Source organism: Zingiber officinale, chromosome 3B (assembly GCF_018446385.1).
Source record: "Zingiber officinale cultivar Zhangliang chromosome 3B, Zo_v1.1, whole genome shotgun sequence".
Lineage (NCBI taxonomy): Eukaryota > Viridiplantae > Streptophyta > Magnoliopsida > Zingiberales > Zingiberaceae > Zingiber > Zingiber officinale.
In genome coordinates, this window is record NC_055991.1 from 99,016,661 (window position 1) to 99,088,749 (window position 72,089).

General features: G+C 37.9%; 1 protein-coding gene and 1 pseudogene across 1 annotated transcript; one reads left to right on the forward strand and one right to left on the reverse strand.

The window, feature by feature from the left end:
• Positions 1-7,511: 7,511 nt before the first annotated feature.
• LOC121968922 lies at positions 7,512-7,583 on the reverse strand (annotated as a pseudogene).
• A 19,548-nt stretch (positions 7,584-27,131) lies between these two features.
• On the forward strand, positions 27,132-28,648 carry LOC121968466 (peroxidase 5-like). Its single transcript, XM_042518825.1, has 4 exons — positions 27,132-27,385; positions 27,486-27,674; positions 27,765-27,927; positions 28,069-28,648. Exons 1-4 carry the CDS (start codon positions 27,167-27,169, stop codon positions 28,461-28,463), a joined length of 966 nt encoding a protein of 321 aa, XP_042374759.1. The 5' UTR covers positions 27,132-27,166; the 3' UTR covers positions 28,464-28,648.
• The last annotated feature ends 43,441 nt before the right edge of the window (positions 28,649-72,089 follow it).

Consider the following 72,089-nt stretch of genomic DNA (forward strand, 5'->3'; position numbering starts at 1 on the left):
GCAGACTGGAGGCGCCTTGAATGGAGTTCAAGGCGCCTTGGACCGGAGGTTGAAGGCGCCTTGGATAGGCTGAAGGCGCCTTGAACCAGATAGAGTTCGACCAGGTCCGTGCTGATCCACGCGGGTGACTCGGCTCGTTCAAGGCGCCTTGGTGAACAGTATAAGGCGCCTTGAACCCCCTTTATAAGGGGTCTCGACCAGCAGCTTCAAACAACAACTTTCAAGCGATCTTTCTGCTACAAGATGCTCACGAGACGATCCCGAAGTGCTGCTACGAGACACCGACGACCCGGAGCTCCGAAATCTTCAGATTACGATATTGTCGTCGGTATAACTGTACTTTTTCATTATACTTAACTGTAATACTTGTACTCTTGTCAAGCTTATAGTTGTTGCCCACGGAAAGCGATCAAGGATCGCGGGCCTTCGAGTAGGAGTCGTCACAGGCTCCGAACGAAGTAAATTCTCTTGTCTTTCTGTGTGTTTGTTTACTTTCCGCTGCGTTACTTCTCCGATAGTTTTTACGATTCCGATAATAGAACGATTTTAGCCATGAGCGCTATTCACCCCCCCCTCTAGCGCGTCTCGATCCAACACTCTCCTCTAGCTACAAATCGACCCTAACAAAAATGAGTTTGAGAATTGGATTATCAAATCGAGAGAGAAATAAAGTTTAGTTGGACCAAATGGAAAACACAAATATAGAAAGATATTTATCAGAACGGAAGGACAGATGAACTATCACTATTGTAGGAGATATGGATTCATTATGATTTGATAATAAATCAAAAGAGTTTGTTTAGTTATAAAACGACTTGGTTTAATAATAAACCAAAAGAGTTTGGTTTAGTTATCAACTTAGATGGTGTGGTTTAAACCAAACTTAATCTTAATGGTAATGGATTAGGTTGAGTTTGCTTATTGGGTTTAAGAGATGACTTGTTTTCCAAATCATGTAGAGGTGCATAAATATCCTTCTATAAGGATAAGAGAGAAGTGATTTTATTCTGAGAGAGAAAACTCTAATTTGATTAGGGCTTCTTCTCATCCTTTTCTTCCTCTCCCTCTCTCTAGCTGCCACCCAAGCTCTTGTCACCCAAGAGTTACTGTTGGTCATCTCCAGCCATTGAATTCAGTGCCAACGAATTTAGTGCCAACGAATTCGATGCCAATGAATTCAGTGCTTATAAATTCAGTGTCGATAAATTTGGTGCTGACGAATTCGGTGTCGATGATTTTGGTGCCACACCACCCACCAAATTATGTGGTGGGAGTTCTCTCGGATTGCTTTATTTTCATGCTTGGCTAGTACTGATTGGAGATGAACGATTCATGCCTTCGTGAAGCCGTCTCAACGACAACTCAACGTTGATGAATTCAATGCCGATGAATTTGGTGCCGACAAATTCTGTGTTGACGATTTTAGTGCTACGTCGCCCACCAAATTGTCTGGTGGTTGTTCTCTCAGATTGCTTCATCTCTATAGTCGGCTAGTTCCGATTGGAGACGAATGACTCGTGGCTTCATGAAGTCGTCTCAACGACAACTCGACATGGATATGAGTAGAGGCAAACTCTATTGGGTTTGATAGTTGATGTCTTTCCACTTTACATCATCCATCATGTATACATAGAGAAAAAATTATTTTAGGAAATTTTATTTTATGATTATGTCTTGCCATGTTATATTCTTATGTTGTGCTCAAAAGGATATTCATATATCTCCACAATGACATGATATTGCTCACTTTAGGCTTATGCCGTCATGGGTTTACTGGGCTCTCCCCAAAATGCCTCATGCCAATGGAGATATCCTACATCCTTTTAAACCCATGATATTTTCTAAATCTTTCCAATGTGGGACTTTGATTGAACCCCAACAATCCTCCCCTCAAACGAAGGACCATAATTACTCTTATGGTTCGGACCTCCTCGCAAGCATCCAGTAACTCATGATTAGCTTTGGGCCTTTTCACAACTTCGTTCAAGGTCACCCCACATTGCATCTGGTCTAGACCATGACTCTGATACCATTGGTTATGCCCAAAGGATGTCCACATATCTCCATAATAGCATGATATTGCCCACTTTAAGCCTAGACCCTCATGACTTTGCTTTTGGGCCTCCCCAATGGAGATATCATATATTCTTTTAAACCCATATTTTTTTCCAAATTTTTTCAATATGAGACTTTGATATCGGGTCACCCTGACCTACTCACCTCCCGTGATATGTGTAACGTAATAATTAAGAATTATTATATTTTTATTTCTACTACACTTATTTTCTAAAACATATTTTAATACGCATCACATCGGGCTCTCTAGCATCATGTCCCTTATCATTTTAACAAAAACACTTAATATCATGTCAATTAATAAAAATAATAAAAAATATATACAAATATGTCAAATATATAATCAAAGTTATCACACATTTTATATATGTTGAACAATAATTCTAGAGCTATCATAATAATTAAACAAAAGTTTTATCTAATTATTTTATTTTATGTAGAAATTATCTTAAAATAATGCAACCAATAATTAATAAATATGATGTAATAAACTCATTGGAGTCTCCCATGCTAATTTGTGTGTTTTATAGATTAGGTAAATTCGATCGCATAAATTTATAATTTTCCATCTAATATTCTTTTCATAAAACTACTGTAGCTTTGTGAATCCTTTTGGATCCTTCAATTACTGGATCATCAAGAAAATATAATCTAAGCAACTCAAGTTAATATTTTGTTGGATTTTATTAATTTATTTTAGAAGGTAAGTGTTTTTCAAAAAAAAAAAGTGTTTTTGTTTTTTCCTTAAACAATGGCTATTTTTTGTTATCTGCATTAAAATAATATTATTTTATATTATTATTATTATTATTATTATTAACTAAATTTTTTTTTGTCATCTTGACATTAGTTTTGTCTTAATTCATATTTATTTTCACTAATTTTCTTTCAGACAAATTTCTACAACTTTTTCTTATTGTTTCATTTTTATAAGTTGCAGATTGGATTATTTTATCAAGCTCGTTCTAGTTTGTTTCATGCATGTAATTTTGTCATATTTTGAAAGATTAACTATAATATATAACAAAATTTTTGTATAATTTTTAATTGTTGGCAGAGGAAGTGTTAGTGCGGGGAGCATCAAACGATCGAATCTATATTTCAATAATAGTAAAGGGGTTCAAAATTAAGCTGTCTTATTGTCTAACAAGTTAAAGTAAGTATACAGGAAAGTCCTAAGTTATCTTAGACAAAGGAAAATTCTAACTGCGGTTAGGTAGGTGGAAAGTCCTAGTTGTGGTTGGGCAACGAAGTTCTAGTTTGGGGGACTGAGTAAAGTCTTGGCGGGTCGAGGACTTTGGGCAAAATCCTAGAGTCGAGGACTCTAGGTGAAAATTCTCAGAGTCGTGGATACTAGGTGGATGTTTAGATGGGGCCATGGATCAGACGTTCAGCATGAACTCCTGAAGCCTCGGACACTGAGTAAAGTTCGAACTGTCTGAAGGACTGGTATGACAAAAGATAATTTCTCCTGAGAGAAGTAGATGAGGACGTGTTCCTCGAAGAGGGAACAGTAGGTGTCAGTCTGACCTAGAGTTTCAGCGAAATTCAAAATCAGGACCGGATAGTTCGAAGACTATCAAACGTTAATTTTTATATATTGTTTACCAATTATTTTATCTCTATTTTGTAGGAAGACTAACATTTTACAGGTTAGAATTTTACCTTGATCGGTCGACCGAATGTTGGGATCAGTCGACTGAACTCCAGTAATTAGATCAAGCTCACGGGCCAAGGGATCAGTCGACCAAACGTCGGGTTCGATCGATCGAACGGTGGATAAGCAATGACTTGATCGGGCTGGGTGATCAGACCAGATAAGTCAGGGATCATCAGCAGATTAGTCAACCGAGCAACGGGATTGGTCGATCAAATGAAGACTCATCCGAAGAAACATCATCTGGACGAAAAGTCTAGTTGATTTAGGCAGGATCAATCAACCGATCAGAGGGATCAGTCGATCGATCAGTGTCGAGTCAAACACTGATCCTGAGAAATACTCTTAACATGTGATGCTTTGGCCATAGATTTTAAGTAACAATTCTGACAAGTGCATAGGGCATAGAGTGGTGAATATTTTGTTGGCTATTCCGGGTCTACACCTAATCATCCCAGGTCAACACCTCCACGATAATATTTGTTTAAGATGTCAAAATATAAGTCTCCATGACCAAGGTGACTTGAACACTTCAAGTGGAAGGAAACTTGCACTTGAACCATAATAAGAGCTTCATTGACATATCCACATATGTAGAGAACCATATGTGTTGGTGCAATATCCCTAGGTCAAGGTTGACTTGGTTGACTAAGCTTGAGTTCGCTCAAGCTTGAGTCTTGATGTTTAGGTTTTGATGTTTGATAATACATAGAGATTGGGGATGCAACCGTCCGATTGGGGAGATTGTTGATACAATTCCCCTCTGGTCAAGGGATGACCAGTTTGATGTGAAGAAGAGTCAAGTAGGTCAAGGTTGACCAGATACTTGACCGGGAAATTCCTAACTGGAGGTTAGGTAATGGAAAATCCTGGTGAGTGAAGCCAGGTGGAAGTCTTGGTGAGTGAAGACAGATAGTTGGAAAATCCTGGTGAGTGAAGCCAGATAGAAGTCTTGGTGAGTGAAGACAGACAGTTGAAAAATCCTAGTAAGTGAAATCAGGTGAAAGACCTAGTGAGTGAAGCTAGGCAGGTGAAAGTCCCGGTGCGTGAAGTCGGGCAGTGGAAAAATCCTAGTGAGTGAAGCAAGGTGAAAGTCCTAGTGAGTGAAGCCAGGCAGATGGAAAGTCTTGGTGAGTAAAGACAGGCAGATGGAAAGTCGTGGTGAGTGAAGCCAGGCAGATGGAAAGTCCTAGTGAGTGAAGCTAGGCAGATGGAAAGACTTGGTGAGTGAAGCCAGACACGTGAAAATCCAGATGGGTCAAGGGTGACCGGACATCTGGTGGAATTCCAAGTGGGTCATGGAGGACCAGACACTTGGAACGAGATGGTAAATCCAAGTGGGTCAAGGTTTACAGGACACTTGGCACGAGGAGAAAAGTCCAAGTGGGTCAAAGGACTGACTGGACACTTGGTGAAGAAGTCCCAGCTGGTCAAGGCTGACTAGATGCTAGGCAGAAGGAGTTCCAACAGGTTACGGTTGACCGGATGTTGGGTTTGGGAACCTTGGACTTGAGTTTAGGCAAGTCAAGGTCTGGGCAATCGATCAGTTGATCGATTGATGATGTGTGTAGATATTATGATTGTTTATGCATGTTTTAACGCATATTCACTTGCTTTATTTGTATATATTTTTTGCATGATCATCTCTCTTATCGTTTATTCAGTATTTATTACTCTTTTGTCAGAGATATGCTCTTTGTTTGATTTTGTGTTGACAGGGATAACTTTTGGAGCGAAAATGGCGATTGTCGAAGCACCCGAGCAAAGCAGAGCACGGCCGTGCACCCCTGTACGGCCGTGTGGTGATTCCAAACAGAGAGCAGAGCACGATCGTGTGGCCATTCACCGAGAGAGAGCAGAGTACGTCCGTGCAACCTTGCACGACTGTGCCTCACTACTAGCAGCCAAGAACCACACGACCGTGTGAACCTCACACGGCCGTGCAGTGCAGCCTGAGCCAAAGTAAGGCACGGCCGTGTAGACGTGGCATGGCCATGCCACTTTACCTAAAGACATGAAGAGCTTGGCCGTGTGGATTTCGCATGGCCGTGGCACGGGCCATGCGGCGCCCGTGCCCTAGCTTATATAAAGGCTTTTAGCTCTTCTTCTCGGGGGGAGGAGGCGAGCTGTCAGAAAGGATTTACCTTGGTGTCATTCCATGCTATCCTGGACTTCCCAGATCACCGTCATCATTGCACCAACTCCAGAAGCAAAGGATTGGACCCGAAAATCACTAAACGTTATTGGATAAACATCTTTTCTCTTTCTCTCTTCTCGTTTAAGGATTGTATGCTTACTTTTATTATGTATTTGGATTTTTCTCTAACGTCAATGGAGTAGATCCCTTGTTCTAGGATCAGGAAGCAGTTGTGGATAGGGTTTGATGTAAGACTCTTATTTATACCTTTACTTATTGGATGATTTTGCTTGCTTTATTTCTATTTGATATGCATGAGACTCGCTGAGATTATCTCGTCATATTGGTCGATTGTGTAGGAATTTCTAATTTCGTAAAGAGAGGATCTTAGATCTTATACTCGAGGGGCCCTAGTGACAGGAATAACCCGTTCACGGACATCTAGGATACTCTCTTGAAAAGAAAGACAACTTCTCCATACGGAAGTAAGAGACCGAACTAAACCCTTATCTCTATCCTTAATGATACCGATTGGATTTGCATTCTTGTGATCTACCGAGGTGCCCTAGTGACAGGGGTTAACCGTAACAGGATTTCACAGGGATCTTCTCCGTTTTGTGCTTAAGGATAGCAGCTTTAACTTCCGGCGAATGAATGTTGATTGACAATGAGGAAAAGATAGAATATGATACATCAGGTTCCACCACAACGAAACCGAACTCCTAGAACTCTTCCCAAGCTAAGTTAACCTTTCTTTCTTTTGCTAGTTCTCACGTCTACTTCCCCATTCCCTTTCCTCTTAGGAAATAGTTAACTTACAACCATCGGTAGTTTAACTAATTCTATGTGAATAATCGCTGGTGCTTATAACCAGTTCTCGTGGGATCGATAATCTTTTATTACTGATGATGTATCCGTGTACTTGCGGAAGCGTAACAAGTTTTTGGCGTCGTTGCCGGAGACTGTGTCTATAACATTAGTGAAAATCATATTGGATTAGATTAGACTTTATTTTTCTTTATTTTACTTTACTTCCTGCATTTTTATTAACATAAAAAATATTTAAAATATATTTTAACTCTTTATTTTGCACTTGAATTATTCAATATCTTGTTCTTGCATGCGAAGAGCTAATCTTTCTGGAGAACTTCTGTCGTTCGATCCAGAAATTGATAGAACTTTCCTGAGGAGAAGAAACTTGCAGAAACTCCAAGCAGAACAAGAAACTTCTGAAATGACTGACAAACTTTTGAAGGATTACGCAGCACCTTATGCACGAGGACTTCAATCTAGCATCACTCGACCACCGATTGAAGCCAACAATTTTGAAATCAAGCTTGCAGTAATCCACATGGTCCAGCAAAATCAATTTGGAGGAGGACCGTACGATGATCCAAATCATCACTTGGAGTTTTTCTATGAGATCTGCAGTACTATGAAAGTAAATGGGGTCCCTCTAGAAACAGTAAGGTTACTCCTTTTTGGATTTTCCCTAAAAGACAGAGCCAAGTAGTGGCTTAATTTTCTACCGGCAAACAGCATAACATCTTGGGATCAGTGTGAGCAGAAATTTTTGGATAAATTTTACTCGCCGAGTAAAACTACACACATGAGGAATTTAATTGCAAGCTTCAAATAGATAGACTCAGAATCACTATTCGAAGAATGGGACAGATTCAAGAATATACTGAGATAGTGCCCCCATCATGGCCTCGAGAAGTGGTTGGTGCTACACACGTTCTATAATGGAATCAACTATCACACGAAGGTGTCCCTCGATTCTGCAATAGGAGGGACGTTAATGAACAAGAGCCTTGATGAAGCTGAAGAGATCATAGAAAATGTGGCACAAAACCACCATCAGTGGACAACTGAACAATCTGGAGGTTCTTTCTCTGGGAATCCAATAAAGGCATCAGGAAAATTCGACGTAGATGCAGTCACGCTCATGTCTGCAAAGCTGGATGCTCTGACCAAGAAGCTTGAGACCATGGGGAACAACACATCCAATGCAATAGTGTGTGTTTACGAAATTTGTGGAAGTTCGGATCATGCTCAAGATATTTGCCCCTAGGGCCAATACAAGCACAAATAAACCAACTTGAGCAATGCGATGCGATAACTGGATATAACCAAAAGCAAAACAATCCCTACTCCAACACATACAACCCTGGGTGGAGGAACCATCCAAAATTTTCTTACCGTAGCAATCAAGATCAAGGACCAACAAAGCCAAGCTACCAACCTGGGCAACAAAGCTACCCACCTAGACCACAGATTTATCAACAACAGCAACCTTCACAACTGTCCAGAATCAAAAAAGATGCTTGAAGAAGCTCTCTTGGAGCAAAAAGAGATGAAGAATGAATATAGCAGTTGAATCAAAGATTGGAGAATTCTGAAAAGCATCAAAAGATGCAGGACAGCCAAATCGCTCAGATAGCCCAATCCTTTTCAAGAGCACCGGGAGCATTTCCGGGAAAGCTCGACATAAACCCGGTGGAACATTGCAACCGCATTGAGCTGAGGAGCGGATGGACTTTGGGAGACTCCCAAATGACTGCTCAGAAAGGAATTGACTCAGAAGAAGAGCCCTCTCCTCTTATGCCTAATTTGGTCCAAAACAAGGATAGGGAGGAGATCACCAAGAAGGTTGAAGGGACTCTTCCACTTCCCCCACAAAGTCAGATAATTCCTTTCCTCCAGAAACTAATTACATCCCAAAAGGATGAAGAGTTCCACCGATTCCTTAAGAAGATTAAAGAAATCTGCATTGAAGTACCTTTGATAGACGCACTGCACCAAATGCCGAAGTTCGCTAAATTTTTAAAAGGTATTCTATCTAACAAAAGATAGAATGGAGACTTCGAGACTGTGACATTGACAGAGAAGTGCAGCGCTCTATTCATGGCAGATATTCCCCCAAAGCTCCATGATCTAGGAAGTTTTTCTATATCGTGTAAAATTAGCCCTGAGCTCATACAAAAAGCTTTCTACGACTTAGGAGCGAGTGTTAGCCTACTTCTATACTCATTATGTAAGAAGCTAGGACTCCAGAACATCAAATTTACTACTATGGCACTACAATTGGTTGACTATTCATGTAGATACTCAATGGGTATAGTGGAAGACGTGCTAGTGGAGGTAGGCGGATGCATCATTCCCACATATTTTATTGTCCTAGATAGGGCTGTAAATGAACCAAGCGTTCGTGAACAAGCTTGGTGTTCGGTTTGGTAAGAGCTTGTTTATGTTCGTTCAATATACATAAGATTAACTAAACAAACAAGCTTGAACAACTCGTTAAGCTAAACAAACAAGCTTGAACATATATGTGTTCAGCTCGTTAACGTTCGTGAACAACGTTCGTGAACAATGTTCATGAACAATATTCATGAACCATATTCATTAATAAAACTCTTTTCAATATGCTAAATAAATAATAAAATAAACTAAATAAATAAATTTAAATTATCAAGCTCAATAACCAATCAAACAACTAAAAGTTTCAAACAATCAAACAAGCTTGAATTGAGAGCTTGATAATATCTAAATGAACCAAGCTCAAGACAAACTTGAACCAAGCTCAAGCCAAGCTTGAATTGAGAGCTTGATAACATCTAAACAAACCAAGCTCAAGCCAAGCTTCAAACAAGCTCAAGCTCATAAAAAATAAATCAAGCCAAGCTTGAACACTTATTTCAAAAGCTTGGTTCATTTTAAGCTCGGCTCGGCTCGGTTTGGTTACCTTATCAAACAAGCTTGAACACCCCAAAGCTCGACTCGGCTCGGCTTGGCTTATTTACAGCCCTAGTCCTGGACATGGAGGAGGATCCCAAGATCCCAATCATCCTTGGAAGACCATTCCTTGCCACCGCTGGAGCCCTCATCGATGTGAAAAATCACAAGTTATCCTTGGAGATTGGCAAAGAAAGGTTGGAATTCGATTTATCTGATTCTCCTAACTATGTCTATTCTTCTCAGGGAAATTCTAGCAAGATGAATATACACAAAGCTGAGAAATGCAATTTTCCAAGAGAGGTCGCCTCCAACAAGAAAAGAAGTACATCTGTCCTGCATGCGTGAAACTGAAGGAGCAGACTGAAGCATTAACCCTAGGAGGAGAGCTATGCTTACATGGGTTTAGTCCACACTAACTAATATGGAGTCGAGCTAAAGACCTAAAACAAACCCTTCTTAAGAAGCAACCCAAGGGTTTTTCGTTTTAATTTGTTATCAATTTATCGTTTTATTTTTTTTAATTAGTTCAATGAAGTTTTTATTATTATTATTGTCGGATCTTTGTTTTCAGGATGTGCATAACCTCCACGAGCTGGTCGTGATCATTTCATGGGTGTGGAGGCATCAGAGGAGTCAAAAAGGTGAAGGGCGAGACACTACGCATGTAAGAGAGTCGACCGTGTGACCCCACATGACCGTGTGGAGCTAACAGAGGAAGAAATGGCACTGGCCGTGCGACCCCGCACAGCCGTGTGGCTTGTGCAGAGAAAGAACAATACACAGCCGTGCCAAATGACACTGCTATGTGAAGTCACCAGAGGGGAAGAGGGCACGGGTCGTGCGATCGCGGCCGAGAGGAGGAAAGATCAGGCCGTGTCAACTGACGCGGTCGTGCCAAGCTATCAAGAGGAGGGTGTGCGGATTCTTACACGGCCCAGCCCAATTCCACTCCTATTAGGGCATGGGTGAGTAGAGGCTTACACGGCCGTGTCGCCACCATCATCTCCTTCCTCATACCCCCCCCCCCTTCTCTTTCCTTCCTCCCACAGGTTTCCAAAAGTGCTACCACCCATCTCCCACATTCATCTCATTCAAATCTACCTCTCCTGTCATCCGTGATGTCGAATATCATCGAAGGGAGCTCTCATCAAAGGAAAGGAAAAGAGTTGTTGATTGTCTCAAACAAGGGGAATGCACACTTCAAAGGTATATCTAACAACTTCGGCATTACTTTCTCTAGTGATGAACAATTGCATCATTATCACTCTTTATCCAAACGTTCTATTTTTAGCACTAGGTTTATGGACCAAGAAACCTTGGAAGTGCTGGGGTTTAGGAATGATATTGATTGGTTGCTTGATAAAATAGGTTGGACTAACGTAATGACCATGAAGTACCCAACTTATCCTCATATCGTCTTGGAAATTTTAAGCTCCATCACTGTTAATAATGTTCAAGGAGGAGGAAAGTTAAAATTTCATTTATTTAATGATGACTATGAATAGAGTCTTGAGGATTTTAATGTATGCTATGATTTGCCTAGGGATGGAGTTTACATAATCCTACCTACTTTTAAAAATTCAAATTTATGGGAGCAAATTGATGGACGGTCTTGCTTTAATCCCCATGTTTCTAATGGTTCTAGTATCATTAACCCAATTTTTCGATATGTCCATATGATGATGAGGAACACGATATTTGGAAGGGGTGGTAAAGAAGGAATTGTAAGACTTTCAGACTTGTATTGTTTATGGGCAATGATAGAAAATATGTCTATTAATTCTGGATATTTCTTTTTGAGGCACTTGATAACATTAGGAAAGACTTCTTCCTCTGCCCCCATTGTTTTAGGAGGATTGCTTACTCTTATTGCGATAATATTAGGTTATGATCTGAGTGGTCTTGAAATGATTGAAGATGTTTATCGAATGAATTTAAATTTTTGTTTAACCACTCGTTTGATCCGCCGAGAGGAATATGGGTATAGTCTTGTGATTAAGGATAGTTTTCCCCTTAGATTGCCCAACCCGGCTTTGACCATGATCCATGTTAAGGAAAATTGGCGTTTGACTTTAGCAAAACAACATATTAACCCACCTCCAACCTCCCTTTCTAGAAATATACCTTCGGTTAGTCGAGATATTTTGTGATTCGATTTCCAAGAATTTCGTCCTATTATTAACTCTCTTCATCATGACTTGGAACAAACTAATAGATTGTTTACTAGAAGTTTTTGCATGAAGGATGAGCAATTTAAGCACTTGCAGGACTATTTTAGGAGTGAAAGAGATTTAGGCACACGAATGTTTGAATTCATGGAAGCTCATAGGAAGAGAATGGCTTGGAATGAGGATTTTAGGTGGTATATGAGGAATTTTCAGAGTAGTATTGACGAGTTGTTCTCATATCATAAACAAGTAAGGGACTTGAGATGGGTAGTTGAGTCTTATCCTGAGCTTTCCGACCTCCCTGACCTTCAGACTCATTGGCTATTTTGATTTCATCGGGACGATGAAAAATCTAAGTCTAGGGGGGGGGTGTTGTGTTTGCACAACCTGAGTCATGTCGAGCTCTTTTCTTTTCTTTCTGTAAATTTATTTAGTTTTATCTACTTGCATTTCATTTTTATTTCTTTTAGTTTTATATTTCTACTTGCATCTCATTTGCACTTTCTTTTCCCACTTATAGTTTTGAGGCATATTTGAGAACATTAAACCCTCTACTTTCTCTGCTAACTTGTCCAATAGTAAAATGACTAGCATGTGTATTTTCTTAGTTCATGTGTTGTAGAAATAGTGTTAGTATGTTTGGTGTACCTCCTTTCTCTATCTTTAGTAGCATGAAATAAGCTAAGCATTGTACGAAGTTTAGTATAAGTCTTGGCCGAACCTTAAGGATCATACTTTCACTTCACTTAAGTACTTAACCTTGAATAGTAGAAATATTTTGAAATAATTATGATTCATCCAATTTGCTTAGTACTTTTGTTCCCATGGGGATTCCTTAGTTACATTTTGGTTACTAGATGACCTCGGATCATGGAAGCTCATTTGGAAAAATCTAAATCCCAACATATGCATCTGACATTTGTGATTAGTGCTACACCTCTATAGCACCAAAAATATATATATAAAAAAGAGCTGAATAAGGGATAAAAATAGTTGTCGTGAGTGGAAACTAACAATTTACCCCTTTGAGACCGAGTTAGGTTACTGGGAAAATAAATGTTATGTTTCTCTTGATTCCGAGTAGTATCCTTTGAGATCTTGTGTGATTTAAGGAAAACGAACCAAGTGTGTGGTAGGTAAGTGCCTATCACCGGGAACATTAGGAATTCAATTGTATGACGACTTAACTAGGATAGAAAATTGAAACTTGGAGAGTTTGAGTTACTTATTGCACCGAGCACAAGGAACTTATGCTTAGACCATACTTAGGTTACTCCACAATCATGCTTATCAATGGAATTAGTTGATAGAGTTAGGTGAGTATACTAGGGATTATGATACACTATAGGAACTCATGAACATAGATTGCAGCGTTTTGCTTGAGGACAAGCAAAGGTTCAAGTCTGGGGGTGTGATGTGCGTAGATATTATAATCGTTTATGCATGTTTTAACGCACATTCACTTTCTTTATTTGTATATATATTCTTTGCATGATCATCTCTCTTATCGTTTATTCAGTATTTAATACTCTTTTGTCGGAGATCTGCTCTTTGTTTGATTTTGTGTTGACAGGGACAACTTTTGGAGCGAAAATGGCGATTGTCGAAGCACCCGAGCAAAGCAGAGCACGGTCGTGCACCCCTACACGACTGTGTGGCGATTCCAGACAGAGAGCAGAGCACGGCCGTGCAAACATGCACGACCGTGTAGCCATTCACCGAGAGAGAGCAGAGCACGGCCGTGCAACCTTGCACAGCCGTGCCTCACTACCTGTTGGAATGTATACTAAAAGTCTAGCTTTTGTATAAATATTTACTTAGAAATAAGAATCATATTGGTCAAATATCTACATTTATAAGCTAAGTGTAGTTGTTCAATTAATTTATATTGTAGATAACATGATGTGTGGTGTCACACATAGAAGATCATGTTATTAGTTCTTTATAAATTATAAACAGTTGCTCATGACTAAGATGGATAGGAACAAACCATTGAAATAGTTATAGTGTAATTTGATATTAGTTTATCTTGACTATAAAATTACACTAGTACATTCAGAGTGTATTGAGCTGGACCATTTAAGGTAAATTCTTTTTATATTGACTGAATAAAAGAACAAAACCTTTGTTATTATGGAAGTGTGTGCTCTTAATCATGATATAATAACAAGCACATATACTTAATATTCATTTCTTTGATTTATCAAAGGGTACGATTTAGTTCGATAAATCAATAGGCCCGATAAGTTGAGAAATGGTATTATTTATATGGTGTGTTGTTGATTATAAAATGAAACTGTGTCCTAGTAATCTAGGTTGATAATGTCCCCAAGAGGAGCTCATAAGGATTGTCATGTTAAACCCTATAGGTTGACTTAGTCCGACATGACAATAAGGTTGAGTGGTACTACTCTTGGAATTGGATATTAATTAAATGAGTTGTCAGTAACTCACTTAATTAGTGGGCATTCGATATCTTAAACACATGGAGACTTACACACTCATGATAAGAAGGAGCCCATATAGTAATATAGGATTGGTGCGGTAGTTCAATAATAACTCTTTAGTGGTATGAGTTATTATTGATGAACCCGAGTTGGGTGTTCGGGGCGAACACGGGAAGCTCAAGTTCATCGGGAGATCAAAACTAATTCCTCCTCTCGGTCCCTGTCGTAGCCTCTTGTTTATAAAGTCTTATACCCACCCATACCTACCTTCTTACCCACCTTAAGGTGGCCTGCCAAGCCTAGCTTGGAGCCCAAGCTAGGGCCGGCCAAACCAAGGTTAGATGGGTCAAGTAGGTGGCCGACCCTAGCTTGAACCTAAGCTTAGGTGGCCGGCCACAATAAAATAAAAGGGATTTTATTTTTTAAAATCTTTTCATATGTGGAAGTCATGATTTAAAAGAGAGTTTTAAAAATTAAATCTTTCCTTTTATAAGTGTCTACAACAGATTAAGAGAAAGATTTGATATCTTTCCTTATTTATAGTTAAAAGGAAGATTTTAATTTTTGATAAAACTTTCCTTTTTGTAACCATTCTCATGGTTTTAAAAGAGAGTTTTAAAAATTATAAATCTTTCCTTTTATAGCTTTCTACAAAAGATTAAAAGAAAGATTTGATATTTTTCTTTATTTGTAGATTGAAAAGGAAGATTTTAATTTTTAGAAAACATTCCTTTTTGTAATCATCCACATGTTTTAATAGAGAGATTTTAATTTATAAAAGTTTCCCTTTATAACCAACCATGAAGGAAATTTTTTAAAGATAAATTTTATTTTAAAAATTTCTGAAAACAAATTAGAAAGTTTTAATTTTGTGTTTAAAACTTTCCTTGTTTGGAAGAGTTGTAGGGGTCGACCATATTAAAAAATAAAATGAATTTTTAATTAAATTTTCCTTTTCATTGGCAAGGAAATTAAGGAAGTTTTAATTAAAACTTTCCTTATTTGCAAGACCAAGGAATATAAAAGAGAGGGTAGAGGTGCCTCACCTCATAACAATCTATCTTCTATTATTCCTCTCTTCCTTGTGGTGGTCGGCCCTCTCTTCTTCCTCTTCCCCTATTCTTCTTCTTAAGTGGCCGTCGGCATCATCATCTTCTTGGAGAGATCTTGGTGGCCGGATTTTACTTGGAAAAGAAGGAGAGATAGGAGGCATTGTTTCTTAGCATCCCTTGGAGCTTGGTTGGTGGCCGAAGTTCTTCAACTCAAGGAGTTTGTTGTTGGCCGAAACTTGCAAGGAGAAGAAAGAAGCTTGGGTGGATTCTCGTCTTGGTAGATCGTCACCCACAAGATGTTCGAGATAAGAAAAGGAATACGGCAGAAGATCGTGAGGTCTATAAGCTATAAAAGGTATAACTAGTTATTAGTTTCTGCATCATAACTAGTTTTTCTTTTTCTTTAGATCTTGAAATACCAAACACAAGAGGCTAGTGATTCTAGGTTTCGGATTTGTGATTCGAATTTGTGTTTCTTTTGGTTTTTCGATCTTGTGATTCGATTGTTCTTAATGGTTAAACCTAGGGTTACTAGAAGGAGATTAAATATTGAATTTCTTTGAAAGGCTTTATCGAGGCAGTGGTGGATGATCCCATACCCAAGAAGGCCTAGTGCCTCACCATGTTTGACCTGAGAGCCAATCTCTGAAATAAATATTTAATCGAATTTGTAACATGGGTGGATTTGGATCAATAATGTTAAGCATCGTTTGCGATCCAAGTCTAAACCTCTAAGAATAGATAAGTTAAATTTGGAATCAATAATGTTAAGTTCTATTTGCGATTCCAAATTTAATTTCTAAAGAACACAATAGGTTGATAGGAATGGTTCAGAACTTGTACAAAAATTTTTGTACAGGGGAACCGGTACGATATTCCGAGTAGCAACCAACACTACCAGCAGCCAAGAACCACACGGCCATGTGAGCCTCACACGGCCGTGCAGTGCAGCCCGAGCCAAAGCAAGACATGACCATGCAGACATGGCACGATTGTGCCACTTTACCCGAAGACAAGAAGAGCTTGGCCGTGCGAATTTCGCACGGCCGTGGCACGGGTCGTGCGGCGCCCGTGCCCTAGCCTATATAAAGGCTTTTAGCTCTTCTTCTTGAGTGGAGGAGGTGAGCCGTTAGAAAGGATTTACCTTGCTGTCGTTCCACGCTATCCTGGACTTCCGAGATCACCGTCATCATCACACCAACTCCAGAAGCAAAGGATTGGACCCGAATATCACTAGACGTTATTGGATAAGCATCTTTTCTCTTTCTCTCTTCTCGTTTGAGGATTGTATGCTTACTTTTATTATGTCTTTGGATTTTTCTCTGCCTTCTATGAAGTAGATCCCTTGTTCTAGGATCAGGGAGTAGTTGTGGATAGAGTTTGATGTAAGACTCATGTTTATGCCTTTACTTATTGGATGATTTTGCTTGCTTTGTTTCTATTTGATATGCATGAGACTCGCTGAGATTATCTTGTCATATTGGTCGATTGTGTAGGAATTGCTAATTTCATAAAGAGATGATCTTAGATTGTATACCCGAGGGACCCTAGTAATAGGGTAACCCGTTCACGGACATCTAGGATACTCCCTTGAAAGAAAAGACAACTTCTCCATAAGGAAGTAAGAGACCGAACTAAACCCTTATCTCTATCCTTAATGATACCGATTGGATTTGCATTCTTGTGATCTACCGAGGTGCCTTAGTGACAGGGGTTAACCGTAACAGGATTTCATAGGAATCTTCTCCGTTTAGTGCTTAAGGATAGCAGCTTTAACTTCTGGCGAATGCATGTTGATTGACAATGAGGAAAAGATAGAACATGATACATCAGGTTCCACCACAACGAAATCGAACTCCTAGAACTCTTCCCAAGCTAAGTTAACCTTTCTCTCTTTTGCTAGTTCTCACGTCTACTTCCCCATTCCCTTTCCTCTTAGGAAATAGTTAACTTACAACCATCGGTAGTTTAGCTAATTCTATGTGAATAATCACTAGTGCTTATAACCAGTCCTTGTGGGATCGATAATCTTTTATTACTGACGATGTATCCGTGCACTTGCGGAAGCGTAACAATTGACCTAAGCCCAATCGATCAGCCGATCGATTGGAAGAGTGATGTGATAAGCAGCGGCCCAATCGATCGACTGATTGATTGGGAGCAATTGTCGCGAGCACAGAGAGCTGTCCAATCGATTAGCTGATCGATTGGGCTCCCCAATCGATTGGTCAATTGATTAGGGCTAGGTTTCTCACTCAAACACGAGAGCAGAGAAGAAGGCTGATTCGATCAGTCGATTGATTCAACCTCCCCAATCGATCAGCCAATCAATTGGGATATGACCGTTGTGCAGGATGCAAGTTATTCTTGGGGCATTATTTCTATAGTACAAGTCCCTACACTCCCATCCATAACATTATCATAAGCAGGATAAACTACACCAAGATTAACATTAAGAACAGGAGTAACAACAACATCGGTAGACACAACTAAATTTGTTTCTTCAAGTGCTTTTACATGGCTTCATTTTCTTTATTTTAAGTTACAATAAAATTTTCACACTTGATTTGTAAGTTGCAAAATCTATTGCAATTATCGGTTGTATGCCCTATTGCTTCACACATCTCACAATATAGCTGTTGTGGCCTTTGAAAGTAATCAGGAAGGTTTCTCCATTTTTGCCCATACACTCCATATGTAGGATCAAATATCATCAGGCAATCCTTTGTATCATTCCAATCTACACCACAAAGATGATAATAGAGATTAGAAAATTTTACAGCATTAAATTGATTGAACCATTGATTTTGAGCATCCATTTGGCTTTATCAGAGAAAAAAAGAAAATGTAAAAAAAGATAAAAAGAAAAGAAATCTATATTAACCAAATTTCTATCCAACTAATATTGATTGACACAATCCTAGCAACGATGCTAAAAGCTTGATGTGGCCAAATCTATAAGTGCACAAAAGTGTCATCAAATAATAAAAGATCGAATTCATAGAAACTGAGAATTAAGTACTAGTTAGAATGATAAAATAGGTTATCTAGAGAATCAACACTACAACAAAAACGTTAAAAGACAACACCCCAAAGACAATGGTTTTAAGAGAAATTGTTGTGAATTTGATTAAAGACAACGATTTTTGACAAAACCGTTGTCTTTGAACTCCCATTAAATATAAAAGACAACGGTTTTGTGAAAATTGTTGTCATTGAGTGATTTTTTTTTAAAACAACAACACTTTTTACAACGGTTTTCTAAACCGTTGTCTTTAAGCGCGTTTTTAGGGGCTACGACAACAGTTTTGATAAAACCGTTGTATTTGATTTTGGTCTTTTCCCCCCTCGCGCACAGTTTTACTTTCCCTCTCTCCAAATATCTTTTCGGCGCTGTGTTTTCTCCTTCACATTCCCGAACCCTAGCTATTTTTCCTTTTCCTCTCCATCGAGCCAGCAAGAAAAGGGTTGTTCTGGACTCTCTCACTTGCGGCTCTTTTTAAAGCACACCTCCGCAGCAAGAGGATTTGGCCGGGAACTTTTGGCAGCATTGTAAGTGAAAGATTTTTTTTCCCCTGAGATCTGAAAAGTTGATCTTCTCAGATCTCATTCATGAACACTTGTTCCAGTGATCATCATCCTTTCTCTGACAATTGCTATGCCTGCTTATGTTTACCTTTCTATGTTGTTTGTTTTCTCTAATAATCCTTCTTGATCAGTGAAAACTGGCCCTAGCATTATCGATGCAGCCATGGGGAGGATTGCTCAGACAACTAAAGTCAAAAGTGAAGGAGGCTATGAAAAGGTATTTCATCAGACTTTTGAGAAACTTCCAGGAGAGAAACTCAAGAAGTCATATGCATGCTATTTATCGACATCATCTGGCCCCGTAATGGGGGTTTTGTACCTCTCTACTGCTAACCTTCCATTCTGCAGTGATAATCCTCTTTCTTACAAAGTTGGAGATCAGACTCAGTGGTCATATTACAAGGTACTTCACAACTCACTCTTCTATTTTTCACTGGTCATATCCTGTAATGATAATTCTTTTACATGTTCTGCACTAATATTCGTTAAAAATTTCCCTTGTTAACTTTGAAATTACAATCATCTTGAGGAATTAAGCACCACATTAGTCCATTTATGCCCGTTTGTGGTTTTGTTTCTTGTGACCTAGTTCTTCGTGTTTTGAAGATTAGCTGTCATTCTGTAGGTATTTGGGAAATAACTTGCTTTTAGGTGGAATTCCAATGGAAATAGGGATGCTGAAGAACCTTACTTTGTTAGATTTGAGTGTAAATAGACTCATTGGTCCTACCTCCTATGCTTGGAGAGTTAACTGTCGTCACAAAATTGTACGAAGTAATCACTGCTTGGATTTTGAACGCTAGTGAATTTGGTGGCTAATTTGCGTTAATTGGCTTCCCTTTTTCATCTCTTTTTAGAGATCTTCATTCCAATGGTTTGACTGGTAAGATACCTCCAGAACTTGGTAAGTTGAAGAATCTTGTAGAGTTACGATTAGACAGGAACAGGCTTGAGGGACAAATTCCAGGAGTTACCATGTCAAATTTCTCAGCAACTTTACATACCATGTAAGTTATATTTGTATTATTTTTTATTTATTTTCTTCAAATGCTATGGCTACTAAACTTCTGTTTCCTAGTTAAGATATTATTAAAACTTCTCCACATCATCGACAATGTCTTTTTCCAAGGAAAATATTCTTATACATCATTTCTCACTTCATGGACATATACAACTACCCCACCTAGTAGGACAAGTTTGGTTGTTATTGTTATTTGTATGGACATATGCAACTCGAGAATAAACAATGAAAAATGACCTTATGTTTGTTTTTTAACTTAGTCGATCCAATCAATATGAACATTTCTCTTGGTAATTGTTGAATTTTTTTTACAATTAATTTTCAGTTGTCATTGGATTTTGACTGTCATCGACCCTTATGTGGAGATGGTTTATTTGTTCGATTCACTTAACAATCATAATCGTTATGAGGACTAGAAATATGTAGTGGATATAAGTACATATTTTTTTAATTAAGCATGTAATTTATTACTCATATGTCAACTCTTGTTGTACGAAGAAGTTTGAAATTGTTCAATTCGAACAAGGAAAGGAAAGGGAAAACGAAGCCTATGTGTGAAGTTGTAAAGGTTTGTATATTATATACACACACATATGTTTACTTGTGATTAATTAAAAAATATTTAAATGTGTATTATTCATTGACAATTTTTTGTTAACATAGGGTCCTCGACAACCTCATGCGAAACAATGTGGATTTTATGTGATGAAATTTATAAGAGAAATTATTGAAGGAAATGCTACCCGTGCGAAAGATTCAATTATCTCAATGGTAATATTTGGCATATTCTCAATTTTCTTAAATAATTTCTTTTATTTGATTTTGCTTCTTCATTATTGATTTTTTTACTAATATAATCGGGGTTTCTTAGCAGTTCATGAAAATAATTTACTCTAACAAAGAAATTGACGAAGTGCGCTCCGAATGGGCAAATCATTCAGGATTTTCTAATATTGGTCCGAGAGTACTAGTCAGGAGCATAAAGCCAATACAAAAGGATGAGGAGGTTTACATCACTTATATCGACTTGCTGGAACCTAAGGTATTAAGTGCTGGTACTTGTTGGCTAGAAATGATAGAAGGTTCTAACTTGACTGTACTTAAGTTTCCATGTTTGATTTTACTTTTTGGGTACCATAGTAACTTTCTACACCCTTTCAAATTTTAGTTCATTATAGAATACAACTAGATACAAGTGATCTGATTCAGCTTTCCTCCAATGTCCTTTGCACGATTGGAGAGATGATACTTTGCATAGACAATTCTGACTATTAAAGTTTTTTTGAAAAAAGATTGAAAAGAGAGTTCAAAAATCGAGAATCGACTCAAAATTCCACTTGGGATTGTTGGTTTTCTCATTCACACTGCTTGTTGTCTTATTTCAATCATCGGTGATGTTAGAGGGCAGGGGTTGATGTTGGGAGTAGAACTTGTGACCGATAGAAAGGAGAAGATGCCTACCAAGGCAGAGACAGTAGTCTTGTTTGAAAAACTCAAGGGTATGTTTCTCCACTTTTTCTTAACAAACTTCTTGTTACTATGCCAAACTTGCTTGTAAATAGATCTGGGAGTTTTGCTCGGGAAAGGAGGCCTTCAGGGTAATGTTTTTGGTATAAAGCCACAGATGTGCTTCACCAAAGAAGATGCAGTTATTCTTCGAGACTACGGAATATAAAAGGAGAATTGTTTAAGATGCAGGTGTTTTTGATGCAAGGAATGAACTTTGTTAGGTTGTGAATTGCCTTGCTAATGTCTACTTATGATTAATTAGTAAAACTCTGATATGTCCATTCTTATTGATGTATAAAGGAGCATAAGATTGTTTAATTCAACCAAGGAAAACAAAGGGAAAAAACAAGTTACATGGGAAATAATAAAGGTATGCATGTCTACTTATGATTAAATTATAAACAATTAAACATGTATATTAGACATTTACAATTTGTTTTTAACATGATATTAGACATTTACATATCATCTTTTGATTATTTTTTACTAATCTAATCTATGTCTTTGTTCATAGTTCATCAAAACGCAGTACTCTAGAAAAGAAATTGATGAAGTGCGTTCCGAGTGGGCAGAATGCATACAAGACTATATTTATGACTAGGTATGTAAAGTTATATAATGACTAATACACATTTCAGTATTTATGACTAGGTATGTAAAGTTATAATGCTTACAAGGCAAACTCATTCTCATTTCAGTATTTCTTCTCTCTCTCTCTTTATATAGTTCTTCTTTTCAAACCGAAAAAAAATCACAATGTTTTTAGAGTCCATGAAATCCCAAACAATCTTCAAATCACAATATAAATCACAGTTTGTTCAATTTATGTCAAGCTTCTGTTCTCTGAATAGTGTGTCTAAGCTTACTTGATCCAACCCGAACTGTTTGATTCTCCTTATTGGTGTTCATTGTTAATATTATCAAAGATATAGATTTGCATCGAGTTTGATGGAGGAATAAGATCCATTCTGTCTGGAATTAACATGATGATGAGATCTAACTCAAGATATGCCACTTATTGCATTGGTGAAGCTATGTACCATTACCAATCTTCAAATCTGATTTCATCTCTTCCCTTCTCCAACTGCAGATATAGTCAAGTTGATTTCTTAAGGAAGAAATTCTACTTGTATAATTGCACCCTCATTTCAAGTCTTGTCTCAGTGAAGAGTTTCAGTTTAGGTGGTAGTGATTATCAGTTTAGAAAATCATATTCTGGATTGCATAAAGTGATTAACAGTTTAGATGGTTTAATGGATTAGTTTGTTCGCTTTTTATAGAAATAATGTTGAAACTAGTTTCGTATACTGCTTTGAGATTTTTTGTGGTTTTTATGCAAACTGTACATCCTCAAGCTTTGAGATCTTACTAGAGTATTGCTGCTGTAATGTTGAGACATAAGGTACATGACTTCGATCCTCTATGATTTCATCTTTCTGTTGCTGCTGTTAGCTATTCTAGCTGCTTTCACATAATACATGGTTCAAGATATAATGTCAAGTTTATATAATATTCATCAACTTTTTTCATGCTCACTTGCTTAACTACTCATGAAAATGTGAAGCGGCAACGTTTCTCGTGCTTATTTGACCATTCTTTTACTTCAACATTTCAGAAGGTCAAGATTTATGTACTTCACAATTTGGTTTCCACTGTGCAAAAGATGCAAAGCTGCAAGAAGTTTATAATTGTTTATACCTGTTGATAAGTTTTCTACTTTTGGGGTTTGTTTGTTTCAATTATCACTTTAGTTTGTAGTGGTTTATTAGATTATCCGTTTTAATTATCAGTTAACGTTTGCAATGATTATCAGTTTATACATGCATGTTTCTACTCTTTTTCTATGGCTTTAACTATATTTTATTTTCATAACAGGGAGAAATTGCTGGGTTTGCAAGCTGGGTATGCAGAAAAAGAACCAGTACATGAATATTGTTGCACATCCGATCCTGACTTGATTTATTCAGAAAAAGGACAATTTAATTTACATGGTTGTGGTCTTATAAACTTAATTTTGTGGTTTCAGCTTTTGTGGTTGTCATGATTGGATACTACTTGTGGTCATGTTTGGATAGCTTGTAGTAATTGTATAGAATTGTTTATAAACTTAAGTGAATGTACACATGTACCGGTTTTTGGTTGAGACAAGATGTATATATAAATTAAAGACAACTGATCGAATGTATATATGTTGAAAATTATTTTTGTGAATGTATAAATGTTTTACCAGTTTGTGTGCAATAGCCATGGTTTTAACCGTTGTGAAAAGTACATATATATAGACATGCAACTGAATGTACAAAGACAACGATTTTTAACCGTTGTGAAAAGTATTCTAAGACAATGGTTTTAAACTAAATTTTGAAGAAAGACAACAGTGTATATGTTGTTAAAAGTATATCTGCGATTAAATTTTTGCAAAACTGGCAATTACAATGGTTATATACTGTTGCAGAACTATTGTCTTTGGTATTAAAAGACAACACTTTAAATCCGTTGCATGACTGTTGTCTAATGTGGTCAAAGACAACGGTTTTAAACCGTTGTCTTTTACCGCACATTTAACAACAGTGTCAGTTACAGCGGGTTTGAAGGGCCTATGACAACGATTTTTAACCGTTGTCTTTTAATGTTTTTGTTGTAGTGCAATGGCAGTTGAAGTCATGAACAAGCTTAAAAGAATTGAGAGAGATAGAGAGATACAGTGAGAGAAGCGATGTGATCAAGTAGGTGAGAAGAAATAAGAGAGAAGGTAGAATGATCACAGCAAGAATGTAGAGTGTGATCAAAGCAGGAAGACAGAGTGTGATCATAGAAGGAAGGCAAAGTGTGACCAAGGTAAGAAGATAGAGTGTAATCACAGAAAGAAGGCAAAGTGTGATCAAAGCTAGAAGGCAGAATGTGATCAAAGTAGAAAGATAGAGAGATTACAAAAAGGTTCAATGGTGAAGGCAATTATAGGACTTTAGTTTCACTTAAATGATTGTAAACACCTAATCTAGTTTAGTTTCCTATTCTCAATGGTATTTATGTAGGTAGACCATCCTATGGTATCTGATGTGAACTTTTTCTTTTACAACAACATTTAAACCCTAATCATCATCTATCTTCAGAAGGATCATAACTAGTGATCAAAAGCTAAGGGGATCCTGTCACTAGATTCCTCGACCTTTAATTAACCACATTTTTTACTGCGTGATAATGAATTAGGTTTGATCCATTAAGTTCTATGACGGCCTAGGGTTCCTTGCAACATACCAAGTTGCACTTTCGTATCTAACTCTTCGTGTCTCAGTTTTCTATGGGATCAGATTCTCCTTTCAGTTCATCTCCAAATCCTCATGGGATGCGAATCTCGTGCTGTTGGCATCAAGATTGTGTTAATACGATAGATTCAGACCATAAACACATATTTCATCAAACAAGAAACATGTAAGCATATAGATTAAATGAAAAGATGTTCACATATCAAAAGGGCTAATCCCTAAATCCTAGAATCAGGAGAATTACTCCATAATAAAGGAATTACAAACCAAAGACACTAGTAAAAGCATTTATACATATCAAAACAGATAATAGAGATAGAGAAATGCTTAGAGAGAAGATTTTCGATGTCTTCGGAGTGGTTCCCTTGCACTGCAATCGAACGGATCACTGAAGTGAATGAAGATGATTGCTCTAAGATTTCTCTTAAAGAGGGAACCCCTCTTTGAAGGAGGAGGACGAAGTCTTCTAGTCCAAGATTTCTTTTCCAAATGAGGAGAGCTCCTTTTATAGTGTAGAAAGTCGAACATCAAACATGGCTCATGCCGCTAGGAACAGGTGGTCGTGGTTAGGAAGCTGAGCCAAGCACGGGAACCCATGTCCGGATATGGCCATATGGGGTCTTCACTTCTTGATCTTCTTCCAATTTTGCTCCGATTTGCGTCTTTGTCAATAAAAACAAGCAAAGAATAGTTCTCCGATTTAAAAGAAGCACACAAAAATGAAAACATGAATATATGCATATAAAATGGGATAGGATGTCTCCAACTACGATAAAATCTATATAAAATGCACATATATATCAAGAATTTAACATTTAAATATCACTAGGATATATGTCCTTTGTTGCAAGTCTAATTATGTCCTAGGACGCACACCAACACCAAAGATATATTAAACTTAGACAATGGCTTCTTTTATAACATTTGGTACACAGGTAGAAATGAATGTCATACAAGAGACTATAATTGCACAAGAGGCAAAGATATCTGAATTAAAGCAGAAATTGAGGATGATGCGAGAGGTATAGGATCAACGGGATTAGGAGACATGAGGGCATGCCAACAAGATATATATAAGAGATGCTATAACAACCTCATGCAACATCATCCTAGTGGATTACTCTCATATATAGTTTGAGTCGACTCTCACCCACAAAAGTGAAGATGGATCTTCAACTATAGCACATTTTATCAGTTAGTTGGCACTATCATTTGTATGACATGATACTATCTTGTTTTAATCAATTTTTATAATTTACTACTCTTTATTTATTAATATGTATTATATGCTATTGAATTTCTAGAGATACGTTTTCAATATCCATTGATATTTATACATTTATTTATGGATAAATTAATATTAATGTGTGGGTAAATTAAAATCAATATAAATTAATAATTATATATTTTAAAAAAATATATTACACAAAAAAATAATTGATCAGTAATTTTTTTAATCATTTTCCCTAAAATTATAGGCTATATATATATATATTTTTATAAAAATAGTTGATAAATTAATAAAAAAACGTCTATTAATTAATTAAAATTATCAACCAAAAATATATTTGTATTTACTGACAAAAGAACTAATATTTTTTTAAAATTTACTTGTCAAGTATATATATATATATAGATATATATATAATCAATGATTTTAAAAAAAATATTGATCATTTGTTTGACAGATAATTTTTTTAAAAAAAATATTAAGTTTTTTTTTACTATAATATAATATTTATTATTCATGGATTATCAACCCATTAAATTTTCTGACTAGTAATCTATATTTATAGGTCAAAATAAAAAAATATTGGTCATTTTTTTATTATTTTTTAGCTTGTAATTCGTGATCTTAAAAAAGTCTCCCATTAAAGAACATATCTTATTACGAGAGCCATATCTTACAAAAGATTATGCCAATTAATGAATTAAATAATAAAAAAAATAAAACAATCAAATTATTTTTTAATTTCAGATTTGCTAAATGAAAAAACATAAATACTTTTAAGGTGGAGCTAGTCTATCCCGTTGGAGTATTATCCTGGCTCTGCCTCCGTGATTATCGCTTCAGATTAAAATATAAAATTGACTCATTTATAATCAGCTGTTTTAAGCAATCCACATGATAAATGTTGTTCTGGGAACCAGACAAGTGAAATTCTTAACCCATGCATCTTCTTGTCCATATTCCTATTTCGGCGTTCAGTACTCATTTTATAATCTTATTTGTGGTTTATTCTTCTATACCTAATCACAGACTGGGAAGAAGGAATCATTAATTGTCACTCACAAAGAATGGTGCTTGTAACGGTTCTGGCAGCAGCTGCTCCTTGGTCCTTCAATTCCAGCCTTGCGTACAGTGACTTTGGTACATGGTTCCAAATAATTGACGTGCAATGCGAACAACCAATGACGGTGGTAACTGGTAAATTAAATCAGTAGATCGCTATATAATGGATCGGTCTACGTGATAAAGAACACTGGTAGGAGAGAAATTAGAAATGGGTTTCCAAATTGAGAAGATATGGATGGCCATAATGGTGGTGGCCATTTGCCTGAGCAACGGGAGAGTAGAAGCCCATCTCGAAGTCGGATTCTACTCCGGCAGCTGCCCCACGGCTGAGCTCATTGTCAGGGAGGAGGTTGAGAAGGCTCTCACCGAAGACCAAGGCCTCGGCGCAGACCTTCTTAGAATGTTCTTTCATGACTGCTTCACAAATGTGAGTGGCGCACAACGTACCTCTAACACCGTACCTACTGTTCCATTAAGTTTGCATGAACATCAATGTGTGTGTTTTTGTGGCAACTTGATCGATCTAGGGTTGTGATGCTTCGATTCTTCTTGATTCGACGGAGAACAACACCGCGGAGAAGGATGCGAAGGTCAACCTCACCCTCGAGGGATTTGAGATCATCGACCACATGAAGGAGAGGCTGGAGGCGGTGTGCAAAGGAGTCGTCTCCTGTGCTGACATTCTTGCTTTTGCTGCAAGAGATAGCGTGGTTCATGTAATCACCCTTATCGATACGATGCGTACCTTCTTGAATTTTATATATTCTCATTAAATATGTATTAAGCTTTATTAAATAATGGAACAGTACGGAGGAGTTCACTTCAAAGTCGCAGGAGGAAGAAGGGACGGAAGAGTGTCCAGCTCAGCTGATGCAAGCATTCTCCCTTCATCGGATCACAACCTTAGCCATCTCACTAAATTATTTATCTCGAGAGGATTGAGCCAAAGTGACATGATTATTCTCTCAGGTTCCAACGTATACTAAACTATATAACAAATTGTTTGATCATTGTAAAATTACTTCAATATGAAGCAAACTGTAATGTGTAGATCGTACAGCTATGCATTAACACTAATTAAAACACGGCCTAAATTATGATTTGATGCAGGGGCGCACACAGTAGGCATCGCCCACTGCGACGCCTTCGCCGAGCGGCTCTACGATGTACACGCCGATGGATACGAGGCGATGGACGAGAAGTACGCAGCTCATCTGCGGCAGCAATGCCCACCGGGAAGCAACAACACGGTGGTGTTGAACCCGCACAGCCCATACGTTTTCGACAACCGCTACTACAAGAACCTGCTCAGCCGCCATGGCCTCTTGGTCTCCGACAGAACCCTCCTCTCTACACACGGCACCATGACGCAAGTCAAGCGCTACGCCTCCAACTACAAGCGCTTCCAGCGCAAGTTCGCCGACGCCATGTTCAAGCTCGGCGAAATGGACGTCCTAACTGGCGCCGATGGCGAGATCCGAGCCAATTGCAGAGCCATCAACTAATCGTGACAGTGAATTAAAAAATTCCATGATTTAAGCTGCTCAGACAGTTATCCTTCCTTTTCAGTATATGGTGTTGTTTTATGTGTTCTATATAAAATTGTGCCGTGCATGCCCGAATCCATGAATACATGTCAGAGAATGTTTCCGAATTCCAACATTTAATGTTTGTGTGTTAAACATTGTTACGGTGTTTTGCAAAATTTGTCGTGTTTGACTGTTTGTGTGTTAAACATTTTTATGGTGTTTTGCAAAATTTGTCGTGTTTGACTGTTTGTGTGTTAAACATTTTTATGGTGTTTTGCAAAATTTGTCGTGTAATATTAATTATTTTGGACTAATTGTCGTACACGCGTCAGGATAAGGTACGAGTGATGTAGAACAAGTGCCAATGGGAGGCTGTTGGCCTTCCCATGTGATTATATTCCCTGTATCAAACTGATTTGTTTTTTTATAAAATTATGGAAAATTAAATCGTAAATGATGATTTGCTTACTAGAATTTTATGAGGTCGAAATTCTGTGGACCTCACTTTCAAAATAATAAGTTAGTTACAATATTTATGTTGGTATGGTCAAGTAGTAGTTTAAAGTGCTATCGCGACAAAATTGATTCACCGTAGAATATATGCCAATTAATCCAATTAAATTGTTAGCTAACATATCACAATCAATCTGTGTTAAATCAGTTGCACGTGTAAGAAACTGACAGTACTTATGTTGGTATGCCTGTTGTCATTGTCATCTCCTACTGTTGCTATGAATTTCGACGTCGATATATATTTTCTGTCGATTTCGGCATCGACATTATTTTCTACCGACTTCGACGCCGACACTAGTTTCTGCCGATTTTGGCACCGATGTCCTATGCTGTTAATTTCGACGTCGACGCTCTTTTCTACCGATTTCGGTGTTGAAGCCCTAAGTTGTCGATTCTGACACTGACGCCCTTTTCTATTGATTTTGACACCGACACCCTGTGCTACTGATTTTTATATTTGACATCTTTTTCTGCCTCAGATTCTTTGTGTGATCACGGGTCATCCTGACATCAGTTTTTTGCGGATCATACAAATGTGTATCCTTACAGTTTGGTTATTTTGAGAATTATTTGTTCTGTCATCATGCCTGGTCGTGCAAATGCTTCATGGAAATCGAATTCATATATGTTTGAGCAGTTTCAACAGTTCCTTGCTTCACATCCCTCTGCCATGTCAGCTTCCTCTCATATATGTTTGTCGTCGTCTGGTATTTCAGGTATATCTTCATCCTTGTGGATTTTGGACTCTGGTGCCTCCCATCATATGTCATCCAATTTGTTATCGTTTATTTTTTTTCTCCCAGTTTATCTATATCTATTGTGACTGCTGATGGTACTCCTATGTCATTAGTAGGTGTTGGTTCAATTGTTACATCTTATTTATCTCTTACTAATGTTTATTATATTTCGAATCTTACTTTAAATTTTATTTCAGTTAGTTAATTATGTGAGTCTGGATACCTAGTTTCTTTTACTTCATTCAATTGTTATGTTCAGGATCTGTAATCTCAGAGGATGATTGGGGCATGCCATAAGCAAGGAGGACTCTATGTTTTAGATCAACTCAAATTACCAGAAGTTGTAGCTTCGAGTATGGATTTATCGTCTTTTCATCTGAATCGTTCATCTTCTGATTTTTATTTGTGGCACTCTCGCTTAGGTCATGTTTCAACGCCTCGTTTGTAGTTTTTAGCTTTTATAGGAGCATTAGGACCTTTAAAAAATTCTGATATTTCTGATTATAGTGGTTGTAAACTGGCCAAATTTTCTGCCTTACCATTTTTTAAAAGTCTTTCTTTTTCTTCTGCTCCATTTGATCTTATCCATTCTGATGTGTGGGGACCCTCTCCTATTCCTACAAAAGGGGGGTCAAGGTATTATGTTTCGTTTATTAATGATTACACTCGTTACTCTTGGGTCTATCTTATGAAACACAGGTCTGATTATCTTACAATTTTCAATAACTTTAGAGCTCTTGTGAAAACTCAACATTCTAGTGTCATAAAGTGTTTTCATTGTGATTTGGGGGGTGAATACACTTCAAATCAATTTTTACATTTACTTGCTTCTGATGGTACTATTCATCAAACCTCGTATACAGATACTCCTGAACAAAATGGCGTGGTTGAACGAAAACATAGATATCTTGTTGAAACAACCCGTTCATTTTTATTATCTGCTAGGGCTTTTAGTAACTTTTGGGGAGAAGCAATCCTTTGTAACGCCCCGCCCTTCCCCGCCACTCAGGAAGGGGGGAGAAAGGACGGGGGTTACTTGCAAACATACATACATGGCAGCGGAGGTAAATAATGTTATTTTTTTAAAACAAATTAAACTAACTTAAGCATACAATCATGTTGTCATAGAAACATGCTCATTATCATAGGATCATATATCCAATATATCATGTTAACATTCATAACTTGATCTAACATTTACTACTTACTACATAATGCATAGCATTTTACTTGAACTAAGCATACTATTAGAGATCATCAAAACATAAGTTCATAGTGAGTAGACATCAATAAATATCATCAATCATACGTAAAGTTTTAGAACATAGAAACATTAAGCAGATTTATTCCACCATGCCATTGCCACACACATTCTTGCCCTTCCTGCTGCTCCCTTTTAATTCAACCATTCATTTCCTTTGTCTGTAGTACAAGGGAAATTAAACTATAAGCACATAGGCTTAGTAAGATTCTTTCCTACTCACAAAACATGAATCATGCATCTAAACATAAAGTGGTAACATGTTCATTTAACCAACATCTAGATATAAATCTGCATACTAGCATAAAGTAGAGTCATACTCATGTAAGTAAATCATAACATAGCATGTGAGAGTTCATACACAAAGTAATAACATGATCATCTAGGCATCATAAATTTATTTTTCAAAAAGGAACATCTTACTAAAACATAAAGGAAACATTTAGCATGAATAAGCATATGCAAGATGTCCTTTGAAAACATGCATCATGAATGAGTATATGCAAGATGTCCTTTGAAAACATATATATCATATAAATACTTAAACATAATCTCATCATGAGGGCTCGGCTTTGTACCACATACATACATAAATGCGCGCATCCTAAGTAGATCCAAGGTAGCAAATCTTGAACCTACTAGGAACTAGGCCCGTTTCATAGACCATCGACCTTGGGACAACTTAGGAGCCCATCCCTTTTACTAGGCCCGTTTCATAGACCATCGACCTAGGGGCAACTTAGGAGTCCATCCCTGATACAAGCCATACAAAGTAAAATAACATATCATGTTTCATATCATACCATATCATAGCATATCATGTTCTTGTCCTATCATGGGATATCATATTTCTTGTCATATCATGAAGAGTGCTCTTAGTCCCAACTTAAGGGAAGCATCTCTTAGGCTTTTCATCATACATAAGCCTTGCATAACATAGTAGCATAAAGTGCACATAACACATAGCATTTCTTAGAGAAAACATACATGATGACATAAGTGCACATAACAAATAGCATGATGGCATAAATCCATATCACATCATAAGAAATCATTAGCATATATGATTGGGGTTTTGATCTTCCTATAACCCTAAATCTTAACCTAGCCGAAACTTAGAGGTAGGATTCTAGGTTTTATTTTTAACCCCACATGAAGCATGGAAAACTTAAACTAACCATATATCAAGAATCATACATCATGAGAAAATATAAACATGCATAGTTAGGTTCAAAACTTTTCCCTAAACCTTCCATTTAATCTTGGCCGAACCCTAAAGGTAAGGATCTTAAACTTTGACTACCACAAAAAGCATGAAAACTTAAACTAACCATAGACAAGGGATCATACATCATGATGGAGCATAAACAAGCATGATTAGATTTCAAAACCTTGCTCTAAGCCTTATGTTCATCCTTGCCCGAAACCTAAGGTAAGGTCCTAAGTTTTGTTTATACAACATGTAGCATGAAAACTTAACTAACAACATATAATAGATCATACATTATGAAGGAGCATAAACAAGCATGATTAGATTTCAAAACCTTGCTCTAAACCTTATGTTCATCCTTGGCCAAAACCTAAGGTAAGCTCCTAAGTTTTGTTTATACAACATGTAGCATGCAAACTTAACTAACAACATATAATAGATCATACATCATGAAGGAGCATAAACAAGCATGATTAGATTTCAAAACCTTGCTCTAAGCTTTATGTTCATCCTTGGCCGAAACCTAAGGTAAGGTTCTAAGTTTTGTTTATACAACATGTAACATGAAAACTTAACTAACAACATATAATAGATCATACATCATGAAGGAGCATAAACAAGCATGATTATATTTCAAAACCTTACTCTAAACCTTATGTTCATCCTTGGCCGAAACCTAAGGTAAGGTTCTAGACTTTTTGTTACAACATGAAGCATAAATTGTAAACTTGACAACCATAAGTGATCACAACTCCTTATCTTGGCCGAAACTTGCAAGGAAATCCCTAAGTTCTTCAAACAACTTTTAAACATAAAGCGTACAAGAACTACTTGTACTGTAGGTGAGGGAATACTTACATCCTCTCGCTTAACTTTTCTAAGAGAATACCCTTTGCTTCTTATAACTTTTTCCTAGAAGAATTTCTTTGGCTTGGTTTCGGCAATGGTGAGGATGAGGCTTTGGTTTTTCGATGGAGAGAAGAAGGAAGGAAGAAAAGAGAAGAAAATGAAGTTCTCTTTCCCTTTTTCTTATTTATGTTGAATGAAGGAAGAAGGCAAATTCATCTTTTTCCATTAGGGAGGAAGAAGACAACTCCAACTTTTCCTTCTAAGTCTCCTTCTAAATGAAAGGCCTTCACCTTAACTACAATTCCCCTTCTTTTCCTAACAGCACACCCCTGCTGGGGCTACTGGTTATCACATACATGCATCTAACACAAAGTCCAAGATTCAAACCTTAGTCATGCCTCTTTTTGGTTCTATTTTTCTTTTATTTTGGAAAAATCCACATAAGGCCTATTTTAATCATGGTAAAATTCATAAAATTACTAGGGATCCTATGGGTGTTACATCCTTACTGCTGCTCATGTCATTAATAGAATTCCAACCTCACACAATTCAGATTTGTCACCTTTTGAAAAATTGTATGGGTATGCTCCTATCTATTCCTCTTTGCGTGTTTTTGGTTGTACATGTTTTGTCCTTCATCCACATGCAGAGCGTAACAAGTTATCCTCTCAGTCTGCTCTTTGTGTCTTTCTGAGTTATGGTGTTAGTCAAAAAGGATATCGTTTCTTTGATTCTGTTAGTCAAAAATTATATGTCTCTCATCATGTTGTGTTTCTTGAGCATATTTCATTCTTTTGTATTCCGGCTAGTTCACATAATATGACAAAGTCATATCTGCTTTGCATTGATCCTTTCAATACTGATATTGAGGAAGATTCACCTACAAATCCTACTGGTAGTTCAACTGAATCTGGTACTTTGGTTCCCGAGATATCCGCTCCACATGTTCCTCCTTCTGCCACTACCCAATTATCTCCTGAGATTGCAGATGATCCTTCTCTCCACCATCGTCAATCCACTCGTGTTCGTAAGTCCACTAAACTACTAGATTTTGCTCACTCTTGTTATTCTCGTTCTTTTGCTTCATTTGTTGCATCTATTCATTGTCTTTCTGAGCCTGAATCCTATAGAAAAGCTATTTGTAACCCACTTTGGCAGAGTGTTATGGCTGAGGAACTAACTACTTTGTATTAGAGTCATACATGGGATTTGGTTCCATTGCCACCAAGAAAATATACTATTAGTTCTCATTGGGTATATAAGATCAAGACTAAATCTGATGGATCTATCAAATGATACAAAGCTTGTCTTGTTGCTAATGGTTATTCTCAAGAGTATAACATGGATTATGAAGAAACATTTGCTCTTGTTGTAAAAATAACAACTGTTCGTACTCTGATTGTTGTTGCTTCTGTTTGTCGATGGAGAATATCTCAAATGGATATCAAGAATGCATTTCTAAATAGTGATCTTCATGAAGAAGTTTATATGACACATTCTCCTGGTATTTCACACAAACCTGGTGAAGTTTGCAGGCTTCGTAAAGCGCTTTATGGTCTCAAACAAGTACCTCATGCTTGGTTTGAGAAGTTCTCTACAGTGATTACTTCGTTTGATTTTCATCCCAGTAATCATCATTCAGCATTGTTTGTCAGATATACGAGTGCAGGTCGTATTCTTTTATCATTATATGTTGATGACATGATTATTACTGGTGATGATTTTGATGGAATTGCTTCCTTGAAGTTTGAGTTGGCTTATTATTTTGCTATGAAAGACTTGGGTATACTACGCTACTTTCTGGGCATTGTGGTTGCTTATTCCCCGAAAGGTTATCTTTTATCTCAGTCAAAGTATATATCTGATCTGTTTGAGCGTGCTCATCTTACTAATAATAGAGTTGTTGATACTCCTATTGAGACTAATGCTCGATATTCTCCATCTGATGGCTCACCTTTGCCGGATCCTAGTTTGTACAAAACTATTATTGGAAGATTGGTTTATCTCACCATGACTCATCCAGATATTGCGTATGCTGTTCATGTGGTTAGTTAATTTGTTGCTGCACAAACTACAGTTCATTGGACTGCTATTCTTCGTATTCTCAGATATCTTCGGGGCACTCAATTTCAAAGCCTTTTATTTTCTTCTACTTCATCTCTTGTGATGCATGCATACTCTGATGCGGATTGGGCTGATGATCCTACGGATCATAAATCTACCACTGGCTTTTGCATTTTTCTTGGTGATTCCCTCATTTCTTGGAAGAGTAAAAAGCAAGATGTTATTTCTAGATCTTCCACAGAAGCTGAGTATCATGCCATGACCTCAACTACTTGTGAGATAGTTTGGTTGCGTTGGTTGCTTGCGGATATGGGTGTCTCTCTTCACCAACCTACTCCGTTATATTGTGATAATTAGAGTGTTATTCAAATTACACGCAATTTAGTTTTTTATGAGCGGACGAAACATATTGAAATTGATTGTCACATTACTCATCATCATCTTTAGATTGACACCATCACATTACCTTTTGTTCCTTCAACGTTACAGATTGTTGATATATTTACGAAAGCACATTCTGCTTCACGTTTTCATTTTTTATTTGACAAACTCTCAGTGCTTCTAGCTGTAGCATCGTGAGTTTGAGGGAGGATGTTAGATTATATATTTATTTGTTTATAGCTTTTAGGGAAATTTGGACTTTTCCTTTTTTTTATAGAGTTTAGGGTTTCTTAACTTAACTATATAAGACCTTATATTTTGTATCAATTTTAAGATCCAATAAGATGGTTAGTTTTTGTTTCCCTTAATTTCTACAACCAGAAATGTATTAGATGGAGGCACAATCTTGTACTGCATACATTTGGTAAGAATGTTGGGAGTTGTTTTACTCACTTGCCATTAAGAACTCCTCTAATTCCAAACCAAGAGCATCGAGAAATAGCTATTGCTCATGTTGGCAATCACTTTGTGTAAGTTTTCTTATATCCTCATTATCCTGTACCCCTCATTCCAATGTGGTGGTGGCAACATTCATCATACGAAGCTAAAGAATGGGCTACTTATTATAGGGCACTTGTTCATTTATGGTACAAAGTAATATATATACCACCAAACGCGTCGGGAGCAGAATTTAAAAGTAATATTGATTAAAATTTCTATTTATATATATTTTTATGTATTTTTTTAATTATTACATATACTTTTCATTTGGAAAAAATGTTTATTTAAAAACTATAAATATGTTTACCATTTCTTGTTAGTATTTTTGTTAGTTTTATATATATAATTTTTATTTTGATCCATATTTTTAAATTTTTTACAAATAATAACTCCTAAAATCTATAAAATAATAAGTAAAAATTACAAACATATAATAAAAAAATTATTCAAAAAGAATACAACTAATATAAAAATTAATAAAAAATGATTAAAAAAAATAAAGCCAATAAAAATAAAAATAAAACAAAACTAAAAAAAAATGTGGGCAGGAGAAGGGTAAAAAAGTAATGTGGAACCGGGAGGAGGGTATCAAGGTGGTGGGAAAAGTAGTTCTCTTTTGCTGCAACTGATATATAATTTGTATCTTGTTGAGTTTTATCAATTTAATATTTAGTTTGAGGCAAGTCTTACATTCAGTTGCTAACCTCTTGATCATGAATAAATAACCATTTCAATGACTTAATTATAGTTTTAATAAGTTTTGATTAAATAGGGAGATAGAAAAATTATTTTAGAAGTAGATCATTGTAAAATAATTTTTTATGTAAATAAGAAATTAATATCCAACCATAAATTTTTATCTTTAGTGTGTTGGATTTCAATGGATGGACGGTGTTGATCTAATAGGGTTAGATAATCGACTTGATAATGAGTCGATAGTTCGATACAGTGGAGATTGGTATGATAACGTGGACATGGTCTCATTTATTGTCTCCACATACTCTTTATGTTATCAAGGCACCCTTTTAGGCAAGTAACCGACGCACCTTTCTGTTAGAACCCCAAGTGGATGAGCTATGATTATTTTGATGTGTTGGCAAATGAGTTTAAATTAGACATTGTTGTTATATTTGATATGTGTATCTAAGAGTGCAGAGACTTAGAAGAATATATAAATACCCGATGGTTCAGGATCCGTTGGAGTATGGAGTGTTGGTGCAATCAACCTTCAGCGTTTTAATATTTGTTTGACAATATATTTAACTAAATCTGATTAAGATTAACCTAGACAAGTGAAGAAGTCTAGTCAAGGTTTATCAGATAACTAGCAAAGTGAGAGGTTTTACTAGTCAGGTCAAGGTTGACTAGATGACAAATAAGAAAACAGTTTAATTAGGTCAAGGTCGACTAGAAGACAAATAAGGAAACAGTTTAATTAGGTCAAGGTTGACCAGATGACTAGTATAGGTAGAAGTCCTGACAGGTCAAGATTGACCATGGCAAAGGAAGAAGTTCTGAAAGATCAAAGTTGACATAGGCTAAGCTAGAAGTTCTAACAAGTCAAGGTAGACCCGACTCCGATTCGAAATTGACGGTTCGACGGTTCAAAACTGACGGTTTGATGGTTTGGAACTGCTTGTTCTACAGTTCCTGGTGTAAGTACTATTGGAGAAGGAAGGTGAGAAAGTGCCCCTTCCCCTTCCTCTTCCAATCCAATCACCTTCCTCCATAAATGAAGGAAGGGGAAGAGACCTTCTACACCTATATATAAGGTCGTCCCAGCAACCTAAAGTCTAGAGGAGCATAAGAGAGAAATGAAGAGGGGGCTTGCTATGTGCGAGTTTTGTGCAAAGTCAAAGAGAATGGGTTCGTCCCATACTAAAGGTCTCTGTGCAAGGTTCGTCCATGTGCACAAGATTGAAAGAGACATGAAGAACATTCAAGATTGGTTTGTCTAATCTTGAAAGAGGAATTTGGTTTGTGAACCATGAAGAGCTTTTCGATTTATTCGTGATTGCTCTTTCGACAACAAGTCCAAAGATTATATTCTGTCATCGATTGCGGATCTACGAGAGATCACTGTAAGTGTTTACAATGATCATGTTTACTATTTCTCATACTTAGAACTATCAACAATGGTATCAGAGCGATGCCTAAGCATGAATCACTTCTCTTCGTCGAAATGAAAACCTCTCTACCGTCGTCGCCAGGCAAGATCACGATTGGGTTGCGATCTGCCGTTGTTGTCGAGTCCCAAGAGGTTGTTGGCTATCGTCTTTAGTGGCCGGAGAGTGCCAATGACCATGTTGGTAAGCTGACTATCGAAGGTAACGACAATTACATTTGTCGTGGCAGAAGAAGAGAGTGTCATGATCGCGACAAAGAAGAGAAGAAGCAGTGTAATTGATTAACTAATCAATTAAAGTAGATCTTAATTGATTTAAAGTCTGTGTAATTGATTAAACTAACAAAGCATAGTGAATCTGTGTAATCAATTAGAGTAATCAATTCAAATAGTTTTTTAATCGATTGAGATAATCGATTAAACAAAGATGAACAATATGAATTACTGTTCATTCGTCAACACTGTTTAAAAATGATTGTTTTAATCAATTAAGATTTCATGCATGAACAATATATTATGCTTATCATGCGTGAACCGATTGCTCACTATTTAATCAATTGAAATTGATTAATCAAAGTTCAATTAATTGAAATTGGACTATATCGGCTTGATCCCAGATCTGGTTCAAATCATTGGTTGGTTTAACCAGACCAGTTTAATTCAATAATACCTAGATCGAGTTTAAATCATTCGTTGGTTTAATTAATTTGGTTTATTATTGAATTAATTGGGATGATTTTGATTACATAAGTTGGTTTAACCAAAATGATTAGATTTGTTTTAATGGGACAGACTTAATCCAATGAGCATTGGATTGATCAAATGGACCTGAGTTTGATCAATAATCTGAGATTGACTTAAATGGACTTAGATTAACAGAACAAAGGTAAGAAATCCCAGTCCAGTTAACTAATGAGGACATTGGACAGAGCTCAGGATCTGGATTCTCAATCAACCGATCAAATGGATCAGTCGATTTAGACTCCTGAAAATAAAAAAGATTTGTTTTTCTTGATTAATAATGTTGGTTTCATGCCTATATAAATTAAATTAAGCTAGTTTTGTACTGATTAGTTGGTTTTGTACTAATTTATTTAATTTTAATTTAAAGTTGGCACGGATGATTACCAATCTTGGAAACTCAAATAAGAAGAGTTTCTAATCATGGATAATTACAGGATCTAGGCGTTGATTCGTTCACTGCCGGAGAATCTTAAGGTGGTATCACACTAGATATGAAGGCTCTCCGAAGGGAGAACCTTATATATGCATAGTTATGTGTGGAACTACTTCACCATAAGTTCCTAGAGGAGGATCCTGAAGAATCTAAAGAGGATTCTGAATAAGTTTCGATGATAGGTCAAATTGAAAATCTTGAAGTTGGTCTATCAGAGATTGCCTCAAATGAGTCCAGGTTGAAGAGGATTATGTTAGCCACTGCACTAGTATCTATCCTAGTGGGAATAGTGTAAGTCTATCTAGTTTGTAAGAGTTCTGTTATTGTTACTGTCATTGTGTATGAACAGTATTAGTCCATTTAGTTCATGTATGTTTGTTATATGTTAACAATATGCGACATGTTTATATGAATGATATGTTCATTCATATGCTGATTACTTCATGATACATGAAAAATGATTAATTCATTTTATTAAATGATTAGTTCATTTAATTAAATAAATCATAATAGAACGATGATTAGTTCATTTGTTGGTGTAACGCCCGAAAATTCTCAAACTTGCATTAGAATTTTTCTAAGATTTTTCTGGAATTTTTAGATATTTTTTCGGAATTTTCCGAGTAGAGGAAGTAGCAAAAATAATTAGAAGAATAAAAAGGCTTAAGCGGGAATCGAACCCGGGACCTCTCGGGTCCGCTAAACCTTTAGTTAGCCTTAGTAACCGATGAACCCAGTAGGGCCGTGCTGAGAGAAAGGAGAATCAAATATATTTATAATTGAGTTGGGCCAAGATACCCACTTAATATAAATAGGAAACTTAAAGAGGGTTTGGTTTATTTTATTTTGGTTCGGCACATCCTTCTCCACCGAAACCCTCTCACGCCACCTCTCCCGTTTCCTCCTCCTTCTTTCGGCGCCACACCAAGGAAGACCTAGGGTTCTTTCTCTAGGGCCCCAAGGACACTTTCCGGACACGATTTCGACACGAGGGCGCACTCCTTCGCGAGAGGAACGCATAGACGCGAGAAGTCTCTCGAAAGGGGCACCTCCATCGGAATTTCTAGCAATTAGACTTGTAAGGAATTTAGCGCACAAAGTAAGAAACCCCTCACCTACAGTATAATAGCTACCGTTTGATTTTCTGTGCATTAGTTTAGTTATATGCGTATGTTTTCGACACATAGGGTGTATTTAACCCTCCTCGCAGGTTTAGGGATTTAGTGAGTACCTTTAGATGGGTCGGACACGTCTTTTCTCCTTCAGTTGGAGATTTAGATGCTGTTGGGTGCCTAATGGTAGTCTCCCTAATAGAGAAGGGAGTTAAAGCACACTAAGTGTTCGATTAAATAACCAGCTTAGAGAAAGAATGCAACTTAGGCATTTTTATTAGCACAGTTGAATGCATTGAAGCATCTAAATTGGTAAATCAGTTTATTCTAGCTTATATGGGACTACGGTCCAATGGGTGAGCTCCCACAGTCGCCTCTAGGTTCAGACAACCTAGCTTTAGGTTCAGATAACCTAGAAACAGCAATTTAGAACAGTTTAGCTATACTCAGTATTTTACTTTTCAGTTGGCACTGTACTGGATTAGATATCCATTGGGCTGGGCTCCCATAGTCGGTCCCTAGGTTTAGATAACCTAGTAGCTCTACTAAATTCGGGACTTGCAACCCCGGGTCTAGTTAGAGATGCGCGCATAGCACGTACAGTTGTCGGGCCCATCAGCAGCAAGTTTAGTATTTTCACTTATTATATGTATATGGTTTTCAACCTTTCATAAAGTAGTTCGTGAATTCAGTACAGTTCTAGCAGTAGCTCAGTATTAGCGTAACTCAGTTCTTAGTATCAGCTTAGTTTTTTTCCTGTGAATATGCATGATGACTTTATGCTCAGCTTTAGATATGCCATGATTGTATGCTTCTATGCCATGCCATGCTTAGTTTATTCAGTATATCCAGCATATGTTTTAAACAGCATGATTTGAAATCATATTTGCATCGTTGCATATTTTTGTGAGGTAGATGGTTTCTTACTAAGCTTTTTAGCTTATAGATACTACTTTTCTTATACTGCAGATAAAGGTAAAGGAAAAGTGGAGGCTGGAGGTCAATGCAGATCAAGATGTGTGTGGTAGGAACTGGAATAAAAGATTCTAAGGGATTTTAGCAAGTTTTACTTAAGCATCAGAACTTTACAGTATTTTGTTATTTGCACTCTAGTTGTTAATCACTATGAATTAGTTAGCTATACACTCTATTATGCTTAGAACCCTTCTCTTATGATGTGAGAATGTTAGTTTCCATTGTTAGAGTGTTTCCTAGCCTTGTTAGAATTGTTGTGTGAGGTTTTGGCACGCCAAAGTGCTGAAATCAGAGTCCCCGGACGAAATCAGAACTCTGATCGGTCTCCAGACCAATCAGAGCCTGGGCAGTACCACTGGATCGGTCAGCCGACCGATCTAGACAGATACAGTATGCTACTGTATCCTCCTGGATCGGTCAGTCGACCGATCCAGCACGATACAGTAGCGTTCCAGGAGAGCTTCAGGTGCCTGGATCATTCAGTCGACCGATCCAGACATACCTGGATCGGTCTGCTGACCGATCCAGCCACACCTGGATTGGTCAGCCGACCGATCCAGTTGGGAACAGAACGACCGCAGCACCGATCGATCTATGGATCGATCGGCAGGTCCGTGGGTAGTTGGGAAGTTTAGTTCTAGTCCCTAGTTCAGTTGGGATGTCCAGTTTCCCCTCCTTAGCATGTGTACACCAGCAAGGAAGGTCCTTAGACCTTTCTTACCAGTTGTATCCGTCCTTAGTAGAGTAAATTTTTAATTAGCCCAGTTTTCCGCACAGTATGGTTTAGCATAATTGTAGCGACCGGCCTTACAGCCAGTACCCAGAAGGTGGGTCGTTACAGAGTGGTATCAGAGCAGTGTTCCATACTTCCTACACACACATCTGCATTGAACCTACAGCTTCCAAGTAAGAATACCTCTACTTTATTTATGCTCCTTGTTTTGGTTATTACAGTTCATGTTTATATGCTTACTGTTTGTTAGTATGTGATATTTTTAAACATGATATCAGTAGTTATATAACTGTGATTACCTTAGTTATGTTATGTTCTCTATGTCTTTAGAAATGGCACGAGGACGCCCAGCTAGAAGGGCACTAGCTACTGAGCCCCAGCAAGAGGCATACAGCATTAGTGGCTCAGTTACAGCAACAGCTAGCTGAACAGCAACAGGAAATAGCCACCTTAAAGGCTAATCAGCAGAATACCCCCACAGTCACCCCAGAACCGAATTTGACGACTCCGGTAGTCTTAGAGGTTCCACCAGCTCAGCCTACAGCACCAGCACCAGTGCCAGCACCAGTAGTCCCAGCAGCTGAGCCAAGAAAGGAAGCCTATCTGATCCAGTGGCAGCGGGTCAAGCCAGAGAACTTCTCAGGTACTAGTGAACCATGGGATGCACAAGCCTGGTTCAAAACACTGGAGAGCACGATGGAGCTTCTGGACTGGCCAGAACATGAGAAGGTGAAGTGTGCCTCCTTCTGCCTGACAGGAGATGCAGTGAGAATCAGAACGAAGCGCCCAGTGAACCAGATGTCATGGGCTGACTTCGAGAAGGAGTTCTTCGAGGAGTTCTTTCACGTACGGGTTACAAACCGTCACTACGACGAGTTCACCGAGTTTCGTCAGGGCAACCTTTCAGTTGAGGAAGCCGTGAAGAAATTCAATAGGTTGGCTCGTCTATGCCCAGAGCTAGTCAGCACAGAGAAGGAACGAATCCGGTTGATGCTCAAGATGCTGAGGCCAGAGATAGCAGTGAACGTGGCTGGTGGCATACATAGGCCACAAACCACAGAGGAGTTAGTGAGCAGTGCCTTGACCACAGAGCATTACCAGAACAGCATAAAGCAGCAGAAGCAGGTCTCCTCAGAGTCCAAAAGCCAAGGAAACTCTCACACTCAGAAACAGCAAGGCCACAGCTCTAACTGGAAAGGGAACTCCAACAGCAAGCGCAAATCAGGAAGTGACCCAAAAGGAGGACCATTTAGCAAGCGACCCAGTTATCCAAAGTGTGCTACTTGTGGGAAATTCCACCCAGGGGTTTGTCGCAAGGGCACACGAGGATGCTTTGAATGTGGACAAGAAGCAGTGCCCGAACAAGACCGGTCTTCCTCAGCCACAGCAGATTCAGTATGCAGGCCAGCCAGCTCAGTTATATCAGATGCAGGCCGCTCTAGAAGGTCCACTTATCAGCCAGGGCAGATTAGAAGCCCCTCCAGCTATGGCAAATGCGAGGATCTACTCACTCACCAGAGAGGACGTAGCCAATGCCTCGACAGTTGTCACAGGTCAGATTAGCATTTTTCAGTATAGTGCTACTGTTCTATTTGATACTGGGGCAACCCATTCATATATAGCCAGGGTGTTCTCCGAAAAATTAGAAATACCCTCAGAGGTACTCAACGGTCCGTTTCTGACGACACTACCTTCAGGAGAGATCATGGCATCCACGCACTGGCTCAGAGCAGTGCCGGTCATTATAGCAGACAGAGAATTCTTTTGTGATCTGATAGTACTAGAAATGACCGACTATGACGTTATCTTCGGAATGGACTTTCTGATTAGATACGGTGCTACCATAGAGTGCCGTAAACAGAAGGTCATCTTCCAACCTGAGGCGGCAGTGCAATTTGAATACAGCGGGGAACCAAAGAGAAAGGCTAAGAAGTTTCTCTCAGCTATGAAAGCACAGAAGCTACTGGATTCAGGATGTACAGGATTCCTAGCACACGTAGTCAACGCCAGCCAGGACAAGAACCAACAGCTAGCAGAGGTTCGAGTCGTATGTGACTACCCAGCAGTCTTCCCTGAAGAGTTACCAGGCTTAGCACCAGACAGGGAGATTGACTTTGAGATAGAGCTCATTCCTGGTACAAATCCTATCTCCAAAGCGCCTTATCACATGGCTCCAGCAGAACTGAAGGAACTCCAGGAGCAACTACAGGAGCTGCTTGACAAGGGTTTCATACGCCCGAGTCACTCACCATGGGGAGCGCCTGTATTGTTCGTGAAGAAGAAGGATGGAAGCATGCGACTGTGCATAGACTACAGATCACTGAACCAAGTCACAATCAAGAACAGGTATCCCCTTCCCAGAATCGATGACCTGTTTGACCAGCTGAAGGGAGCAGCAGTGTTCTCTAAGATAGATCTTAGATCAGGTTATCATCAGGTGAAGGTTAAAGAAGGGGATATACCCAAGACAGCGTTCAGAACCAGATACGGACACTACGAGTTCGTAGTCGTATGTGACTAATGCTCCAGCATTCATGGATCTCATGAAGAGTATTCAGGGAGTATTTAGATAAGTTTGTTATTGTGTTTATCGATGACATTCTTATCTACTCGGAAACTCAGGAAGAACACTCGAGCACCGAAACTAGTATTGCAGAACCAGCTATACGCCAAGTTCACGAAATGTGAATTTTGGCTAGATCAGGTGTCCTTCCTGGGTCACATCATCTCAAAGGATGGTGTCATGGTAGACCCCAGCAAAATAGAAGCAGTAAGTAACTGGAAGAGACCGAAGAACGCCAGTGAAATCAGAAGCTTTCTGGGATTAGCAGGTTATTACAGAAAGTTTGTAGAGGACTTCTCTGGATAGCCTCCCCACCGGCGGCTCTTACCAGAAAGAACAATGGATAGAGGACTATGAGAACAGCTTCAGCGAGCTAAAAAGGAGATTGACCAGTGCTCCCATTTTGGCTCTACCAGACAACACCAGCAACTTTGACATCTATAGTGATGCCTCTAAGTTGGGACTAGGAGCAGTGCTGATGCAAAATGGCAAGGTGATCGCCTATGCCTCCAGACAACTCAAGGATTATGAGAAGAATTACCCTACTCATGACCTTGAGCTTGCAGCAGTAGTGTTCGCTCTCAAAATTTGGAGACATTACTTATATGGAGCTCGGTCAGAGTGTATACAGATCATCAGAGTCTGAAGGATCTTAACATGCGACAGCGCAGATGGCTTGAGCTGGTCAAAGACTACGATATAGACATCCTCTACCATCCGGGGAAAGCCAATAAGGTAGCCGACGCACTTAGCAGAAAATCCAGTGCTACCTTATTATCTCTTACGATCATGTCACCGCCCCCGAAGGAGATCGTAGATTTCGGTCTAGAACTCATCGTTGGACACCTCTACTATGACCTTAGAGTCTACCTTGCTTGGTGATATTCACCACCAGAGCAGGACCACGAATTGTAAAATCAAGCAAGGGCAGCGTAATCAGAAAGTAGAGAATTCAGAGTGTCCGATAGCGGGGTGTTGTACTTTGGTGACAGACTCTGTGTTCCAGATCAGGAGGAGCTACGGAGACAGATTTTAGATGAGGCTCACAAGACTCCCTATGCGATGCATCCAGGTTCCACCAAAATGTATCAAGACCTAAAGAAACATTTTTGGTGGCCCGGGATGAATCGAGACATCGCCAGATATGTTAGCACCTGCCTCACCTGTCAGAGGGTCAAGGCAGAACATCAGCGACCAGGGGGAGTTCTGCAGCCTATACAGATTCCAGAATGGAAGTGGGAGGATATCTCTATGGATTTCATAGTGGGACTACCCAGAACCACGAATGGTTTTGACGCCATCTGGGTAATAGTCGACAGGTTGACTAAATCAGCCCACTTCTTAGCTATCAAGATATCCTACTCCATGGAGAAGCTAGCTCAGTTGTATCTCCAGGAGATCGTCAGACTTCATGGAGTCCCACGAACCATTATTTCAGACAGAGACAGCAGATTTACATCACACTTCTGGGAGTGTGTACAGTCAGCATTGGGCACGAAGTTAAAGTTCAGCACCGCCTTCCATCCTCAGACAGATGGTCAGACAGAGCGGGTAAATTATGTACTCGAAGATATGCTCCGAGCATGTGCCCTAGATTTCAAAGGAAGTTGGTGCAAATATCTGAGTCTAGCAGAATTTGCATACAACAACAGCTATCAGGCCACTATCGGCATGGCACCTTACGAGGCTCTCTATGGGCGGAGGTGTAGATCTCCAATCTGCTGGTATGAGAGTGGTGAACAGAAGGAACTAGAGCTTCAGACAGATCTAGTCACAGATACCACAGCAGCTATACAGCAGATCCGCCAGAGGATAGGGACAGCTCAGAGCCGCCAGAAAAGCTATGCTGATACGCGGCGCAGACCCTTAGAGTTTTCAGTCGGGGATACAATGTTCCTTAGAGTAGCTCCCATGAAGGGAGTGATGCGTTTTGGGAAGAAGGGCAAGCTTAGTCCCAGATATGTGGGACCATACCTTATCAGTAGAAGAGTGGGCAAGGTAGCATATGAGCTAGAGCTACACCAGGAAATGTCAGCTGTCCACAACGTGTTTCATGTCTCTATGCTGAAGAAGCATACCCCAGATGCCACCCAGGTGATTGAGCCCCGGTCGGTACAGATCCGCGAAGACCTCAGCTATGATAGTCGACCTATTCAGATAATAGATCGAGCAATTAAGAAATTACGGAAGAAGGAAGTACCGTTAGTCAAAGTCATATGGCACAGTCACACAGCAGAAGAGGCAACTTGGGAGACAGAAGCCAGCATGAGACAGAAGCATCCAGAATTGTTCTAAGTTTGAGGACGAACTTTTTATAAGGTATGGGGGATTGTAACGCCCGAAAATTCTCAAACTTGCATTAGAATTTTTCTAAGATTTTTCTGGAATTTTTAGATATTTTTCCGGAATTTTCCGAGTAGCGGAAGTAGCAAAAATAATTAGAAGAATAAAAAGGCTTAAGCGGGAATCGAACCCGGGACCTCTCGGGTCCGCTAAACCTTTAGTTAGCCTTAGTAACCGGTGAACCCAGCAGGGCCGTGCTGAGAGAAAGGAGAATCAAATATATTTATAATTGAGTTGGGCCAAGATACCCACTTAATATAAATAGGAAACTTAAAAAGGGTTTGGTTTATTTTATTTTGGTTCGGCACATCCTTCTCCACCGAAACCCTCTCACGCCACCTCTCCCGTTTCCACCTCCTTCTTTCGGCGCCACACCAAGGAAGACCTAGGGTTCTTTCTCTAGGGCCCCAAGGACACTTTCCGACGACGATTTCGACACGAGGGCGCACTCCTTCGCGAGAGGAACGCATAGACGCGAGAAGTCTCTCGAAAGGGGCACCTCCATCGGAATTTCTAGCGATTAGACTTGTAAGGAATTTAGCGCACAAAGTAAGAAACCCCTCACCTGCAGTATAATAGCTACAGTTTGATTTTCTGTGCATTAGTTTGGTTATATGCGTATGTTTTCGACACATAGGGTGTATTTAACCCTCCTCGCAGGTTTAGGGATTTAGTGAGTACCTTTAGATGGGCCGGACACGTCTTTTCTCCTTCAGTTGGAGGTTTAGATGCTGTTGGGTGCCTAATGATAGTCTCCCTAATAGAGAAGGGAGTTAAAGCACACTAGGTGTTCGATTAAATAACCAGCTTAGAGAAAGAATGCAACTTAGGCATTTTTATTAGCACAGTTGAATGCATTAAAAGCATCTAAATTGGTAAATCGGTTTATTCTAGCTTATATGGGACTACGGTCCAATGGGTGGGCTCCCACAGTCGCCTCTAGGTTCAGACAACCTAGCTCTAGGTTCAGATAACCTAGAAACAGCAATTTAGAACAGTTTAGCTATACTCAGTATTTTACTTTTCAGTTGGCACTGTACTGGATTAGATATCCATTGGGCTGGGCTCCCATAGTCAGTCCCTAGGTTTAGATAACCTAGTAGCTATACTAAATTCGGGACTTGCAACCCCGGGTCTAGTTAGAGATGCGCGCATAGCACGTACAGTTGCCGGGCCCATCAGCAGCATGTTTAGTATTTTCACTTATTATATGTATATGGTTTTCAACCTTTCATAAAGTAGTTCATGAATTCAGTACAGTTCTAGCAGTAGCTCAGTATTAGCGTAACTCAGTTCTTAGTATCAGCTTAGTTTTTTTCCTGTGAATATGCATGATGACTTTATGCTCAGCTTTAGATATGCCATGATTGTAGTTTATTCAGTATATCCAGCATATGTTTTAAACAGCATGATTTGAAATCATATTTGCATCGTTGCATATTTTTGTGAGGTAGATGGTTTCTTACTAAGCTTTTTAGCTTATAGATACTACTTTTCTTATACTGCAGATAAAGGTAAAGGAAAAGTGGACCAGTAGCGGAGGCTGGAGGTCAATGCAGATCAAGATGTGTGTGGCAGGAACTGGAATAAAAGATTCTAAGGGATTTTAGCAAGTTTTACTTAAGCATCAGAACTTTACAGTATTTTGTTATTTGCACTCTAGTTGTTAATCACTATGAATTAGTTAGCTATACACTCTATTATGCTTAGAACCCTTCTCTTATGATGTGAGAATGTTAGTTTCCATTGTTAGAGTGTTTCCTAGCCTTGTTAGAATTGTTGTGTGAGGTTTTGGCACGCCAAATTGCTGAAATCAGAGTCCCCGGACGAAATCAGAACTCTGATCGGTCTGTGCCACTGGATCGGTCAGCCGACCGATCCAGACAGATACAGTATGCTACTGTATCCTCTTGGATCGGTCAGCCGACCGATCCAGCACGATACAGTAGCGTTCCAGGAGATCTTCAGGTGCCTGGATCGGTCAGTCGACCGATCCAGACATACCTGGATCGGTCTACCGACCGATCCAGTTGGGAACAGAACGACCGCAGCACCGATCGATTTGTGGATCGATCGGTAGGTCCGTGGGTAGTTGGGAAGTTTAGTTCTAGTCCCTAGTTCAGTTGGGATGTCCAGTTTCCCCTCCTTAGCATGTGTACACTAGCAAGGAAGGTCTTTAGACCTTTCTTACCAGTTGTATCCGTCCTTAGTAGAGTAAATTTTTAATTAGCCCAGTTTTCCGCACAGTATGGTTTAGCATAATTGTAGCGACCGGCCTTACAGCCAGTACCCAGAAGGTGGGTCGTTACAGTTGGGATGTATGTAATAGTATTGATCAATGTTGATTTGATTGGACCATACAAATAATGTGTGGAAATCTAGTTATCACTTAATTTTGAAAACTAATCAAATTAATATTGAGTCAATCATAAATTACATGCATGTGAATTACACTGAATACTAAATAATATATTTATTTATGTTAGATCATGACAAATAAGAACATCATAGCTAAACTCAATAATAGAGAGAAATTATATGAGAATAACTATAAAATCTGGCAACTTGAGATACAATATGTTCTTGAGGAAAAAGAAATTATTGAGGCTATAAAACAGGTTATGGAAGATCTGAAGATCCCATTACTTAGAACAGACAAGATCTCAATGCCTATAGGACTGTTGGTTGGTCCTAGGAAGATCGTACCGGTTCCACTGTGTAACGACCCGACCCTTTGGCCTCTCGAGTGGCCCTTGTGGCGACCCAACTGGCGACCCTTATGTCGTTGGCCCATTTTGCGACCTCTCATGTCGTCGACCGATGACCCTTTGGCCGTGCCGTTACTCACTAGGACTTTCCACCCCTGGCCATTGGATTTTTGCCTCCCCCGGGATTCGAACTCTAGACCTCTAGGCTTAAGTACTAGAGTTTATGAATCCTGGTAGCCAAGTGAGCGGCGCTCACTTGGCTACCAGGATTCATAAACTCTAGTACTTAAGCCTGGAGGTCTAGTGTTCGAATCCCGGGGGAGGCAAAAATCCAATGGCCAGGGGTGGAAAGTCCTAGTGAGTAACGGCACGGCCAAAGGGTCGTCGGTCGATGACATGAGAGGTCGCCAAATGGGCCGACGACATAAGGGTCGTTAGTTGGGCTGCCACAAGGGCCACCCGAGAGGCCAAAGGTTCGGGTTATTACAATAAAAAGGCGCCTTTTATTGTAATGACCCGACCCTCTTGGCCCATTTGGCGGCCCATTTGGCGACCCTTACAAAGAAAAACTAGTATGATACGGAAAACAATTACTAGTTATACCTTTCTTTGTAAGCAATAACCTCTTGATCTTCTACCGTGTTCCTCTTCTTATCTCGGATGTTGTGTGGGCAACGATTTACCGAGATGAGAACCACCCAAGCCCTTCTTTCTTCTTCACCAAGTTTCGGCCACCAAAACTCCTCCAAGGATGTAGAGGTTCGGCCACCACCACCAAGCTCCAAGGGATGCAAGAAACTCCTTCCCCTTCTTCTTCTCCAAGTAGGATCCAGCCACCACAAGAGTCTCCTTGAGAGTGATGAGGTTCGGCCACCAAAAGGAAGAGAAGAAGAGAAGAGGATGGCCGGCCACACCAAGGAAGAAAAGAGAGAAAAATAGAATAGAGTTGTTCGCTATGAAGTCACCCTTACCCCCTCTTTTATAATCCTTGGTCTTGGCAAATAAGGAAAAATTAAATAAAACCTTTCTTATTATCTTTGCCATGGAAAGGAAAATTTAATTGATTAAAATCAATTTCCTTTTCTTAAATATCATGGTCGGCCACCTCATTGCTCTAAGCAAGGAAAGTTTTAACACAAAATTAAAACTTCCTAATTTGTTTCCGAAAATTTTAAAATAAAAATTTCTCTAATAATTTTTCCCTTCATGGTTGGTTATAAAAGGAATTTTATAAATTAAAATCTCTCTATAAAAACATGTGGATGATTTCCAAAAAGGAAAGTTATCTTTTAAAATTAAAATCTTCCTCTCAATCTACAAATAAGGAAAGATATCAAATCTTTTCTTAATCTTTTATAGAAACTTATAAAGGGAAATATATAATTTTAAAACTCTCTCTTTTAAAACATGAACATGGTTATAAAAAGGAAATGTTCTATCATAAATTAAAATCTTCCTTTTAACTACAAATAAGGAAATATATCAAATCTTTCACTTAATCTTTTGTAGAAAACTATAAAAGGAAATATTTAAATTTTAAACTCTTTTTTAAAACCATGATATCCACATAATAAAAGATTTTAAAAAATTAAAATTCTTTTAATATGATGTGGCCGGCCACACCAAGCTTGAGTTCAAGCTAGGGTTGGCCACACCACTTAACTCATCCTCTTTACTTGGCCGACCCAAGCTTGAGTTCCAAGCTTGCTTGGCCAGCCCCCTTTAGGATGGGTATAAAGGTGGGTAAGAAGTGGGTATAAATCTCTATATACAAGAGGCTATGATAGGGACCGAGAGGAGGAATTGGTTTTGGTCTCTCGATGAAATTAAGCTTCCCGTGTTCACCCCGAACACCCAACTTAATTTCATCAATAATAATTCATACCACTAAAAAATTATTATTGAACTACCACACCAATCCCAAATTACATTTTGGGCTCCTTCTTATTATGAGTGTGTTGATCTCCCTATGTTTAAGATGTCAAATGCCCATTAATTAAATGAGTTACTGACAACTCTCTTTAATTAATATCTTAGTTCAAGAGTAGTACCACTCAACCTTATCGTCATGTCGGACTAAGTCCACCTGCAAGGTTTAACATGACAATCCTTATGAGCTCCTCTTGGGGACATTATCAACCTAGATTACTAGGACATAGTTTCCTTCTATAATCAACAACACACACTATAAGTAATATCATTTTCCAACTTATCGGGCCTATTAATTTATCAAGCTAAATCTCACCCTTTGATGAGTCAAAGAAATAAATACTATGTTGGATCGAAAGCGCTAGAGGGGGGGGTGAATAGCGCTCGTGGCTATTTCGTTCGATTCGTAAAACTATCGGAGTGAAACACACAGCGGAAATAATGAAAAGGGAACAACACAAGAACATGGTCGTTTACTTGGTTCGGAGCCTGTGGTGACTCCTACTCCAAGGCCCGCGGTCGTTGACCGCTTTCGGTGGGCAACAACTAAAAGCTCGAAAGATTGTTACAAGATTATTACAATTAGAACTATAAAAAGAAAACAATATTGACAGTAAGAATATCAAAATCTGGAGTTCCGAGTCGTCGGTATGTCGTCACAGCACTTCGGGATGAACTCGTTAGCAGTTGAACGCAGAAGGATCGCTTGTGTATCGTTATTCTAAGCTGTTGCTCGAAGTCCCTTTAAACAGTGTTGGAGGCGCCTCCAAGCCTGTCCGAGGCGCCTCCAGGCCGCCGAGTCGCACGCGTGGATCAGCTCTGATCTGGTCGCGCCTTATCCCACTGAAGGCGCCTCCAAGCTGCTCCAAGGCGCCTCCAACACCTAGTCTAAGGCACCTCCAGTGACCTCCGAGGCACATCCAACGTCTCTGGACAGCTGGCTTCGGCTAGCACCTCAGGCGCCTCCAAGCCCCATGGAGGCGCCTCAGATACTGTTCATCCGAGGTCTAAGTTGCTTCTTTGTTCCTACAAAATGTGTTAGTCCCAAACACAAACCCTGTAAAACAAAGTTAGCACAGAAACAATATGATAGATTGACAGTCATCGGACTGTTCAGGTCTGACTTCGGATTTCCAACCGAAAACCCTAGGTCGATCCGACGTCTACTGTTCCCTCTACGGGGAACGCGTCCTTATCTACTCCACTCAGGAGATTTACCTGATGCCAGTGCGATCCTCCAGATCGACTGGACTTTTCCTCAGCGTTCGAAGCTTTTGGACTTTCTGCTGGACTTCCGCTTCCCGGCTGGTCCAGTCTTTCACCTGGTTCGCGACACCAGGACTTTCCACCTAGGGTTACCCCCCCTAGGACTTTTTCCTGAAGCTGTCTGATGGTTGCTACTCAGAAAACCTAGAGGTTCCACTGTACAAAAATTTTGTACAAAGGTCTGAACCTTTTCCTAGCTACCATGTGTTCTTTTAAATTAAATTTTGGATCGCCTGCGGAACTTAACACGTTTGATCCAAAACTTAATCTATTTGTTCTTTAAGGTTTAGACTTGGATCTCCTGCGGAACTTAACACGTTTGATCCAAATCACCTAAGTTATTAATTCCATTAAATATTAATTTCCATAATTGGTTCCCAGTACTGACGTGGCGAGGCACATGACCTTCTTGGATATGGGAACAACCACCACCGACTAGACAAAACCTTTTATGGAAAGCTAATATTTAATTTCCTAAAATAACTTTAGGTCAACCAAAAAGAACAATCAAATCACAAGGAAAATAAAAATAAAAGAACACAACTTCGAAAAACATATTCGAAATACTAAAATCGTAAGCCTCTTGTATTTGGTATTATTTCCATAAATAACTAGCATGATGCGGAAAGGAAAAATTACTAGTTATACCTTCTAAAAAGACCTCTTGATCTTCTACCGTATTCCTCTTCTAACCTCGGACATTGTGTGGGCAACGATCTTCCGAGATGAGAACCACCAAGCACCTTCTTCTTCCTTGCAAGTTTCGGCCACCACAATTCTCTAAGAGAAGTAGAGGTCCGGCCACCACCACCAAGCTCCAAGGGATGCAAGAAACAAAACCACCTTTCTCTCCTTCTTCTCCTAGCTAGAACCGGCTACCATCAAGAGCTCCAAGAGAGGTTGCCGTCGGCCATAAGAAGAAGAGAAGAGGAAGAAGCTAGGGCCGGCCACCAAGGAGGAAAAGAGAGGAGAAGAATAATAGAGTTGATCACCCGTGAAGGCAGGTACCCCCTCTTTTATAATCCTTGGTCTTGACAAATAAGGAAATTTTAATAAAAAATTCCTTAATTCTTTTGTCATAAAAAAGAAAAATTATTTTAATTAAAAAACAATTTTCTTCTTTTAATAATAATGGCCGGCCACTTCTAATTCCCCAAAACAAGGAAAATTTAATTCACACAAGAATTAAAACTTCCTAATTTGTTTCTAGAAATTTATAAAAATTTCTCCAATAATTTTTATCCCTTCATGATTGGTTAATAAAAAGGAAATTTTATAAATTAAAATTCTTCTTCTAAACATGTGGATAATTTCCAAAAGGAAAGTTATCTCTAAAAATTAAAATCTCTTTTCAATCTACAAATAAGGAAAGATATCAAATCTTTTCTTAATCTTTTGTAGAAACTAATAAAAGAGAATATTTAATTTTAAAACTTCTTTTAAATTATTATCATGGTCAAAAGGAAAGTTTTTCTTAAAAATAAAATCTACCTTTCAATCTACAAATAAGGAAAGATTTCAAATCTTTTCTTAATCTTTTGTAGAAAGCTTTAAAAGGAAAGATTTAATTTTCAAACTCTCTTTTAAAAACATGATATCCACATAAGAAATAATTTTAATAAAAATCCTTTTAATATGATGTGGTCGGCCACCTTAAGGCTCAACCTTTAGGCTTGGCCGACCCTAAGCTTGAGCTTAAAGCTTAGCTTGGTCGGCCCCTATTGGTTGGGTAAGAAGGTGGGTATGTGGTGGGTATAAATCTCTATATACAAGAGGCTATGATAGGGACCGAGAGGAGGAATTGGTTTTAGTCTCCCGATGAAATTAAGCTTCCCGTGTTCGCCCCGAACACACAACTTAATTCCATCAATAATAATTCATTCCACTAAAGAACTATTATTGAACTATCGCACCAATCCCAAATTACATTTTTGGGCTCCTTCTTATTATGAGTGTGTTAGTCTCCCTGTGTTTAAGATGTCAAATGTCCACTAATTAAGCGAGTTACTGACAACTCATTTAATTAATATCTTAGTCCAAGAGTAGTACCACTCAACCTTATCGTCATGTCGGACTAAGTCCACCTGCAGGGTTTAACATGGCAATCCTTATGAGCTCATCTTGAGGACATTCTCAACCTAGATCACTAGGACACAGTTTCCTTCTATAATCAACAATACACACTATAAGTGATATCATTTCCCAACTTATCGGGCTTATTGATTCATCGAACTAAATCTCACCCATTGATAAATTAAAGAAATAAATATCAAATATATGTGCTTGTTATTATATTAGGATTAAGAGCACACACTTCCATAATAACTGAGGTCTTTGTTTCTTTATAAAGTCAGTATAAAAAGGTAGATCCGCTACCTTAGCGGCCCCCCTAGTGCCGGCCCCACGGATATGGAGGGAGGTTCATGCAGGTACACAGGCCATAGGCGCATGGCGGGGTAAACCCCAGGTCGTCAGTTCCTGAGAATCGACCCCTGGCCATTACGCCAGAGATACCATGCGCCCACCGTCTGTGCTACGCCCTGGGGGCTATAAAAGAAACGACCTCTAATGGTCCTACTCAATACACTCTAAGTGTACTAGTGTAATTATATAGTTAAGATAAACTAATACCTAATTACACTACGACCTTCCAATGGTTTGTTCCTTTCCATTATGGTCGTGAGTTACTGTTTATAATTTATAAGGTACTGATAACATGATCCTCTGTGTGTGACACCACACACTATGTTATCTACAATATAAATTAATTGAACAACTACATTTATCATAAATGTAGACATTTGACAAATGTGATTCTTATTTCTAGATAAATGTTTATACCAAAAGCTAGGCTTTTAGTATACACTCTAACACTGTCGACCTGCCAAGACTTTCCGCATAGGGTTACCACCCCCTATGACCTAGGGTTACCACCCCCTATGACCTAGGGTTACCACCCCCTAGGGTTTTCTACCTGCCTAACCGCAGCTAGAACTTTCCTGAAACACTCAATTAAGTACGTTAGATCACAAAACAACTTAACTTTGAATTCCTTTGTCATTATCAAAACAATGGTCGATCGTCGGATGCTTCCCACACCAACAATCTCCCCCTTTTTGATTATGGCAACTGAAAGTCAATGCTAAGTAAAATAGATGCATAAAGTTTAAGTAAGCAAGCTTTAATAAATTAGAATGCAAGCATGGTAAGCTAAAACTTAAACTTTGTCAGGCTCCTCCTTAATAAAGGCTTTCTTTATTAACCTTTCTTTTGAATTTCCCTACTCTCCCTCTTTGACATTCATCAAAAAATAAGCACGTTTGAAAAAAATCTTAACTTTTTGTGAAGATTTTTAGGAAAAAGGTAAGAGAAAAAATCTTAACTTTCTAAAAGCAACATTTCTTGTAAATCAAATTCACTAAGTAAAATAGTTTGAGCTCGAAGTTGGTTGTCTAAATCTTTATCAATTAATTTTGCTAGAGAAAAGAATTTCCATAGTAGAAATTGTAGTTTCAAACATTTTCTTTAAAAATTCCTTAGGACACTTAGCTTCTTATAATTCATTCTAAAAGTCTTAGCTAAGTGAAATCAAGGTCTAAAGATCAATTATTTTTCAACTTAGTTTAAAAAGCTAATAAAAAGTTGACTTTGAAATATAGCTTTAGCCAATTTTGAAACCTAGTTGAGGTCTTTGAAGAACATGTTTTTGAAAGTTTTAGCTAAATTTTGTGAATCTGTTAGAAAATACTTAGCTAAATTTTCAAAATACTTAGTTAAGGGAAAGTGTGTTTTGATGAGATTTGAAAGACTTAGAGAAATTTGAAAAGCTTTGTTAACAATTATTTCAAAAAGACTTTTAATAACGGCTAAGGCTAAAACAGAACAAAATAATTTTTGAAAAGATTTTGCAGTTACTTGGCAAGAATTTTGAAAGCTTAGTACAAAAATGACTTTTTGAAAGTTAAAGTTTTGAAAACTTAGCTAAATTTGAAAGGATTTTTCTTTTAGACGAATAATCAATTTAAAACTTTTGAGGGCAAGGGAGGAGCTTAAATCCTTAATGTCCAAGCATGAGTTGAGTTAGATTGATTGTAAATTAGCTAATTTCTCTTTAAGTGAGGTATCAGAGCCCTAATGTTCATGCCTGAGTGAACAAAAAAAGGTTTAAAAATCAAGCACGTAGGTTCGCGGCCACATGTCTAACCATTTAGCTACTAGCTCATTACTTAGAGGGCAACAACTTTCACTTGGTTAGTCAAGTTAAGTCAATAGATCCAGTTAGATTTGACTAGGGCTGGAAGACTTGACTTGATTACTGTTAATTAGGTGTTTAACGCCCAGACTCATATTGATGCACAGATATAAGCATTCTTGAGTCCAGGCTGTACCCTATGCATCTCATGCCGTTCTATATTTTTTACAAGCAAGGTAAGCCTAGGTGTTTGTGAGATGCTCTGGCTGAATTCTAGGGGAACATGATTTCTAAGGTAGAGTCTAGGCTAAGTCCAAATTTGAAAATCTAGTAAAATTGGAATTTTGAAACCAAAATTTTTCTAGAATTTTAAAACCTTATTTTGAAAAACAAGTAAAACATTTAAGAGTGAAGGTAGGAAACTGATTTGAAAATCAATATCTATTCTACCCAACACATTCCTATTTTTCTTCTAGTGCACTAAACTCAAGTTCAGGTAAGGATTTTGTGAAAATGTCAGCTAAGTTTGATTTGGACTCAACATAGCTGAGTACAATTTTTAAGTTAATTAAATATTTGAAAAATAATTTAAATTAATTAAGTATTTGAAAAATAATTTTAAATTAATTAAATTTTAAGATAATTAAATTTTAAGTTAATTTAATTTTGAAAAATATTTAAGTTAATTTAATTTTGAAAAATATTTTAAGTTAATTTAATTTTGAAAAATATTTTAAGTTAATTTAATTTTGAAAAATATTTAAGTTAATTTAATTTATAAAATTTTGAAAATTAATTTAATATTTGAAATATATTTTAGGTTAATTAATTTTGAAAAATATTTTAAATTAATTTAATTTTGAAAAATATTTTAAGTTAATTTAAATTTGAAAGATATTTTAAGTTAATTTAAATTTGAAAGATAATTTAAAGTTAATTAAAATTTTGAAAGATAATTTTAAGTTAATTAAATTTTCCAAAAATATTTTAAGTTAATTAAATATTTGAAAAATAATTTTAAGTTAATTAAAATTTTTAAAAATAATTTAAGTTAATCAAATATTTGAAAAATATTTTAAGTTAATTTAATTTTGAAGAATATTTAAGTAAATTTTAAGTTAATTTTGAAAAATATTTAAGTTAATTAAATTTTTGAAAGATAATTTTAAGTTAATTAAATTTTTGGAAAATATTTTAAGTTAATTAAATATTTGAAAAATATTTTAAGTTAATTTAATTTTGAAAAATATTTTAAGTTAATTTAATTTTGAAGAATATTTAAGTATATTTTAAGTTAATTTTGAAATATATTTAAGTTAATTTAATTTTGAAAGATATTTTAAGTTAATTTAATTTTGAAAAATATTTTAAGTTAATTTAATTTTGAAAAATATTTTAAGTTAATTTAATTTTGAAAAATATTTTAAGTTAATTTAATTTTGAAAAATATTTAAGTTAATTTAATTTTGAAAAATATTTTAAGTTAATTTAATTTTAAAAAATATTTAAGTTAATTTAATTTATTTGAAAAATAATTTTATGTTAATTAAATTTTAAGTTAATTTAATTTTGAAAATATTTTAAGTTAATTTAATTTTGAAAAATATTTTAATTTAATTTAAATTTGAAAGATATTTTAAGTTAATTTAAATTTGAAAGATAATTTTAAGTTAATTAAATTTTTGATAGATAATTTTAAGTTAATTAAATTTTTAAATAATATTTTAAGTTATTTAAATATTTGAAAAATAATTTAAGTTAATTAAATATTTGAAATATAATTTTAAGTTAATTAAATTTTAAGTTAATTTAATTTTGAAAATATTTTATGTTAATTTAATTTTGAAAATATTTTAAGTTAATTTTAATCTGAAAGATATTTTAAGTTAATTTAAATTTGTAAGATTATTTTAAGTTAATTAAATATTTGAAAATTAATTTAATTTTAATTACGAATTTTAATTTTGAATTTCGAATTCTAATTCGAATTTTGAATTTTCTTTTAATTTCTATTCCTTAGTCATCTCACCCGATCTAAATTTTCAATCAGGTAATCCTACAATTTTTGTAAGATGAATTAGGTTAAATTTAAGGGTTTGGTTTAACTTTGTGTTAGATTCAGGTTTAACTTTGGTTTCAACAAGTAGGTGTTCTTTGGATAAACTTCTGGGCTATGGTGAGTCACAAGGACACCATTAAAGTAATCATGCCTTCGAGGTTTTTCAAATAGTCCTATCCATTGAACTTAGTACAAAACCTTGGTCTAACTGGTTAGGATCCATAAAGGGTAGCTTTGGTCAGTTCGACTTAGCCAAATGCACCAGGTCGATGTCATATCTTCCTAGACATGCGACGACTAAGTTTCCCCAATGCACAATCATCCAATACTTCACTAGTACCATGGGTCAAGTTAAACCTAGCCCATTTTAATCTAACCTTAATTACCCTGCCGGGTAGTCTACTCTTGGTTACCCTTATCGGGTGGATTAAGTTCGGAGGTGCCAGCTATTCTGGAGCCTTCCTTTGAATTTTAATTTGATTTAATTTGAATTTTATTTGATTTTAATTTAATTTAATTTGAATTTTAAGTTTATTTAATTTGAATTTTAATTTAATTTTTAAATTATTTAATTTAACTTTATTTTTATTATTTTTCTTCTAGCTCCCCCTGGATCATAGCCTCGATATGGTCTATCGATGTAATGTATTTGATCCTTAGGGACGCAATATTGACCAAGTCCAACTTGATTAACCAGGTTGGACTTCAGTATCCACGCTTGGACTGATTTATTATTTTGTCTATTTACTAAGGACAGGTAAGATTTATATTTTCTTTTAGTTTTATAACCTAGCCCAGTTTTATTGTAAACGGCTCTTTGTATCCCAAGAATTATGTCAAGATTCTTGGAGCCCAAAGAGAACCGTTCTAAAGTGTTTTTCAAGTCCTTGACCTGAGTTTTCAGACTAGAATTTTCTTCCTCAAGTTTTTGAACTCGAGTTAAACTTCCAGTTTGAACTGGGTCAGGTAAGGTCTTGGAGTTAGTCACTTCTTTAAGGACTGCTACTTCCTTTAGAAGTGACTTGACCTTTAGGTTTGACTTAGCTAATTTGCGTAGTAAGTAATTAACTAAATTGTTAAGTCGAGGAACACTTACAGCGAGGTCAGGCCCTTCGGAAATGGATACGGATCCGTGGCTTCGCTCGGACTTGGCTTCTGACTTGCTCTCTCTCTCAGACATTTCAAGCTGGTCTCGATCCATAAGCGCAAGTAGACTCGTCTGATCGAGTTCATCGTTGGTATCTTCTTTTGATGGTTCTTCCCAAGTCGCTTTCAGCACCTCCCTTTTCTTCTGCTTCTTTGCTTCTTTTTGGTTTGGACAGTTGGCTTTGATATGCCCTTTCTGGTTGCAGCCGTAGCAGATCACCTCGAACTTAACTCTTGAGCTGGGTTGACCCTCCTTGGATTGTGCTGCTTTCTTTAGGTCTCTCTTGTTGAAGCCCTTCTTCTTCTTGTAGAGTTTCTTTACCAGATTTACTAGTTCAGTTGTTAATTCATCGTCTTCATCGTCTGATTCTGGTTCGACTTCCGATTCCGGTTCAGTTCTTCGTCGTGATTTCGGTTCGTGTGTTCGACTGGTACCCGCAACCAAAGCAACCCCCTTCTCGGTTGGCTGTGTATTAGTCTGTTCATGCAATTCAAACTCACAAAATAACTCATCTAATTTTATAGAAGATAGATCCTTGGAGACTTTGTAGGCATCTACCATTGATGCCCACAATGTACTCCTTGGAAACGAGTTTAGTGCGTACCTTATGATGTCTCAGTTCTCGACTTTCTGCCCGATTGCATGGAGGGCGTTGAGAACGTCTTGTATGTGCGCGTGGAGTTGACTTTCCGTCTCTCCTTCCTACATTTTTAGATTATATAGTTTATTGAATAGAAGATCTCTTTTACTAACCTTGGTGTTGGAGGTGCCCTCGTGGAGTTCGATCAGCTTCTCCCAAATCTCTTTTGCGCTGGAGAACGGTTAGACTCTGTTGAGCTCCTCCTTGGTCAATCCACACTGGAGGGTGCAGGTTGCTCTGGCATCAACTTCCACCTTCATGATTAGGGTCGGTTCCCATTTTTCGCAGGGTGTCAGCTTGCTGTCTTCGTCGGTTGGCAGTTGTATTCCAGTCTTGATAATCATCCAGGTATCAAACTGGATATTCAGGTAAGTTTCCATTCGTCTCTTCCAGTACCCGAAGTCTTCTCCGAAGAAGAGTGGGGGACGAACGGTGCTGAAACCCTCTTGTTGGGCCATTTGTTAAATATGCAAAACAAAGAAATAACAGAAATGCCCCAAGACTATGTCTTGGATTAGTAGAGCGGGAAATAAGGTTAAGAAATAAGGAACTTGAGTGGTGTTGCACCAGCCTCGAGCAAAAACTGATTCAAAAAAATAATTAGAATATAGCTATTAAGCTAATTCTAATTGACTCCGTAAAACTGAAAATACCACGAAAAATTGCGTGATTGGTGGTTGCACTAAATCAATGCGACCCCGCTCTAATACCAATTGTTGGATCGAAAGCGCTAGAGGGGGGGGGTGGGTGAATAGCGCTCGTGGCTATTTCGTTCGATTAATAAAACTATCGGAGTGAAACACACACCGGAAATAAAGGAAAGGGAACAACACAAGAACACGGTCGTTTACTTGGTTCGGAGCCTGTGGTGACTCCTACTCCAAGGCCCGCGGTGGTTGACCGCTTTCGGTGGGCAACAACTATAAGCTCGAAAGATTGTTACAAGATTATTACAATTAGAACTATAAAAAGAAAACAATACCGACAGCAAGAATATCAAAATCTGGAGTTCCGAGTCGTCTGTATGTCGTCACAGCACTTCGGGATGAACTCGTTAGCAGTTGAATGCAGAAGGATCGCTTGTGTATCGTTATTCTAAGCTGTTGCTCGAAGTCCCCTTTTAAACAGTACTGGAGGCACCTCCAAGCCTGTCCGAGGCGCCTCCAGGCCCCCGAGTCGCACGCGTGGATCAGCTCTGATCTGGTCGCGCCTTATCCCACTGAAGGTGCCTCCAAGCTACTCCAAGGTGCCTCCAACACCTGGTCTAAGGCGCCTCCAGTGACCTCCGAGGAGCCTCCAGCGTCTCTGGACAGCTGCCTTCGGCTAGCACCTGAGGCGCCTCCAAGCCCCATGGAGGCGCCTCGGATACTGTTCATCCGAGGTCTAAGTTGCTTCTTTGTTCCTACAAAATGTGTTAGTCTCAGACATAAACCTTGCAAAAAAAAGTTAGCACAGAAACAATATGATAGATTGACAGTCGTCGGACTGTCCGGGTCTGACTTCAGATTTCCAACCGAAAACTCTAGGTCAACCCGACGCCTACTGTCCCCTCTACGGGGAACGCGTCCTCACCTACTCCACTCAGGAGATTTACCTGATTCCAGTGCGATCCTCCAGATCGACTGGACTTTTTCTCAGCATTCGAAGCTTCCAGACTTTCTGCTGGACTTCCGCTTCCCGGCTGGTCCAGTCTTTCACCTGGTTCACGACACCAGGACTTTCCACCTAGGGTTACCCCCCTAGGACTTTTGCCTGAAGTTGTCGACCCGCCAAGACTTTCCGCATAGGGTTACCACCCCCTATGACCTAGGGTTACCACCCCCTAGGGTTTTCTACCTGCCTAACCGCAGCTAGGACTTTCCTGAAACACTCAATTAAGTACGTTAGATCACAAAACAACTTAACTTTGAATTCCTTTACCATTATCAAAACAATGGTCGATCGTCGGATGCTTTCCGCACCAACATACTAAATATATGTGCTTGTTATTATATTAGGATTAAGAGCACACACTTCCATAATAACTAAGGTCTTATTCTTTTATTCAGTCAGTATAAAAAGAACTTACCATAAATGGTCCTTCTTAATATACTTAGATTATACTAGTGTAATTTATTAGCCAAGATAAATTAATACCTAATTACACTACAACTATTCCAATGGTTTGTTCCTTTCCATCTTAGTTGCGAGCTACTCTTTATAATTTATAAAGAACCGATAACATGATCTTTCGTGTGTGACACCACACACCATGTTATCTACAATATAAATTAATTGACAACTACACTTAGCATAAATGTAGACATTTTGACCAATGTGATTCTTTATTTAAAAAAAAAATGTTTACAAAAGCTAGGCTTTTAGTATACACTCTAACAATCTTCCACTTATACTAAAAGACTAAGCTATCATATCTGCTGCCATACATCTTATTCCCATCCCCTCCACATGCCGATCAAAAGCTTTCGCCAGAAGGGCCTTAGTGAAAGGATCTGCCAGGTTATCTGCTGATGCTATCTTGGCGATGACAACTTCTCCTCGCTTTTCAATGTCTCGTATCGGGTGGTACTTACGCTCTATATGTTTACTTGCCTTATGGGCTCGTGGTTCTTTCGAGTTTGCAACTGTACCGCTATTATCACAATAAATTGTGATGATTTTGGGCAAACCAGGAATCACATCTAAGTCCATTAGGAAGTTCCTAAGCCATACAGCTTCTTTGGCTGCCTCAGAGGCTGCCACATACTCAGCTTCCATGGTTGAGTCTGAAACGCATTTCTTCTTAACACTCCTCCATGCAATGACTCCACCTCCTAAAGTAAACACATAGCCTGACGTAGACTTACTATTGTCCCTATCTGATTTGAAATCCGAATCCGTGTAACCCACAGGTAGCAAATCATCTGCTTGGTAAACTAGCATATAATCTCTAGTCCTTCTCAGGTACTTTAATATATGCTTTACAGCAGTCCAATGTCCTTGTCCAGGGTTACTTTGATATCTGCTAACCATCCCCACGGTAAAACAGATATCCAATCTCGTACACAGCATTGCATACATTAGGCTTCCGACAGCCAAAGCATAAAGAACTGCCTTCATGTCTTCTATCTCCTTTAATGTCTTCGGAGACATATCTTTAGATAAAGCTACTCCATGCCTAAAAGGTAAGAAACCTTTCTTGGAGTTTTGATTGCTAAAATGAGCAAGGATTATATCTATATATGAAGCTTGAGATAGGCACAACATCCTTTTCTTGCGATCCCTTATGACTTTGATCCCAAGAATGTGTGCTCATTCTCCTAAGTCTTTCATATCAAATTGTTTGGACAACCATACCCTTATGTCCGATAACACTTTGACATTGTTGCCAATTAATAAAATGTCATCTACGTATAGTACAAGAAATATCACCACGTTTCCGTTACACTTCTTGTATACACAAAACTCATCCAGACACTGAATAAATCCATATGACTGGATTACTTCATTAAACCGGATGTTCCAAGATCTTGAAGCTTGCTTCAGTCCATAAATAGACCGATTGAGCTTGCACACTAGATGATCTTTGCCTTTTTCAATGAACCCCTCTAGTTGCTTCATATGGATATTTTCTTCAAGACTTCCATTAAGGAAAGCTGTCTTAACATCTATTTGCCAAACCTCATAATCCATATGAGTGACAATAGATAAGAGTATCCGGATAGATTTAAGCATGGCTACCGGTGAAAAAGTTTTCTCATAATTGATTCCCTCTTTCTGAGTGTACCCTTTCACAACAAGTCTTGCTTCGAAGGTTTCTACCTTCTAGTCTGCCCCTCTTTCCTTTTGTAGATCCACTTGCACTCAATGGCTTTTACACCATTTGGTGGTTCTACAAGCTCCTAGACTTTATTAAAATACATAGATTCTATTTCAGAATTCATCGCCTTTTGCCAAGATACTCCATCTTTATCTTGGAGTGCTTCGTCAGATGTCCGGGGATCAAGTTCATGTTTATCCGGGATCAAGTCCGATGACTCCTAAAAACATGAATCTCTCAGGTTACCTCACAACCATCCCACTACGACGAGACACTGCCTGTAACAATGCATCATTTGTAACACGTATTGCAGTTTCTTGTGGTACTTCATCTTGTACTAGTGGTCTTAAAGTAGACGTGTCCTCTCTAATTTCTTCTAGAACAATTTCACTCATGGGCTTATAGTTCATTACATAATCTTCTTCTAAAAGTCAAACATTGGTGCTAACAATGATCTTCTGATTTTTAGGATTATGAAGCAAACTACCTTTCGTTCCCTTAGGATATCCCACAAACAGACAAACTTCTGTACGTGATTCTAACTTGTCAGTATCTCCTTTCAGCACATGTGCTAGACTACCCCATATCCGGATATGACTCAGACTAGGTTTACACCCATTCCATAATTCCATGGGAGTAGAAGGAACTATTTTAGAAGGTACCATATTCAGAATGTACACTGCTGTTTTCAAAGCATATCCCCAAAACGAATTTAGTTATTCTGAATAACTCATCATCGATCTAACCATTTCCATAAGAGTCCTATTCCTTCTTTCTGCCACACCATTCTGTTGGGGTGTACCAGGTGCAGATAATTGGGATTGGATCCCGACTTCTAATAAGTAATCTCTAAACTCTCCAAAGAGGTATTTGCCACCACGGTCAGACCGTAGTGTCTTGATACTTTTACCAAAACATTTCTCTACATCAACCCTATATTCTTTGAACTTATCAAAGCATTCAGACTTGCGATGCATCAAGTAAATGTATCCGTATCTTGAATAATCGTCTATAAAAGAGATAAAATATTCATAACCACCTCTTGCCTGGATAGACATAGGACCACACAAATCAGAATGAACCAGTTCTAATACATCTTTGGCTCTATACCCCTTGGCCTTAAAAGGTCTCTTAGTCATTTTACCTTCCAAGCAGGATTCACATGTTGGAAATTTTTCAACACAAATGAACCCAAGAGTCTATCGGCTATAAGCCTTTGAATCCTACTTAAGTTAATATGATCAAACCTTAGATGCCAAAGATATGTTTGGTTCATCTCCGAAGGTCCCTTTCTCTTATTTGGATTAGAAGATGTGTTATTAATATCCATTTGTTGCTTTGTAGGAGAAATTGGATTTAAAGTATATAAATTGTCAAACAATGCACCAGAACAGATAATAACTCTATTTCTCTTTATAACCATATTGTTATTAAAAGAAACAGAATATCCATCCAAATATAGTTTAGAAACTGAAATTAAATTCTTTCTGAAACTGGGTACATAAAGACAATTTCTTAAAACTAAACTTCTATTTCTATCAAAAGATAAGTAGACATCTCCCACTGCAACAACCGCCACCTTTGTAGCATTGCCCATGTAGACTGTTATTTCTCCTTCAAATAGTCGTCGGGTTTCCTGGAACCCCTGCAAAGAGTTGCAGACATGATTAGTGGCTCTCATATCTACACATCAGGTGTTGGTAGATAACACCGCTAATCATATTTCGACTACTAGAGAATGAGATATACCTTTATTGTTCTCTTTCCTACGAGGGAAGTCCGCCTTCCAATATCCTGACTGCTTGCAGATGAAGCACTTGCCCTTCGGCTTCTTCATCCCTACTTTTGGTCTTGTACCTAGAAGTTTAGTCACCTTCTTTGCTGAGACAACCTGTTTCTTCTTCTTCTTGCCTTTCGACTTAGAAGTAGAACCATTTTCACCATAGTGAATCTGAGAACTGTGACGAAATATAACTTCTGCTGCCTGTAGTTCTGTCAGAAGTTCTGCCAACGTATACTCCCTTTGGTTCATGTTATAGTTCAGGTGAAACTGCTCAAAACTTCTGGGCAGCGTTTAGAGAATAATATTGACCTGAGTTTTCCCATCGATTTCTCCTCAAAGGATCTATATTTCGTTCAGATAAGCCATCATTTTGAGGATATGATCCCTTACGGGTGTCCCCTCTAACATGGTGGCTGTCATTAACTTTCTCATTGCCTCTTGCCTAGCAGTCCGACTCTGGTGTCCGAAGAGTTCTTTGAGATTGTTCATTATATCATAAGCCGTTGGTAAGTCCTGATGATGATGTTGCAATACATTTGACATCGAAGCCAAAATGTAATACCACACCATCTCATCTGCTTTTACCCATTTATATGATACTCAATCTCCTCTATACTAGAATCACTATTAGGTGCATCAGGGCATACCTCTGTCAGTACAAACTTATAGCTTTCAGCAGTTAGGATAATATCTAGGTTTCATTTCTAATCTATGTAGTTTAAACCAGTAAGTTTGTTCTCTTTCAGTATAATGGCTAGTGGGTTGACAGACATCCTAAGAATCACAAAAAAAACTTTGGCAAGACTCTAAATTTAAAATAATATTGATTCCTCAAACAATATTATTTATATTTACCAACACCTCTAAACACCGGTGATCCTGTCTGAGAAGCTTGACAAGACGGAGAGCCGGGAGAAAAAACCTACCACTGGTGAAGAATAATACCTGTAGAACAACGATCCGAGAAACCCAAAGCGGATCGGGAAGAATAGAGTCACCGAATTCCCTCTTTGCGCGAAGATCTGATGACGGAGAGAGAAATCCAACCGAAGAGAACCCAGATTCGGAGCTTCCGAGACTTCCTGTAGAACAACGATCTGAGAAATCCAAAGCGGATCAGGAAGAATAGAGTCACCGAATGCCCTCCTTGCGCGAAGATCTGATGATGAGAGAGAAATCCAACCGAAGAGAACCCAGATTCGAAGCTTCCAAGACTTCCTGCGCACAAGAGACCAGCTAACACTATCGTCAGTGACCTAAAACTGGGGTGGGAATCCCTGGCTAGGCCCTCCGACGCTCAAGTCAGTGATCTCTCTTGGTGTCTCCGAAGGAAGAAGAAGATGAACAATAGTCGAAAACTAGGGTTATGAAATGTGAGAAGTGATCTGAACTTACCAAGCAACGGAGAGGTTCCCCCGTTTTATACTACTTCATATAACCTCTGTAGTCATTGTAACACCCACGAAATGTTAAGCTATACCTATGAGTATTATTTTTCCTTTAGAATAAAAGAAAAAGAGAAATGGAAATAGAAACCAAAATAAAATAAAAAGAAAGTGAGGTTAAGGTTTGAACCTTGAACCTCCCACAAATAATAGAGTTAAATTGGTGTATGGTAACCACTAGAGTAATGAATAATAGATGAATAGAAAAGAATGGAAATTGTAGTTAAAAGTAAGAAGATAGTTAAGTAAAGGAACAAGAGAAAACCAAGTAGCTTACCTCCTCTTCCTCTTGGTTAAGGAAAGAAGCAAGCAAAAGCCAAGTTGCTTTCCTTCCTTCTTTTCCTCTAATTTCGTGGGAATTAAGAGAGGGTAGAGATAGAGGGGTTAAGGGGATGAATGAGGACATGTTTATTTACATGAGGAATAAATAGGATTGAGAGAAGAAAAGAGAAAGAAAAGTTGTTAATTCTTCCTCCTCCTTCTTTCTCCTTCTTCCTTCTCCACCGAGACATAGAGCTCTCTCTCCCTCATTTCTAAAATCCAAGCTAAGGTTTTCTCTCCAAGAAAACTAATTCCTAAGAAGGAGTCTCAAGGTTTACTCCTTACAAGAAAGAGAAAACAAAAGGGAGAACTAGGAAGAGAAGCTCCTTCTTCCTCCTCACAAGGGTACCACTTTCTTTAGGAACAACAAGCAAAAGGATGTAAGTTTCCCCTCACCTGTGGTACAAGTTGTTTATGTTTTCCATAAGATTAGAATGCTTAAAACTTAATTTCATGCTCCTAAGGTGTTCGGCCAAGACATGAATAAAAGGTTTAGGGAAGTTCAAGACCTAAATAAGCATGTTCATTATGTTCTTATGATAAGTATCCTAGTATAGGAAGCTAGTTAATGTTCTTATTTTGTATGCTTACTTAAAACCTAGATCTATAATTTTGAACTTTCGGCCAAGTGTAGATGAAAGACCTAGGAAAGCTTAAGACCTAAACTAACCATGTTCACTATGTCCTTATGATATGTATGCTATGATAAGAGATTGGTTTGGTGTTCTTATGCTTGTATGTTGCTTAAAACTTAATGCCATACTCATAAAGTGTTCGGCCAAGACTTGAAAGAATGGATTAGGAGAGGTTAAAAATTTAGGTTATCATGCTCATGATCTTCTTTATGAAAAGGTATGAAAGATTCTAAGTGTTTGCATACTTGTATGTGTTGGAACCTAGTGGTATTACACTATAGGGTTTCGGTCATGATGTGAATGAAAGACCTAGGAGAGCTTAAAACTTAGTCTAACATGTTCATGACTCTCCTTAGGATATGATATAAAGCTAACTTAGGGTTATCATGTTTTGATGTTGCTTGAAATCTAGACACATGGTTCTTTATGGTTCGACCATGGAGAATTTTAGTGTCTAAGGAAGCTTTAAACTAAATCTAGCATGCTCATGATTTCCTTTATGATATGATATGGAGTTAGCTTGATATTCATGCTTGTATGTTGTTTAGAGTTTATTTTCCTCTTCATAAGACTTTCAGCCATTATTCAAATTTAGGGTTCAAGGAAGCTTAAAAATTAAGTCTAGCATGCTCATGAATCTCCTTATGATATGATGTGGACTTAGCTAGATATTTATGCTTGCATGTTGCTTAGAGCTTGGTTTCCTCTTCATGAAGGTTTCGGCCATGAACAAATTTTAGGGTTCAAGGAAGCTAAAAATTTAACCTAGCAGGCTTATGAATCTCCTTATGATATGATATGAATTTAGCTAGATATTTATGCTTGCATGTTGCTTAAAGCTTGGTTTCCTCTTCATGAAGGTTTCGTCCATGAGCAAATGTTAGGGTTCAAGGAAGCTAAAAATTTAACCTAGCATGCTCATGAATCTCCTTATGATATGATATGAATTTAGCTAGATATTTATGCTTGTATGTGTTAGAGCTTGATTTTCCTCTTCATGAGACTTTCGACCATGATCCATTTTAGGGTTCAAGGAAGCTAAAAATTTAATCTAGCATGCTCATGAATCTCCTTATGATATGATATGAAGTTAGCTTGATATTCATGCTTGTATGTTGTTTGGAGTTTATTTTCCTTCTTCATGAACTTTCGTCCATGATAAGGATCAAGACCTAGGAAAACTTAAAAATTTGATTAACATACTTATGACCTTCCTTATGATATGATATGAAGTTAACATGAGATTCTTATGCTTGTATGTTGTTTAGAGTTTAAGTTCATACTCTTGAACTTTCGGCCATAATGGGTTTAGGAGCCTAGATGTGACTCACATGCTACGTTATGAATTAAGAGATGTTATTTAGCGATTCCATGCATGATTATGTCTTTTCTATGATAGGTGATGTGTTCATTTATGTATACCTATGAACCATGCATGATAATGTCTCTTATGATGTGCTATGTGCTCAAGTATGCATGCTTTATGATATGACAAATAATATGCTCATTTATGTATGCTTATGATCCATGCATAATAATGTCTCTTATGATGTGCTATGTGCCCAAATATGCATGCTTTATGATATGATAAGCAAAGGCCTAAGAGTTGCTTCCCTTCTTGTTGGGATTAAGAGCACTCTTTATGACATGATAAGTGAAGGCCTAAGAGTTGCTTCCCTTTGGGGACTAAGAGCACTCTTCATGATATGATAAGATATGATATGCTATGTTATGATATGAACCATGATATGCTATTTTACTTTGTATGGCTTGTACCAAGGGTGGGCTCCATAAGCGCCCCTAGGCCGACGGACTATGAACGGGTCTAGTAAAGGGATGGGCTCCTTGTACGCCCCTAGGTCGACGATCGTAGTACGAACCTAGATCCCTAGTAGGTTCGGGGCTAGCTACCCTGTCCTAGGGATTGCGCGCATTTATGTATGTATGTGGTACAAGCCGGGCCCTCAAGATGATATTATGTTCAAGTACTATATGATATGTTTTAAGACATCTTGCATATGACATGACACATGTTTTAAAAGACATCTTGCATGATATGATTTATGATATGACATGCTATGCCCCTATCATTTATATGACATGATGATTTATGATATGATATAGCATGATGTTATTTATGAGATGATATGTTATGATTTATGATATGACATGCTATGCCTTTATGATTTATATGACATGATGATTTATGATATGATATAGCATGATGTTCTTTATGAGATGATATGTTATGATTTATGATACGACATGCTATGCCCTTATGATTTATATGACATGATGATTTATGATATAGCATGATGTTCTTTATGAGATAATATGTTATGATGCTATGTATTCACCATATGATATTAGATGATCATATTTCCATGGTTATATGCTTATGTGTTTATGCTTTGATATATGGATTTTGTGAGTAGGAAAGGATCTTACTAAGCCTGTGTGCTTATAGCTTACTTTCCTTGTACCGCAGATAAAGGCAAAGAATGGATGACCTAGGGGAGCTGCAAGAGAGGCAAGGAGATGTGTGTGGTGGTGGCTCGGCTAAGACAAATAAAAGACTTGCTTATGTTATTTTGTTATGTTGACATGAACTAAGTGTATTATGTTATTGTCCCGCATGACTTCATGATATTTCTACTGTCTTACTTTCGAAAGAAATTTTAATATGCATGTATGTTTCTGCAATTAGTAATGGTTAAGTAAGTAACCCCGCCCTACTAGCAGGAGGGGCGGGCGTTACAGGTTGGTATCAGAGCCAAGTTTAGCCTTCCCGCTACACACACATCAAGCCTCCATCCTGCCACTCCAAGTAAGACTTTCTGTACTTACTCTATTTTATTTATGTATGATAGGAAATGTTTTAGTATCCATGAACCTAAGTATGACTGATATGGATTTCCTTCATGTATGATAAGCGACATTTAATGTGCACGAATATAAGTAGGGATGACTCTAGACTTATGATAGCCTTATTGTTATTTATGAAAATAGATATGGCTAGAAGACGTGGTAACAGGGCCGATGAGACAATGACCCCACCGGATCTAACCCAGGTAGTTATAGATCTCCAGCGTCAGATCACGGAACAACAACAAGTAATCACTGCTCTGATGAAT

Bases quoted from the DNA above. Each gene is read 5' to 3' on its own strand.
- LOC121968466 (XM_042518825.1), top strand. From the start codon at position 27,167: ATGGGTTTCCAAATTGAGAAGATATGGATGGCCATAATGGTGGTGGCC. The intron at 27,675-27,764 runs GTAATCACCCTT...ATAATGGAACAG, and splicing joins CAAGAGATAGCGTGGTTCAT to TACGGAGGAGTTCACTTCAA. The intron at 27,928-28,068 runs GTTCCAACGTAT...GATTTGATGCAG, and splicing joins TGACATGATTATTCTCTCAG to GGGCGCACACAGTAGGCATC.